This window comes from Apium graveolens, chromosome 11 (assembly GCF_009905375.1).
Source record: "Apium graveolens cultivar Ventura chromosome 11, ASM990537v1, whole genome shotgun sequence".
NCBI lineage: Eukaryota > Viridiplantae > Streptophyta > Magnoliopsida > Apiales > Apiaceae > Apium > Apium graveolens.
This window is the reverse complement of record NC_133657.1, coordinates 15,551,642-15,623,730: the sequence shown is the minus strand read 5'-3', so window position 1 is coordinate 15,623,730 and position 72,089 is coordinate 15,551,642. Positions and strand designations below refer to the sequence as shown.

General features: G+C 32.9%; 2 protein-coding genes across 3 annotated transcripts; one reads left to right on the top strand and one right to left on the bottom strand.

Moving 5' to 3' along the window:
• Window positions 1–41,155: 41,155 nt before the first annotated feature.
• LOC141697396 (homeobox-DDT domain protein RLT2) lies at window positions 41,156–55,629 on the top strand. Of its 2 annotated transcripts, none has more exons than XM_074501757.1 (18): window positions 41,156–42,016; window positions 42,113–42,586; window positions 44,068–44,147; window positions 45,316–45,741; window positions 45,843–45,932; window positions 46,014–46,178; window positions 46,270–46,492; window positions 47,711–47,811; window positions 48,320–48,406; window positions 48,500–48,652; window positions 48,734–48,889; window positions 49,264–49,473; window positions 49,566–50,273; window positions 50,365–50,913; window positions 51,537–52,145; window positions 52,351–52,455; window positions 53,267–53,530; window positions 54,646–55,629. In XM_074501757.1, the coding sequence occupies exons 1-18, from the start codon at window positions 41,908–41,910 to the stop codon at window positions 55,456–55,458; spliced, it is 5,322 nt and encodes a 1,773-aa protein (XP_074357858.1). In that variant the 5' UTR covers window positions 41,156–41,907; the 3' UTR covers window positions 55,459–55,629. The 2 variants fall into 2 exon arrangements, with proteins under 2 accessions (XP_074357858.1, XP_074357857.1); XM_074501756.1 differs by having other exon boundaries at window positions 44,065–44,147.
• Window positions 55,630–55,755: 126 nt separating this feature from the next.
• On the bottom strand, window positions 55,756–56,290 carry LOC141697399 (signaling peptide TAXIMIN 2-like). The gene is made up of 2 exons (XM_074501758.1): window positions 56,109–56,290; window positions 55,756–56,000 (listed from the first exon to the last, which is right to left on the bottom strand). The coding sequence occupies exons 1-2, from the start codon at window positions 56,210–56,212 to the stop codon at window positions 55,877–55,879; spliced, it is 228 nt and encodes a 75-aa protein (XP_074357859.1). The 5' UTR covers window positions 56,213–56,290; the 3' UTR covers window positions 55,756–55,876.
• Window positions 56,291–72,089: the final 15,799 nt, after the last annotated feature.

Below are 72,089 nucleotides of genomic sequence, written 5' to 3'. Positions count from 1 at the left end.
TTAATTATTTTCTTAATTATTTATTATTTATTATTTATTTATTAATTACTTAAAAAGGATTAATTATTTTGATAATTAATCAAATAATTTTCAATAAATCATAATAAATTAATTTTAATTCCAAAAATTACAGAAAAATCATTTTTAATTCTGATTTTTCCCAAATAATTATTTAAAAATATTTTTAGGGTTTAATAATTAATAATAATTATTTATATTAAATAATAAATTGATTTATCTGTGTTTAATTGATATTAGTTGTACCGTTTGTCCGATTCGAGCGAAAAGAAAGCCCTTTGACTCAGATGAATAATTTATTTTCATTTAAAAATAATATTAAATCCTAATTTCATTTAGAAACTAGTTGAATTTTGATATTTAATTAATTATAAGCCTTATCGCGTATAGAGACGAGTCTGATAAATTCCGAAAAATAGGAAACGAGTCAGATAATGATCAGTTAAGCGAATAGCGAGTCGATTTTGATTCTAAAAATTATTTTAAAATTAAAAATGACTATGTGGCTTATGTGCTTTTGTGTATTATGTAGTTAATCGAGTCTTGCTTGTTAATAAATAATATACGAGTCAATAATACGCGTATGGGTAGACAATAAGAGCCACGTGAAGTCGGTTTGAGACGCGATTGAGATACGAGATGACTAAATCAGTATATTTCTTTGATAGAAGCAAAGCCAGCAAGACGGATTGAGCCGGTGATAGATGAAGGTGAAATACTTGAAGTAAATCACGTGAAAGGCAAGTTTTTTCCCTATTCTACTTTCAGAATAATGACGTTTTTTCAGATTCTTATCACACTTGCACTCTTTTGATTCTTATTAATAAACACTAATACATAATTGATATTCTCTTGTTCATATCTCATTTCAATTTTTGATTTCTCCTTTTCCTTTGAATTTCCTATTCATATTCCAATAGTTATACATACACATTGGTATATTCTGATGATTAGAATATATCAAAGCATACCGATTGTTCTGGTTGCTCCTCCATGGATTGGATAGTGATGTTTGAAATTAAGCTTATACTTGATCCTAAGGACCGGGATATAACTGGATCCTTGAGATGGGCCGTAGAGCCTGGGTACCCGACTGGATCTATATAGCGAGATATAGATCTGCACTATATCTTGGTTGATCAGCAGGGTATAGGTGCGAATTTGTGTCCAGTTTAGTTCATTTGTATTCGCCAACAATGGCCTTCATTCTTTTCTCGCAAGGTTATATCTTTGCAGATGTAACCAGATTACCGATTCATTTAAATTATTTTAATATTGTTTATATATATTACGAACTTGTTGAGCAATTCTTGGCTCGCCCTTTTTCTTGTTATTATTTACCTTATTGTTTTCAGTTAAGAATGAAAATAAAACCTATCAGAACTCGAGTAGTAAAGAAGCGAGTCAAGCCACGAGACCCTCTCATACCCAATGTATTGATTCCAATCCAGGAAGAAAACTTTGAGTTGCCTGAACATGTGGAGTGTACATAGTTAGTGTAGAGTGTAGATAGTTAGTGTGTGTGTTTGAATAAAGACGAACTTAGTTTAAAAACTGGTTAGACAATGGTTTGTAATAAAGAGAGTTTGTAAGATTTTGAATTTGGTTTGTAATAAAGTAGTTAGTGGTTCTTGTTTTTATACTTCAACCTAAAAAAATCTTTGTTAATATTAAAGGGGTTTAGATATATTATTATTATTATTATTATACAGGTTGTACATGTTTGGTGATTAGCTAGTAACCTCCAGACTTATACCCCGGGTCTGGAGGGCGTTACATAACTGACCATTAATTGGTAAAATTAACCAATTAACTCACTTACTTGATCAATGGCACCAAATGATGACTAGCTAAATGAAATCAAAGACTAATTATATATAGTCGGATTGGCTGTTACAACCTCTTTCAAGAACCGAGATCACAATTATTTGGAGTATCAATAGGAATATCAATAACACACGGAAGTATACTTTTTATCTTTAAAAGTAGGGTAATTTCCGAAAATTTGGGCAGCATCTCTTTTATATTATTGATTACCAGTCGGACTCAAGAGACACCAACAATCAATCAAACAACCAACAATCAATCCACAAGTGTATCAATCAACTACCACCTTCTAACTCACCATTTCACCATCACATATAATACTAACCAGTAAACCCATATTTTTAGTTCAACTTAAGATTATAGCGAACAATTCTTATTATACCATACCTTTTCTCATATCTTCTGATTATAACAGAATATCACTACTGAGTACAATTACAAATTATTCTAAAATTCTTCTAGTTCATATTTCAATTCAAGCTCTCACATTAACAATTCGTCTATCCTTGATAATATACACTTGTTCTTATTAGTTAACTTGTTCAACTTCTGATAACCCACACATGGTCTCAACCAACACTCTCATAATCTTGTGAAAGAATTCCTTTGGTTATAAAGCATCATTTCTTAAAAATTGTTGCAGTTAAACCACCATACCTTCATCTCCATTTATGCCTTTTCATACTGAACTTCCTTCACGGGTTCGGTTATGAGCATCAAATTTTCCATAACTCATTTACTTAAGTGAGAAAACCCAACCATTTCTTGAAGAACACCCTTGAAGTTTATTCGTAACTAGAATTTATTCAATCTTGAATCTTCATGACAAATATCTCCCACATGATTGAGGTATGATTCATCGTCACAATGTATCAATCGATTATCTGGTTATTATTAAGAATTTCTTCATTTACTTCTACTGTCCAATCAATCATTTGCCTTATCCAATATACGCAGCTTTACTTTCTTATTCCTCTAGTTAATTTACCTCATACGGTTCGCTAACTACTCCAATTCACACCAAAATCTCATACTTGCAACGTATCATGTATACATATTTTCGCCTCTGATTTGATGTCCTCGCAATAATCATGTTATCGACATAATGGATCTTCTCTGCACGTAAATGTCCACCATTTATTGGCTTGTAATTATCCACAATCATCACATAAATCCATCTACTACATGGGTTCATTTCACTTCCTTTTAAAATATTCAAAGAATAGACCTTACACAAGAAGGGAATTTGTGTATATGATTCTGATTGGAAACCTTTTTTTGTAAAGGATAACAGTATAAGGAAACAATCGGAAGGATCCATAAATCAATAAATCATAATTGAAGAAGAAAGAATGAATAATAATTTAGATATGAATGAGACACCATATTTGTACTCAAGATGGCCAGTCTTTCATACTATATGACATACAGCACATGATTAGGTGGCATCTTACCAGACTCTTCGTTATTTTGACAAAGAGTCACACCATAACACTGCTTGTCTCAATCAGAAAATAAGTCTTGAGGGGAAAATGTTTTTTGAAAGGAATACAGAAATTTTCTTATCACCTCATAGAGCTGATCATGTAAGAAATTCATACTTTATTCAAGATTTATAAGAATATATATAGTTTTACAGAAAAGAATGATATCTTTGGTCGCCATCTACATTTCATCTATTTACAGTTTCAATGCTGATTCAATCAATATATTCCTTTTCGAGTAATATATTAACTTTAGAAAGTATTCTGAAATGTCTTCTTAAACCGATCATTAGAATCATAACTTCAAAGGACTTGTATCTTTAGCGTCGCGCTTCCATGTTCAATATTTTTATATTTCGATTCTATTTGCACTCTTACGAGTTTTACAATCATAACTTCAAATTTCGTTTACGCTACTGATCATTCAGCATATCGACTCATTTGCTAATAACATTCTTCCTTTAGAAAAGTCTGGAAATTTTCTCAATCTTTTTTGCTCATACTCGGCTTCTTGTAAATTGATGTATTCTTTGAACTCTAATAGTCTCAGAAATTGGATGAATAGTTTCTCCGTACATTGGTTCTGTCGTTAAACTTATTAAACAATATTTGCACTCTTCTGTTAGGAACAATCCAATCTTCTCTATAATAGCGGGTCAATTTGGCCTTCTAAATGAACCATACTAACTTCTAGAACAAGTATTCTTCTGGATAATCTAAATCCTATAACAAACAAGAAACTCAAGTAGTAGTTTGACAACCAAGTTTTTAAAACTTGTTTTGTTTAAAGGACTTTTAGAAAATTTTTGTTAAGAAAAGTCTTTTTTTTTAAAAAAAAACTGTTTTAATTTTTTTTTAAAATCATACACCTGGTCGTCATTACTATATGAGTTGGTTGTCGTCCTTCTCAACCACTACCAAGTATCAAATTTGGGAAATACTTAGATAAGAGCTCATTCATTTCCATATATCTTCTACCCTTTATTGGGTTCATTTTGCCTTCATTGGTCGACAAAAACTCCAGTTATCATTGCATATTATCTTATTCGTAACTTCACTTTTAGTCTTCCATACTGGTAATACTCCCATCATCATCTCTTACGATTACTAACTATAATAGGTCTATCAAATCTATTTTATAAAAACCAGATCGGCTAATATCACATCACATTACTACTATACATATCATGTTTGGTCATAACATCATCATCTAATTCCAAGAAAACTCTTGATCTCCAATCTTCTCAAACTTCTTTAAAATCCATCAAGCTCACTTTACAAGATAATCATGGGCAGCATACTTACTAGTAGCTCAATATAACTTGGTAGCAACTATTCCCTGGAACACACGAATCCTTTCTCTAGGTTTCTTCTCAGCTTTCTTAATATCTCGTATACTTACCATATGTTGTAGCTCTCGAATCCATCCTCATAGGTGCTATTACTTCATAAGACGGGTTTTAAACTGATGGTATAGAACAAGGTGTAGGGTAGAAAGAAAGATGCACTCACATCTGAATATCAGGTAGAACCAGAATCAGCATGTGGGGGATTCTCGAATAGGTAGTCTCGCATCAGGGGATGGGATAATAGCTTAAAAAAGTGCAATCGTCGCAACAAGGGGTGATATGGCTAACACTTGTGGAAGAGCAGGGCGTGAATCAGATGATGGTCCTCTGACTAAGGCTCTGAATGATCAGATGATCCTGGGATAAAAGAATCTGCCATTGCCGCTATCTAACAATCGTGTCGCTAGATAAGAATCTCGAATCTTATCACGAATCATACTAAAACCTACTATACCATCGCATTCAACCTATCGACATCCTATCTTTCTATTTCTTACCCCTAATCCTAACCCTTCATCCATTCCCGACAATCTAGGCTTGTTTCAGTGACTTATAACCTGTAGCTTTGATACCAAACATGTGACGCCCTCCAAACCCGGGTCAGAAGTTTGGGGTTCACAATACACACACACAATATATAAACCTGTATATAAAATATTATAGGCATTGACCCTTATTTACACAACCACGGATTGCAACAGGTTAAAGTATGAAAACAAGCCACAACCTTAACTTTTATTACATCGTACCAAATCACAACTAGTTCGACTTACAACTGATAATGATATCATTCTTACAATCTTACATAACTCATTTACACTATAAAGCTCCTGCTAACTCGGTCCATCTTATCCTGGAATCATAGCTTGCACACTGGACTGGGAATCCTTGTTACCAACAATTTCCTTTTCAACCGTAATATAACATAAACAGATTTGCAAGAGTGAGCTAACTAGCTCCGCAAGCCATAATAGCAATAACTGAGGTTCAACAATGATCAATTAAAATGATTCAGAAGAATCAAGTATCTGGATAAGCAATGATTAGAATAGGATATTCACTTTTCATTTTAAAACCAAGGTTAGGCTGCTGATCAGTCACACACTAACCCCGAGCAAGGCTCCCAGCTATGCTCTATATACTGGATCCAAGGCACGCATTGGCCTAATATGACTACGAATCTGGTCTAACCACGAATCTGGTCCACATTTATAAAACCATCTAATTCTAAAACAATTTAATATGATAACTATTGCAATTCAATAAAAACAAAATCATGATTAACATTCATAAAGCATTTATCTCAGAGCATAAAACTTTTCACATGTGTCACCAGGGTGTATCAAGGTGTAAATATGAAAAACGGCTTCAAGCCTGATGAAGAATCAAGTATTTAAAGAACAATGGTTCAATGATAGTACTGGGTGTAGATCTTTGATGTGATAGGGTATTCCAGGGTGTATAAGTTTCTGTATGCTCAAGAAATTCTGTTGAAATACTTGGTTTATGGTGTGTATGTATTTGTGGAGTAGTATTATATTTGTATGGTTTAATATCCCGGAAATCAACCGTTGGTGGTTTACAACAAATAAAGCTTACGGCTCAAGTTCAATGATACGATTAGGGTTCAAGGTTGAATAGTTAATATAAAACAAGATTTATTTTGAATACTAGAAACATCTTATGAAAAAGTTCATAAATATTTGCAATATATCTCAAAGAAAGGTTCAAAAGTACTTGCCTTATCACAGATGATTTCCAACTTTACTTGTACTCATCTAACAGTTTTACTTTTCAATCACATTCCTTCTTTTTCTATGTCTTGCTTTCATTCATCAATCACTTGCCTTCTCTTTCTACGCTTCAGTCCTATTTATAGATCACTGGTTCCCTAATCTATGTCTCGCTTACTTTGCTAGGCATCACAAGTATCTTTCAATATTCAATCTCATATTTTATTTAAAAAATGATACTACCAGTTTCGTTGTGAAACACGAGCAATACCGTAAAATTCACATTTACTTCACGCACAACCTGAAAAATAACTTTTTGTATGTCCAACACACCCTTACTATATTTTAACCTAATTTTTCATTTCTACAGGTTAATTTAATTTTTTTTTTAAATTAAATGTTAACTCTAAATATTATTTTTACACATAAATAATTTGTTAAAATTATTTTAGCTAATATTATAATTCTATAATGTGGAAGCTTAAAACTAATTAAAAAAAATTAAATTTATATATTTGTAGAGATTCCCGTGTGCGAAGCACGGGCTATATTCCTAGTATTCATAATTTGTGCTAGGACTGACTTTTATAAATTACTATTTTACCCTTCTCTGAACCTTTTTGTATATTACCCTCTATGTTCTTTTTAGTAATTGTACATCATCTTGGATCATCCATTAACAAACGGGTTACCCAGAATTCATATTTTAGGCAGTTTTTACTCTAAAACACATGGACTATCAACCTAAATCGGTTCGACCCATGTTCTATATATAGGTAACTAATTAATGTGATTGTAGCTATCCATTATAACTTATGTAAACTTCCACGATTTCTATCACTTCAATTTAAATTTCACATACCCAATTTTCCCACGAAGCCGCCACTATATTCAAGCTTTATTCTCCATTGGCATATCATGTTTTTATTTTTGTTCTATCAATTAATTAATTGTAAATCAGTAGAAGTTTATCAGTCTGTTTTCATTAATTTATATACATTTGGTGCGTCTCTGCAACAGTACAAGTTTATCATGCATGTCTCTTCTGCGCTATATCATCTCACCCCATTCAGTATGAATTCTGAAACCAATTTTTTTATTTCAGATTTGTATAAAGTATGACTATATATATATATATGTAATGTTAAATAAACTTTGTGTATATGTGACGTGCGTTGTGCAATTTATGCAAATTAAGTGTTTGATCTAATGCTCAGAAGATGTGTATATAAGGCAAATCAATCGGGTTGGTCACTGTGCTTGGTTTTCTCCTGTTTACACACATGTCACATTTTATTACTTGCACGAATTGCTTATTCTTTAATTTTAGAAATATTTTAGGTTGTTTAAATACCTTTTTAATTATGTTTCTCTACTTTGCATTATTCAGCAAATTTGGTGTCGAAATTATAGACAAATGCAAAAAACTTTTGTAACTGGAAGAAAAAGTAATTAAAAATGGGATAACTTTAAACATCTTGAAGAGGTTAGTGGCTTATCGTAGTTGGTAAAAGCAGCTTGATAGAAAAAAGCAATTAAAAGTATGATATCTCTAGAACTATATTGAAGCAAATATCATAAGAAATTGCTTTAATTTATTTTTTTGGTTTAAAACCATAATATTGAAACATATTCCTTAATGCCGATTGTTCAACCAATAATCAAATGAATTTTACACTATTCTGGATGACTGGGTCACTGGGTAGGAATATTATTCTTCAGGGTATGTACCAGATTGGTGACAATAAGGGTTACTATGGTATGTATGGTATTAATTTAATTATTTTTTCTTGAAACAGTTAAATACAGATGAAGCTCACACCGGAGGGAAGTTTAGTTAAGCTTGGTTGTGAGTGTTTTAGTATTACGATTTTAGTTTTGATCTTCTTGATATAAATAGTTAATTATTTTACTAAATTGTCACTCTATTTTGCACATCTCTGGGAAAGCCTCAAGCTTTTCTACCAGTAGCAAGTGATGCTACTGAGGTTGAAGAATCCAAGAATATAATCAGAAGAAAAAAAGAATGATTTTTTCATTTGAACTGCATTTTATTACATTTAATGATATAAAATATTATGTTGATATGTTGCAGGTACTTAAATGGATTAAAAAGAAGCAGCTGTGGTTCTCTGCATATAGATTATTTTTCATTTGAACAAATTTGGAATAGCTAAATCAAGTTAAAAATTCTTCACATGTCATTTCCTGTTTAATTTTGCAGGTCAAAATTCAAGTTTCACAAAAATAAATGGAGGAGAAGAAAGTTATATGATTAACGTTGTTAGATGGATGTCTCATTAATGGTGATCAGATAATGTATATTTTCTTATTCAAGGTAGTATGTTGCAATACCAAGACTCAATTTCTATATAATAAATTCTATAGTTTTTGATATTTTTGGTGCTCCCAGATTTTTTGAATACAATTTAGCTATGCTGTTAATGATTCTTAACAGTGAACAGGCAGCTGAACTCATGCTGCAAATCCCTGGTTCATAATCGAGGATCGTACTTCTAAAAATCCACGGCAATAGACATGCATTAACAATGATTATACAATGTTAATGTTGATCTGGATGTGCAATTCTCGAGCGAAGGTACATATCTTTGTATGTAGTAGTAATTGTGTAAATTTAATTACCACAAAAGCATGTGGCTTTGTATTGAGGTGATATTAACAATTAGTGTATAAAACTAATTATAATGTTGGTTGAATTTGAAACTTACATTTGTCTTTATATTAATATAATGAATTACAAATAAAGCCATAAATATCACTTATTTGGTGTGTAGATCCATTCTGTATTATCGTACATTTATAGTTCAATTTAAGTCGAGTATATTTGGAGAAAAATATATTTATCGTAGTACGATTCTTCTTGAGAACAGAACTATTTTGAGGTAATGATTTAATATCCTGACCCAATAATTTTGTTAATTATTTAATTAATAGATATATTAGCATGTATTATAGAATAAATTAATTATAGCGGTAAATTTATTTTCTTAATTATGAAAAAAATTGACGAACTTGGTTTAGGCTTTGTTATAAATTATATAGTCAAGATTTCAGTTCCTGAACTTTTCTGTGTTACATTGAAATATATTTATTTGACAAAAAGATTGGTATGTGTACTAAGTCCTGTAAAGTTATGTTATTAGAATGGCTTTGTGCTAATGCATAATCTATGTAGATGTTGAAATTGTTGAATTTGTTAATGTTGGATCATAGTGCTATACAACAACTAGAGAAGCAATTATTAAAGTTTGTGGGGCTCTGCACCTAAATGGCTAGCTGCGTCAAACGGCAGATAAGCCTCCAACTCCGTGTTTAAATTTGACCATCAAAATTTTTCCATGTATATTTATTATGTCTGAAATATGTTTCCATTAATATTGATGTGTTTTTAGTTGCTAGACTGCAAACGTCTTCCTCTTTATCCATTAACTCCTTCATGGTATTATGCTTTAATGCTGACCCGTTAGTTTACCATATGTTGTTCTCTGAAATTTTTTATTGTGCTATTGTAAGAATTTCTTTGTGTTATAGGTTCTAGGTAAAAAAATCACTCAACTGTTTATCTACACCTATAGGTTAGACACTCTGCTGCAAAACTGAATTCTATGATGATTTATTTATTTTATTTATTTTATAAATAATGCCCTTTTTGTTAATGTGATCAATATCTTTCGTCTGAGAAAAGAATCCAAATGCTTCATTATCTTCTGATATAGGTATGCAAATGCAAGAGTACAGTTAATTTTTTTAGCATATTCTCAAGCGGTCGTAGTTATTTTCTCTTTTCTCCATTATCATTTTGTAATTCTAATTTGCCATATTATCATAGGTGTTTCGCACATGTCTGTTTTGTATATTATTGAAACTACTCCAATCGCGCAGTTAGTAAGAAATATTGACTTATCTCAACCGAGTGGAATACGTAGACTTCTCGGTATGTTCAGTTCCGGAAAATAATTTGTTTATATTATTCAGTTTTTCTTCTGCACGTTCTATCACAGAAGTTCCTGACCGTACTGGTGTTCCTACAACACATCTAACACCATCACAACAGAGACTTATTTGTGGATGATCATCCCTATTCCGATTTAATGGAGGATGATGTCAATTGTCAGGATGTCGGGTTAATGGCCAAGCATAAGATTGGTTATGAGAATGATCGTACTGACCCTGGACAGGATCATACCTTGAGGATATGCTATACTATTAGGAAATTTAGATAGATTGAATAGGCTACTTCTTGCTGGTACACATGTATTGCATAGGAGATGCAAATAAATACCCTCCAAGAATTATTTGGTACTTCATGGGAGAAAGAAGAGAAATTAAAGGCATATTTTCACTAAAAAGGAGATACGCACTTGACCTCTTATTTGTTTCTATAGGTAGACCAATTTGGTAAATTTAAGTAATTCTCTATTGTGACTTTTTGTAAATTTTCTTTTTCTTTGTTAAGATGTTTTATAAGATGAGGGAGGAACTTGACTTTTTCAGTATAAAATATGTATGATATATGTAATTTTGTTTTTTTGGGGGTAGGGGGTGGGTTGCAGAGTATTTTGAAACAAAAATGTATTATTTTTACTTAATTTAGGTTGACAAATATTATCTAAGCTTATATTTACTTGATAGTCTTAATTTTGGTTAACCCATAAGTTCACAAGTTCTTACAATAAATACAATGTTATAACTTTTGTTTGCACAGTTGTGCATTTCTGTTTCTCGGATCTGTGTGGACCGACCTAGATTTAGTCAAGGTACCTGACATTTCTTAACTAATACATTATGGTTCCTAACTTTTATAATGGACAACCTTTTCACAAGTGAGTATCCAAGTGAATTGCACGTGTAATTTTTACTTTGAATATACAACTATTTTTATTCAATTATTGCAATTAATTAATGTTGATCATTATAGAATCAGATGTAGGCAGAAATGCAAGTAGTGTCACCTCTGCTGCCCAAAAGAGAAGCTCATCTCCTACGCTACTGCCACCAAGATGTGGAGGAGGGAACTTGGGATTTAGTTGATTTTTCCCTTGATAGCTCAAAGATTATAACTATCTACCCTCATTCCCGATATACAAAAGAAAACTTTTTGGATGCATCATTCAAGATATGTTAAATGGACACTCAAGGGTGACCCCAACAATATTCTCATTTTTTATTTTTTTAGATCGTTGATTTATGTTACTGCGGTTTTTTAAGGCTATAAACACATAAAAATAATTATTACTTGCACTAATTAGCCAAGATTAAAATGTTATATAGGTGACATGGGTCAAGCATGTGGAGGTGGAGGATAAACGGGTGCATCAATTCTTCAATTAGTTTGTAAATTCTGGCTTGGTGTTTGGAGCATAATCCTGGATAGTTTTCTTAAAAGACAATGTAAGAGGCTCTCTAGCCTTATGGCTCGGAATATATCCGATCTTGGAGGTTTGTATTAATAGTTTATTTCTTTGTTCCGTTTTTGGTATTCATAAATTACACGAATATAAATACTCACATGATGACATTTGAGAAAAGCTCTACTTATTGCCATTAAGTTTTGAGCTGAATGTTTTTTTCATTTTTGTGATGAGTTTCTTTCCCTAATATAGTTTTCTTTGATCATAATACTACAATGAAAACAACAGGCCTTGACATCCCAGGGGTTTAATTCTCACTGCAGTATCAGCTACTTGGCAGCATTATTCTCACTACCAATTACCAAGTATTTGATCTCCTAATAGGGATGAACACATCAGAGCTCAAATTCTATAAAATTGCCAATTAATATGAGTGACGTCATATTTCTTCTTGATTGCTAACCACAAAATATTGCACACGCACAAAAAAAATATTCTTACTGTTTCAAATATATTTCAGATGGAAATTCTTTCCAGCGGGTACTACCTGAATGCGGTGGCTCACACTGCAAATGGCTCTGATCCAGGAAATTGAATTTCTCTCCTTTGCACAAATATAAGTGCTAGAATATAGGTTTTATGTTACTTCCCTGAATGAGTAGCTTATCTATATTATTTCAACTGTCAGAAGGCCATGTTTCAGAATACAACTAGAGAAGAGCTGGATTGGCCAAATATAGATGCTTAAGTTGTGAAAACCTTTTTTCCTCTTTAAGTTGGGTTGAAACTATTGTCTAATGTTCTAATGTCTCAGTTGTGTGCTCAGCCTTATCATTAGTAGTATTTCTTGCTTATAAGAAAAATGTCACAACCCTGTTTATCATTAACATTATTTCTTATTTAAAAAAATCATTAACATTATTTCTTACTTAACAAAAAAGGTGTTCGATCACTGGAAGACTTTTTAGATACCTTTTTTGCTTTTTGCTTTCTTTAATTATAACTTGCAAACTGAAAATGAAATAAAAATCAATTAATGAAAATTAATTTTTTATTTACCTATGAATAAATCAATTTCATTTCGTGTTTCTTATTTGTATCGGCAATTGTGTATTTGCTCAAAAAAATATTTTCGCTCAATTATTAAATTTATGTTTCAACTTTTTAAAATTGTAAAAAGATAATTTTAATCTTTAGTAGATGTCGGATCATGTTATTACAAATAAATAACTGGAGAATGAGAGTAATAGTAAGAACTTAAATTGTATAAAAAAAGATCAAAGATAACACAATGATTTTATCAAAAAAGATATTTAACCTACTAATATTTATATGAGGTGTCAATGTAAAATTGTAACATGTTTATATTTTTAATGGTGTAAAAAATATTAACATATTTTTCAAATTAATGTGCATGATCAATTAATATTTGATTGAATTTTAAGATTTAGGGTCTCTTTGAGATTTGTTTAAAAATGTAACTTATCACAGGAAGTTGAAATTTTTTGTAATATGAATATTTATAAGTTATTTAACTATTTGGATAATTTATGTATAATTTATTTATAAATTAATATGTGTTTTGTCAATCATAGCTTATAACTAAAAAATTAAATTTTAATTAAATTTGTTTTTAATACATGATTATAAAATTATAAAAAATAAAATTTAAAAAGAAATATATTAAAATACAAATTATTAAAAGTGAAATACTATATTTTTTGTAATTTTAGGTGAAACTTGAATATTTTGAAATTTGGAAATTAAACAAAAATTTGAAATATGCACACAGGTTGGAGAAATTAAAATACCGGGCTAGAGAAATAATAAACCAATAAGAAATAATAAATCCATCTTTTCCCCCAAATAAGCATTTTTCAATTAGTTACTCGTAAGGGGCTTTCAATCTTTCTGCATATCTTGATGTGACAAATATTAATTATATTTTTTAAATTTTGTTATTACTTAACAATTAAGAAAAAATAAATAACTATGGTAATCGTATTCTTTATACTTATTCTAAATAAAATATATTCTCTCAAAATAATATGCTAAATTTTATTAACAAATATAAAACATCTCCATTTTATTTAAACAACCTCAATTTTTAGCATATACAAACTTAATATTATTTTTTTTAATTATAATACATGTTATTATAAAAATAAATTTATATAAAAATATTATATTAAAAAACGATACTACCAGTTTCGTTGTGAAACACGAGCAATACCGTAAAATTCACATTTACTTCACGCACAACCTGAAAAATAACTTTTTGTATGTCCAACACACCCTTACTATATTTTAACCTAATTTTTCATTTCTACAGGTTAATTTAATTTTTTTTAAAAATTAAATGTTAACTCTAAATATTATTTTTACACATAAATAATTTTTTAAAATTATTTTAGCTAATATTATAATTCTATAATGTGGAAGCTTAAAACTAATTAAAAAAAATAAATTAAATTTATATATTTGTAGAGATTCCCGTGTGCGAAACACGGGCTATATTCCTAGTATTCATAATTTGTGCTAGCACTAACTTTTATGAATTACTCATTTTACCGTTCTATGAACCTTTTTGTATATTACCCTTTATGTTCTTTTTAGTAATTGTACATCATCTTGGATCATCCATTAACAAATGGGTTACCCAGAATTCATATTTTAGGCAGTTTTTACTCTAAAATACATGGACTATCCACCTAAATCGGTTCGACCCATGTTCTATATATAAGTAACTAATTAACGTGATTGTAGCTATCCATTATAACTGATGTAAACTTCCACGATTTCTATCACTTCAATTTGAATTTTACATACCCAATTTTTCCATGAAGCCGCCACTATATTCAAGCTTTATTCTCCATTGGCATATCATGTTTTCATTTTTGTTCTATCAATTAATTAATTGTAAATCAGTAGAAGTTTATCAGTCTGTTTTCATTAATTTATATATATTTGGTGCGTCTCTGCAACAATACAAGTTTATCATGCATGTCTCTTCTGCGCTATATCATCTCACCTTATTCGGTATGAATTCTGAAAACCCATTTTTTTATTTCAGATTTGTATAAAATATGACTATATATATATAATGTTAAATCAACTTTGTGTATATCTGACGTGCATTGTGCAATTTGTGCAAATGAAGTGTTTGATCTAATGCTCAGAAGATGTGTATATAAGGCAAATCAATCGGGTTGGTCACTGTGCTTGGTTTTCTCCTGTTTACGCACATGTCACATTTTATTACTTGTACGAATTGCTTATTCTTTAATTTTAGAAATATTTTAGGTTGTTTAAATACCTTTTTAATTATGTTCCTCTACTTTGCATTATTCAGCAAATTTGGTGTCGAAATTATAGACAAATGCAAAAAACTTTTGTAACTGGAAGAAACAGTAATTAAAAATGGGATAACTTTAAACATCTTAAAGAGGTTAGTGGCTTATCGAAGTTGGTAAAAGCAGCTTGATAGAAAAAAGCAATTAAAAGTATGATATCTCTAGAACTATATTGAGGCACATATCATAAGAAACTGCTTTAATTTATTTATTTTGGCTTAAAACCATAATATTGAAACATATTCCTTAATGTCGATTGTTCAACCAATAATCAAATGAATTTTACACTATTCTGGATGACTGGGTCACTGGGTAGGAATATTATTCTTCAGGGTATGTACCAGATTGGTGACAATAAGGGTTACTATGGTATGTATGGTATTAATTTAATTTTTTTTTCTTGAAACAGTTAAATACAGATGAAGCTCAGACTAGAGGGAAGTTTAGTTAAGCTTGGTTGTGAGTGTTTTAGTATTATGATTTTAGTTTTGATCTTCTTGATATAAATAGTTAATTATTTTACTAAATTGTCACACAATTATGCACATCTCTGGGAAAGCCTCGAGCTTTTGTACCAGTAGCAAGTGATGCTACTGAGGTTGAAGAATCCAAGAATATAATCAGAAGAAAAAAAGAATGATTTTTTCATTTGAACTACATTTTATTACATTTAATGATATAAAATATTATGTTGATATGTTGCAGGTACTTAAATGGATTAAAAAGAAGCAGTTGTGGTTCTCTGCATATAGATTATTTTTCCTTTGAACAAATTTGGAGTAGTTAAATCAAGTTAAAAATTCTTCACATGTCATTTCCTGTTTAATTTTGCAGGTCAAAGTTCAAGTTTCACAAAAATAAATGGAGGAGAAGAAAGTTATATGATTAATGTTGTAAGATGGATGTCTCATTAATGGTGATCAGATAATGTATATTTTCTTATTCAAGGTAGTATGTTGCAATACCAAGACTCAATTTCTATATATTAAATTCTATAGTTTTTGATATTTTTGGTGCTCCCAGATTTTTTGAATACAATTTAGCTATGCTGTTAATGATTCTTAACAGTGAACAGGCAGCTGAACTCATGCTGCAAATCCCTGGTTCATAACCGAGGATCGTGCTTCTAAAAATCCACAGCAATAGACATGCATTAACAATGATTATACAATGTTAATGTTGATCTGGATGTGCAACTCTCGAGCGAAGGTACATATCTTTGTATGTAGTAGTAATTGTGTAAATTTAATTACCACAAAAGCATGTGGCTTTGTATTGAGGTGATATTAGCAATTAGTGTATAAAACTAATTATAATGTTGGTTAAATTTGAAACTTACATTTGTCTTTATATTAATATAATGAATTACAAATAAAGCCATAAATATCACTTATTTGGTGTGTAGATCCATTCTGTATTGTCATACATTTATAGTTCAATTTAAGTCGAGTATATTTGAAGAAAAATATATTTATTGTAGTACGATTCTTCTTGAGAACGGAAATATTTTGAGGTAATGATTTAATATCCTGACTCAATAATTTTGTTAATTATTTAATTAATAGATATATTAGCATGCATTATAGAATAAATCAATTATAGCGGTAATTTTATTTTCTTAATTATGAAAAAAATTTGACTAACTTGGTTTAGGCTTTGTTTTAAATTATATAGTCAAGATTTCAGTTCTTGAACTTTTCTGTGTTACATTGAAATATATTTATTTGACAAAAAGATTGGTATGTGTACTAAGTCCTGTAAAGTTATGTTATTAGAATGGCTTTGTGCTAATACATAATCTATGTAGATGTTGAAATTGTTGAATTTGTTAATGTTGGATCATAGTGCTATACAACAACTAGAGAAGCAATTATTAAAGTTTGTGGGGCTCTGCACCTAGATGGCTAGCTGCGTCAAACTGCAGATAACCCTCCAACTCCGTGTTTAATTTTGACCATCAAAATTTTTCCATGTATATCTATTATGTCTGAAATATGTTTCCATTAATATTGATGTGTTTTTAGTTGCTAGACTGCAAATGTCTTCCTCTTTATCCATTAACTCCTTCATGGTATTATGCTTTAAAGCTGACCCGTTAGTTTACCATATGTTGTTCTCTGAAATTTTTTATTGTGTTATTGTAAGAATTTCTTTGTGTTATAGGTTCTAGGTAAAAAAATCACTCCACTGTTTATCTACACTTATAGCTTAGACACTCTGCTGCAAAACTGAATTCTATGATGATTTATTTGATTTATTTATTTTATAAATAATGCCCTTTTTGTTAATGTGATCAATATCTTTCGTCTGAGAAAAGAATCCAAATGCTTCATTATCTTCTGATATAGGTATGCAAATGCAAGAGTACAGTTAATTTTTTTAGCATATTCTCAAGCGGTCGTAGTTATTTTCTCTTTTCTCCATTATCATTTTGTAATTCTAATTTGCCATACTATCATAGGTGTTTCGCACATGTCTGTTTTGTATATTATTGAAACTAATCCAATCGCGCAGTTAGTAAGAAATATTGACTTATCTCAACCGAGTGCAATACGTAGACTTCTCGGTCTATTCAGTTCCGGAAAATAATTTGTTTATGTTATTCAGTTTTTCTTCTGCACGTTCTATCACAGAAGTTCCTGACCGTACTGGTGTTCCTACAACACATCTAACACCATCACAGCAGAGACTTATTTGTGGATGATCATCCCTATTCCGATTTAATGGAGGATGATGTCAATTGTCAGGATGTCGGGTTGATGGCCAAGCATAAGATTGGTTATGAGAATGATCGTACTGACCCTGGACAGGATCATACCTTGAGGATATGCTATACTATTAGGAAATTTAGATAGATTGAATAGGCTACTTCTTGCTGGTACATATGTATTGCATATGAGATGCAAATAAATACCCTCCAAGAATTATTTGGTACTTCATGGGAGAAAGAAGAGAAATTAAAGGAATATTTTCACTAAAAAGGAGATACGCACTTGACCTCTTATTTGTTTCTATAGGTAGACCAATTTGGTAAATTTAAGTAATTCTCTATTGTGACTTTTTGTAAATTTTCTTTTTCTTTGTTAAGATGTTTTATAAGATGAGGGAGGAACTTGACTTTTTCAGTATAAAATATGTACGATATATGTAATTTTGTTTTTTTGGGGGTGGGGGGTGGGTTGCAGAGTATTTTGAAACAAAAATGTATTATTTTTACTTAATTTAGGTTGACAAATATTATCTAAGCTTATATTTACTTGATAGTCTTAATTTTGGTTAACCCATAAGTTCACAAGTTCTTACAATAAATACAATGTTATAACTTTTGTTTGCACAGTTGTGCATTTCTGTTTCTCGGATCTGTGTGGACCGACCTAGATTTAGTCAAGGTACCTGACATTTCTTAACTAATACATTATGGTTCCTAACTTTTATAATGGACAACCTTTTCACAAGTGAGTATCCAAGTGAATTGCACGTGTAATTTTTACTTTGAATATACAACTATTTTTATTCAATTATTGCAATTAATTAATGTTGATCATTATAGAATCAGATGTAGGCAGAAATGCAAGTAGTGTCACCTCTGCTGCCCAAAAGAGAAGCTCATCTCCTACGCTACTGCCACCAAGATGTGGAGGAGGGAACTTGGGATTTAGTTGATTTTTCCCTTGATAGCTCAAAGATTATAACTATCTACCCTCATTCCCGATATACAAAAGAAAACTTTTTGGATGCATCATTCAAGATATGTCAAATGGACACTCAAGGGTGACCCGAACAATATTCTCATTTTTTATTTTTTTAGATCGTTGATTTATGTTACTGCGGTTTTTTAAGGCTATAAACACATAAAAATAATTATTACTTGCACTAATTAGCCAAGATTAAAATGTTATATAGGTGACATGGGTCAAGCATATGAAGGTGGAGGATAAACGGGTGCATCAATTCTTCAATTAGTTTGTAAATTCTGGCTTGGTGTTTGGAGCATAATCCTGGATTGTTTTCTTAAAAGACAATGTAAGAGGCTCTCTAGCCTTATGGCTCGGAATATATCCGATCTTGGAGGTTTGTATTAATAGTTTGTTTCTTTGTTCCGTTTTTGGTATTCATAAATTACACGAATATAAAAACTCACATGATGACATTTGAGAAAAGCTCTACTTATTGCCATTAAGTTTTGAGCTGAATGTTTTTTTCATTTTTGTGATGAGTTTCTTTCCCTAATATAGTTTTCTTTGATCATAATACTACAATGAAAACAACAGGCCTTGACATCCCAGGGGTTTAATTCTCACTGCAGTATCAACTACTTGGCAGCATTATTCTCACTATCAATTACCAAGTATTTGATCTCCTAATAGGGATGAACACATCAGAGCTCAAATTCTATAAAATTGCCAATTAATATGAGCGACGTCATATTTCTTCTTGATTGCTAACCACAAAATATTGCACACGCACAAAAAAAATATTCTTACTGTTTCAAATATATTTCAGATGGAAATTCTTTCCAGCGGGTACTACCTGAATGCGGTGGCTCACACTGCAAATGGCTCTGATCCAGGAAATTGAATTTCTCTCCTTTGCACAAATATAAGTGCTAGAATATAGGTTTTATGTTACTTCCCTGAATGAGTAGCTTATCTATATTATTTCAACTGTCAGAAGGCCATGTTTCAGAATACAACTAGAGAAGAGCTGGATTGGCCAAATATAGATGCTTAAGTTGTGAAAACCTTTTTTCCTCTTTAAGTTGGGTTGAAACTATTGTCTAATGTTCTAATGTCTCAGTTGTATGCTCAGCCTTATCATTAGTAGTATTTCTTGCTTATAAGAAAAATGTCACAACCCTGTTTATCATTAACATTATTTCTTATTTAAAAAAATCATTAACATTATTTCTTACTTAACAAAAAAGGTGTTCGATCACTGGAAGACTTTTTAGATACCTTTTTTACTTTTTGCTTTCTTTAATTATAACTTGCAAACTGAAAATGAAATAAAAATCAATTAATGAAAATTAATTTTTTATTCACCTATGAATAAATCAATTTTATTTCGTGTTTCTTATTTGTATCGGCAATTGTGTATTTGCTCAAAAAAATATTTTCGCTCAATTATTAAATTTATGTTTCAACTTTTTAAAATTGTAAAAAGATAATTTTAATCTTTAGTAGATGTCGGATCATGTTATTACAAATAAATAACTGGAGAATGAGAGTAATAGTAAGAACTTAAATTGTATAAAAAAAGATCAAAGATAACACAATGATTTTATCAAAAAAGATATTTAACCTACTAATATTTATATGAGGTGTCAATGTAAAATTGTAACATGTTTATATTTTTAATGGTGTAAAAAATATTAACATATTTTTCAAATTAATGTGCATGATCAATTAATATTTGATTGAATTTTAAGATTTAGGGTCTCTTTGAGATTTGTTTAAAAATGTAACTTATCACAGGAAGTTGAAATTTTTTGTAATATGAATATTTATAAGTTATTTAACTATTTGGATAATTTATGTATAATTAATTTATAAATTAATATGTGTTTTGTCAATCATAGCTTATAAGTAAAAAATTAAATTTTAATTAAATTTGTTTTTAATACATGATTATAAAATTATAAAAAATAAAATTTAAAAAGAAATATATTAAAATACAAATTATTAAAAGTGAAATACTATATTTTTTGTAATTTTAGGTGAAACTTGAATATTTTGAAATTTGGAAATTAAACAAAAATTTGAAATATGCACACAGGTTGGAGAAATTAAAATACCGGGCTAGAGAAATAATAAACCAATAAGAAATAATAAATCCAGCTTTTCCCCCAAATAAGCATTTTTCAATTAGTTACTCGTAAGGGGCTTTCAATCTTTCTGCATATCTTGATGTGACAAATATTAATTATATTTTTTAAATTTTTTTATTACTTAACAATTAAGAAAAAATAAATAACTATGGTAATCGTATTCTTTATACTTATTCTAAATAAAATATATTCTCTCAAAATAATATGCTAAATTGTATTAACAAATATAAAACATCTCCATTTTATTTAAACAACCTCAATTTTTAGCATATACAAACTTAATATTATCTTTTTTAATTATAATACATGTTATTATAAAAATAAATTTATATAAAAATATTATATTAAAAAACGATACTACCAGTTTCGTTGTGAAACACGAGCAATACCGTAAAATTCACATTTACTTCACGCACAACCTGAAAAATAACTTTTTGTATGTCCAACACACCCTTACTATATTTTAACCTAATTTTTCATTTCTACAGGTTAATTTAATTTTTTTTAAAAATTAAATGTTAACTCTAAATATTATTTTTACACATAAATAATTTTTTAAAATTATTTTAGCTAATATTATAATTCTATAATGTGGAAGCTTAAAACTAATTAAAAAAATAAATTAAATTTATATATTTGTAGAGATTCCCGTGTGCGAAACACGGGCTATATTCCTAGTATTCATAATTTGTGCTAGCACTAACTTTTATAAATTACTCATTTTACCCTTCTATGAACCTTTTGTATATTACCCTTTATGTTCTTTTTAGTAATTGTACATCATCTTGGATCATCCATTAACAAATGGGTTACCCAGAATTCATATTTTAGGCAGTTTTTACTCTAAAATACATGGACTATCCACCTAAATCGGTTCGACCCATGTTCTATATATAAGTAACTAATTAACGTGATTGTAGCTATCCATTATAACTGATGTAAACTTCCACGATTTCTATCACTTCAATTTGAATTTCACTTACCCAATTTTTCCACGAAGCCGCCACTATATTCAAGCTTTATTCTCCATTGGCATATCATATTTTCATTTTTGTTCTATCAATTAATTAATTGTAAATCAGTAGAAGTTTATCAGTCTGTTTTCATTAATTTATATACATTTGGTGCGTCTCTGCAACAATACAAGTTTATCATGCATGTCTCTTCTGCGCTATATCATCTCACCCCATTCGGTATGAATTCTGAAAACCCATTTTTTTATTTCAGATTTGTATAAAATATGACTATATATATATAATGTTAAATCAACTTTGTGTATATCTGACGTGCATTGTGCAATTTGTGCAAATGAAGTGTTTGATCTAATGCTCAGAAGATGTGTATATAAGGCAAATCAATCGGGTTGGTCACTGTGCTTGGTTTTCTCCTGTTTACGCACATGTCACATTTTATTACTTGTACGAATTGCTTATTCTTTAATTTTAGAAATATTTTAGGTTGTTTAAATACCTTTTTAATTATGTTCCTCTACTTTGCATTATTCAGCAAATTTGGTGTCGAAATTATAGACAAATGCAAAAAACTTTTGTAACTGGAAGAAACAGTAATTAAAAATGGGATAACTTTAAACATCTTAAAGAGGTTAGTGGCTTATCGAAGTTGGTAAAAGCAGCTTGATAGAAAAAAGCAATTAAAAGTATGATATCTCTAGAACTATATTGAGGCACATATCATAAGAAACTGCTTTAATTTATTTATTTTGGTTTAAAACCATAATATTGAAACGTATTCCTTAATGTCGATTGTTCAACCAATAATCAAATGAATTTTACACTATTCTGGATGACTGGGTCACTGGGTAGGAATATTATTCTTCAGGGTATGTACCAGATTGGTGACAATAAGGGTTACTATGGTATGTATGGTATTAATTTAATTTTTTTTTCTTGAAACAGTTAAATACAGATGAAGCTCAGACCAGAGGGAAGTTTAGTTAAGCTTGGTTGTGAGTGTTTTAGTATTACGATTTTAGTTTTGATCTTCTTGATATAAATAGTTAATTATTTTACTAAATTGTCACACAATTATGCACATCTCTGGGAAAGCCTCGAGCTTTTGTACCAGTAGCAAGTTATGCTACTGAGGTTGAAGAATCCAAGAATATAATCAGAAGAAAAAAAGAATGATTTTTTCATTTGAACTGCATTTTATTACATTTAATGATATAAAATATTATGTTGATATGTTGCAGGTACTTAAATGGATTAAAAAGAAGCAGTTGTGGTTCTCTGCATATAGATTATTTTTCCTTTGAACAAATTTGGAATAGTTAAATCAAGTTAAAAATTCTTCACATGTCATTTCCTGTTTAATTTTGCAGGTCAAAGTTCAAGTTTCACAAAAATAAATGGAGGAGAAGAAAGTTATATGATTAATGTTGTAAGATGGATGTCTCATTAATGGTGATCAGATAATGTATATTTTCTTATTCAAGGTAGTATGTTGCAATACCAAGACTCAATTTCAATATATTAAATTCTATAGTTTTTGATATTTTTGGTGCTCCCAGATTTTTTGAATACAATTTAGCTATGCTGTTAATGATTCTTAACAGTGAATAGGCAGCTGAACTCATGCTGCAAATCCCTGGTTCATAACCGAGGATCGTGCTTCTAAAAATCCACAGCAATAGACATGCATTAACAATGATTATACAATGTTAATGTTGATCTGGATGTGCAACTCTCGAGCGAAGGTACATATCTTTGTATGTAGTAGTAATTGTGTAAATTTAATTACCACAAAAGCATGTGGCTTTGTATTGAGGTGATATTAGCAATTAGTGTATAAAACTAATTATAATGTTGGTTAAATTTGAAACTTACATTTGTCTTTATATTAATATAATGAATTACAAATAAAGCCATAAATATCACTTATTTGGTGTGTAGATCCATTCTGTATTGTCATACATTTATAGTTCAATTTAAGTCGAGTATATTTGAAGAAAAATATATTTATTGTAGTACGATTCTTCTTGAGAACGGAAATATTTTGAGGTAATGATTTAATATCCTGACTCAATAATTTTGTTAATTATTTAATTAATAGATATATTAGCATGCATTATAGAATAAATCAATTATAGCGGTAATTTTATTTTCTTAATTATGAAAAAAATTTGACTAACTTGGTTTAGGCTTTGTTATAAATTATATAGTCAAGATTTCAGTTCTTGAACTTTTCTGTGTTACATTGAAATATATTTATTTGACAAAAAGATTGGTATGTGTACTAAGTCTTGTAAAGTTATGTTATTAGAATGGCTTTGTGCTAATACATAATCTATGTAGATGTTGAAATTGTTGAATTTGTTAATGTTGGATCATAGTGCTATACAACAACTAGAGAAGCAATTATTAAAGTTTGTGGGGCTCTGCACCTAGATGGCTAGCTGCGTCAAACTGCAGATATCCCTCCAACTCCGTGTTTAATTTTGACCATCAAAATTTTTCCATGTATATCTATTATGTCTGAAATATGTTTCCATTAATATTGATGTGTTTTTAGTTGCTAGACTGCAAATGTCTTCCTCTTTATCCATTAACTCCTTCATGGTATTATGCTTTAAAGCTGACCCGTTAGTTTACCATATGTTGTTCTCTGAAATTTTTTATTGTGCTATTGTAAGAATTTCTTTGTGTTATAGGTTCTAGGTAAAAAAATCACTCAACTGTTTATCCACACTTATAGGTTAGACACTCTGCTGCAAAACTGAATTCTATGATGATTTATTTGATTTATTTATTTTATAAATAATGCCCTTTTTGTTAATGTGATCAATATCTTTCGTCTGAGAAAAGAATCCAAATGCTTCATTATCTTCTGATATAGGTATGCAAATGCAAGAGTACAGTTAATTTTTTTAGCATATTCTCAAGCAGTCGTAGTTATTTTCTCTTTTCTCCATTATCATTTTGTAATTCTAATTTGCCATACTATCATAGGTGTTTCGCACATGTCTGTTTTGTATATTATTGAAACTAATCCAATCGCGCAGTTAGTAAGAAATATTGACTTATCTCAACCGAGTGCAATACGTAGACTTCTAGGTCTGTTCAGTTCCGGAAAATAATTTGTTTATGTTATTCAGTTTTCCTTCTGCACGTTCTGTCATAGAAATTCCCCACCGTACTGGTGTTCCTACAACACATCTAACACCTGATGGATTTTTAAACGCAGCGGGGCATAGCAAAACACTTTTACACATACAAAATCCAAATAAAAGCATATAAATCGTGAATAAAAATTCGAGGGATCGAATCTAACCTTTTAAAATTAATTCGGAGACAACGATCAGAGATCCTTAGCAGTTGCTCGTCAAGTGTGAAGCACTCCACCGGTATCCACCAAGAAAACGACTTTTAGGAGGAGGAGGAGGTGGAGAGAATTTGGTTTTCTGAAACTTTTGGGTTTCTAGGGTTCAAATAAAATAGGGTCTATAATAGTGTATTTATAGGCAAAATTTTCAGCTGAAATTTTCCCATAAATAATATTATTATTATCCCATTTATTATTCTCATTAATAATTAAAACACCTTTTAATTATTAATCCTTTTTCTAAACACTTTAGAATTAATTCTCTCTCTTGGTTTAATTTCCAAAAATTAAATCCTTAATTAATAATATTAAGAACTTTTCTTAATTAATTTATAATCAATTAAATCTCATTTAATCAATTATTAAATTTGCCAATTAATTATTTATTGCACAAATAAATAATTATTAGCCATTATTAATTAATTCCTCCACCATAAAATCATTCTCTTTTTATGGTGTGACCCTGTAGGTTCAATATTAAGCCGGTAGTAGAAATAAATAATAATAAAACTATTTTATCATTATTTATATAAATTCTCTAATTTATTAAATATGATTAATTAATTAATCACATTTATTCTACATCGTGAGTGATGCTTCTCAACATATCGCGACTATCCGGATAATATGAATTCACTGCTTAGAATACCAAGAACCTGTCAGTGAATAGTTACCGTACAATAAACTCCTTCTACCCTACAATGTCCCGATTAAATACAAGGCATGGATCTCGTGTCAAGCCTATCTAATTCAATCACTTGCTTACCATCTATTATGCGTAGTTCTATGCAAATTAGAAACTCCTTTCTAATTTCATTTACTCTGGCCAGAGATTCCTGAACTAGCATAAGTGGATCAGCCTTGAACATTCGCTTCCTTCACTGGAAGGGGTAGATCCTTTATTGATCATACACTATCTTCGTGTACAAATTCCTATACCCAGAAGAGCCCTAATAATTGTCCCTGGAGACTAAGAACTAAACCAAAGCATAGTTCAGTGTACACAAGATGACTATGATGACCTCAAGTCTAAGGATACTTGTACAACTATCACTAAGCGAACAACTGTTGACACGTGAGTGAACTCCATCAGTTGTTCAGCTGGGCGAGTCATGTTCAGTGAACTTATTCCATAATAAGCACCTACATACTAGCTATAGTGTCACCACACAAATGTCTATGAGAACAGACATCCTTCATAATGAAGCAAACATAGTATGTACCGATCTTTGCGGATTATTAATTACCAGTTAGTAATCCTATGACCAGGAACTATTTAAGTTTAGAGTTATCATCTTTTTAGGTCTCACTATTATGATCTCATCATAATCCATAAAAAGCTTTACTCTAAACTATGGTATATCTTATTTAAACACTTAAATAGATAAAGCCCGTAATAAAAACAAAACAAGTCTTTATTAATATCAATGAAATCAAAACAGATTACATAAAAGTTATTCCTAAATCCTAATACATGATTGGACTTAGGACATATTCCTTTCAATCTCCCACTTGTACTAAAGCCAATCACTCTGGTATCTAATACCCATCTCATCTTTATGACGATCAAAGTGACTTTCAAAAAGTAGCTTTGTGAGTGGGTCTGCTATGTTGTTGTGTGTGTCAACTCTAATTCAATACAATATAAGAAATGTTACCGCGCTTCCACTAACCCTTTTGTAGACGCATGGTTCATCTACGTTTTCGATAAAATCAAACTCTTTGATTATCTCATCAAAACGAATGTTCCATCTTTCGAGAAGCTTGCTTTAAACCACATTAATCGCAAGCAAAATCCGAACTGATTTTAACAGGGCTTCATGTAAAAAGTTTCATCAAAGTCAATCCATTGCCTTTGTTTGAATCCTTTTCCCAAAAGCCTGGCCTTTTAGGTCTCCACCTGGCCATCTGCTATAATCTATCTTTTGTATACCGTATACATAGATTCCATTCTGGATTTCATGGCACTATGCCATTTCTCTGAGTCAACACTACTCATAGCCTCATTATAGGTCACAGGGTCGTCATCATCAAATGATTGACAACTCATTGTCATTCTCAATGACAAGGCCATATTACCTCTCAGGTTGGCGAGACACTCTCCCTGACCTATGAATGGGCTGTTCCACAAAAGGTTGTTCAGTCAGAACAGGTGTTTCCACTTGATCCGTAGTAGTTTGTGCTTCTTGAACTTCATCAAGTTCAATTTTTCTCCCACTATTTCATTCAAGGATAAACTCCTTTTCCAAGAAGGTAGCATGTCTGGAGACAAACACCCGATGATCGGTGCAAAAGTAATACCCTAAAGTCTCTTTAGGATATCCCACAAAACTACATTTTACGGATCGATATTCCAGCTTATCTGGGTCAACTTACTTGACATAAGCTGGACATCCCCAAATCTTAACGTGTTTAAGACTCGGTTTCCTTTCTTTCCATATCTCATACGGAGTTTGAGGAACAGATTTTGGAAAGCACCTTATTCAGTAAATATGCTGAGGTTTCCAATGCATAACCCCATAGGAATACTGGAAGATTTGCATAGCTCATCATGGACCGAACTATGTCTAACAAAGTTTGATTTCTCCTTTCAGATACTAATCTGGAGGAGTCCACTGGGAGACTATACCATTTACTTTGAGATAATCTAGAAACTCTCCGTTCAAGTATTCACCATCTCGATCTAATCGAAGAGTTATAATACTATGTTTGGTTGTTTCTCCACTTCATACTTATATTCTTTGAACTTTTCAAAGGCCTCAGACTTGTGTTTCATCAAACACATATCCGAATCCAGATCTAACATCTATGAAAGTAATGAAGTATGAAAATCCACCCATGGCTTGCGTAGACATTGGTCCACATACATCTGTGTGTACCATTCCTAGCAAATTTGCAGCCCTCTCTCCATGTCCACTAAATGGAGACTGCAGTGCCACTATAAAGTGAGATTTTCATCATCCCTTTTCTTTTATTAGTTTGTTCAATCTGAAGTAAATTATGTCACATATATTCAGACCATTATTTAAAGTACCACGTCCATAAAGAATATTATCTCTAAGAATAGAACATTCATTATTCTCAATAATAAATGAAATCCAGCCAAGTCTAACTTGGGAATAATATTCCTCACAATCGAGGGAACAAAATAACAATTATTTAAAACAATGGTCTTGCCCGTAGGCATATGTAAATGAAATGATTCTACATCTACAGCAGCAACTCTTGCTCCATTTCCCATCAGTAGAATCACCTCCTCTTCCTCAAGAGTCCTAATTCTCCTTGGTCCCTGCAACAAATTGCAGATATGAGAACCACAGGCGGTATCTAATACCCAAGTAGAAATGACATATTCACTTTTATCATGAACATACCTGAATCAGAAGCGGTAGTCTCACTACCCTTCTTCTTCAATTCTGCAAGGTAAACCTTGCAGTTCCTCTTCCAGTGCCCCACCTTGTTACAGTGAAAGCAAACAACTTTACTCTTGGGGTCTTCAGCCTTTGGTGGAACCGGCGTTTTCTCACCTACTTTCTTCTTCTTGGAAGAGTTCCTCTTCCTTTTTCTAGGATTGGAACCTTCACCAATTAGAAGAACAGAACTCTTCTTAGGGGGGGGGAATTCGATTCCGCAGTCTTCAACATGTTGTGGAGTTCAGGCAGGCTGACATCCACCTTATTCATGTGAAAGTTCACAACAAACTGCGAGAACGAACTCGGAAGCGATTGCAAGACCAAGTCTTGGCTCAGCTCCCCATCCATGGAAAAACTAAGTTGTCCAAGAGGTTCAATCAAATTGATCATCTTAAGTACATGGTCATTCACAGATGATCCCTCAGACATCCTACAACCGAACAACTCCTTCGATATCTCATATCGAGCTTTCCTCCCCGCCACATCATACAACTCTTGTAGATGCATTAGGATAGTGTGAGCATCCATATGCTCATGTTGCTTCTGTAGCTCAATGTTCATGGAAGCTAGCATGATGCATTGAGCAACATTTGCATCATCTATCCACTTACGATACACAACGTGTTCATCATTATGTGCATCACTAGCAGGTTCAGTAGGCTTAGGTGAGTCAATCACGTATTCCAGCTTCTCAATCCTGAGAACAATTCTCAAGTTTCGAAGCCAGTCAGCATAGTTAGGACCAGTCAATTTGTGAGCATCCAGTATGCTCCTAAGTGATAGTGCAGAAGACATAACGTACAAAGTAAATCTGTAAATGATAAACACATAACAACACTTAGCAAATATTCGATTTCATTTCAAAACACTATATGAATCGGGTCTTTATTCATAAGTGGCTCCCACTAGTTTTCCTAATTTATTCAACCCCCTACGTGAAAAATTAAGCATTCATAATGCTAGTGGGATTAGGGATCCTACATTCCATTACACGACCCCGGCTGTAGCACGAACCGCCATGTAATGTTCAATAGGCAGACAACTCTTGTCAATTACATCACATGTTATTCCCTAATCAAACTTTAGCCTCTTGAATAATTGAGTCTCGGCTGTAGCACGACAAACTCAATATTCTAAGTCAAGTCTAACCCAACATTCCGTACAGTTGAATCAGTCCCCAAAGGCCCACGGCTGTAGCACGTACCTACCTTTAGATTCTTATTCAATGTACACATCTCTATGTAATAGACAAGTATTTCTTATTTCGAAATCGAAGCCCTCGGCTGTAGCACGAACCGACAATGATTCAAAAATAAGAACTACTTTTCTATCATGTTGGAAGGCTATGACCGACACAAGCCCGTTGTATCATTGGCCAATTACTACTTGATATTATTTAATTTTAGAGGGATTATATTACGTTACAATCATAATCATATTATAAAGAGATTCTTCCTTTTAAATTAAATATTTCAAATCAATAATCAATAATCAGACGATTCCCAGATCGGGTGGAGCATTGTCAAGAGGCGTCACTTAATAACCCTTTCTTACAGATAGAAATCTGTTGTTGATAGAATCATCCTTTCTCTCATATCGAAAATTCATATTCAATTACGTGTTTCACAAACACAAGAATCTCATGATTGTATTCATAATATTGTTATTAAGGTTATGAAACAATTTCACTATACTAGGTTGTCTAACAAACGCCTTATGTTCATTTAAGTTCACCTAAATCTATCATCGCATGATAAACTAAGCATATATCACATATATCAACATGAATAAACATCAAGGTAGGCATGTTACATCATCTAGCACATTAGTCTAAGCATTATACATCTCTATGTATCACATTAAGCATTTAAAAGCAACTAAAACAGTCAAAAAACAGCTTTAAAACACTTCATGGAAATATAAACAGTTCAAAACTTTTATATAAACTAAAATTGATCACTCCATTAGATCCGTCTCGAAAAAACGAATCCAACGGTATATTGCACGCCCAAAACGGAGTTACGAAACTCCCAGAAAATCAATTTTAAAATCAACAGAGGGCTGTAACGCATTCCGGTGATGCGTTACACCCCTTTTAAGCCATTAAAGGGTGTAACGCATTCCGTGAATGCGCCACAGGTGTGTAACGCATTCCCGGAATGCGTTACACCCCTATATATATATTTTTTTATTCAGCAGCCGCCATTCTTCTCGATTAACGTGCGTGACATCTCCTGACAGCCGCCTGACATGTCTGTATTGTTTGTTTTCTCCGTGCACCAGCAGTCAGATAATATAAACACAGCAGATGTATATAAACATATATATATACTATATATACATATATTTACTTATTTAATTACGAATTTAATTGTAAGAACTTCAAAAATTCATAATAAAAAATCTATACATCCTAAAATTATGAAAAAAATATCCAGACGATCTACAACACTTGTAGAACCCAGATAAACATTCAAAATTATTATGAGAAACGATTTCTCATCAGACAAAATTAATCCATGATATAACTTGTAAAAATCATAATTAATTCATACAAGCACATAAAATTCTGAAATTTTTACCACATATCTATATGCATACAACCTATGATCTGATACCATTGATGGATTTTTAAACGCAGCGGGGCATGGCAAAACACTTTTACACATACAAAATCCAAATAAAAGCATATAAATCGTGAATAAAAATTCGAGGGATCGAATCTAACCTTTTAAAATTAATTCGGAGACAACGATCAGAGATCCTTAGCAGTTGCTCGTCAAGTGTGAAGCACTCCACCGGTATCCACCAAGAAAACGACTTTTAGGAGGAGGAGGAGGTGGAGAGAATTTGGTTTTCTGAAACTTTTGGGTTTCTAGGGTTCGAATAAAATAGGGTCTATAATAGTGTATTTATAGGCAAAATTTTCAGCTGAAATTTTCCCATAAATAATATTATTATTATCCCATTTATTATTCTCATTAATAATTAAAACACCTTTTAATTATTAATCCTTTTTTCTAAACACTTTAGAATTAATTCTCTCTCTTGGTTTAATTTCCAAAAATTAAATCCTTAATAAATAATATTAAGAACTTTTCTTAATTAATTTATAATCAATTAAATCTCATTTAATCAATTATTAAATTTGCCAATTAATTATTTATTTCACAAATAAATAATTATTAGCCATTATTAATTAATTCCTCCACCATAAAATCATTCTCTTTTTATGGTGTGACCCTGTAGGTTCAATATTAAGCCGGTAGTAGAAATAAATAATAATAAAACTATTTTATCATTATTTATATAAATTCTCTAATTTATTAAATATGATTAATTAATTAATCACATTTATTCTACATCGTGAGTGATGCTTCTCAACATATCGCGACTATCCGGATAATATGAATTCACTGCTTAGAATACCAAGAACCTGTCAGTGAATAGTTACCGTACAATAAACTCCTTCTACCCTACAATGTCCCGATTAAATACAAGGCATGGATCTCGTGTCAAGCCTATCTAATTCAATCACTTGCTTACCATCTATTATGCGTAGTTCTATGCAAATTAGAAACTCCTCTCTAATTTCATTACTCTGGCCAGAGATTCCTGAACTAGCATAAGTGGATCAGCCTTGAACATTCGCTTCCTTCACTGGAAGGGGTAGATCCTTTATTGATCATACACTATCTTCGTGTACAAATTCCTATACCCAGAAGAGACCTAATAATTGTCCCTGGAGACTAAGAACTAAACCAAAGCATAGTTCAGTGTACACAAGATGACTATGATGACCTCAAGTCTAAGGATACTTGTACAACTATCACTAAGCGAACAACTGCTGACACGTGAGTGAACTCCATCAGTTGTTCAGCTGGGCGAGTCATGTTCAGTGAACTTATTCCATAATAAGCACCTTCATACTAGCTATAGTGTCACCACACAAATGTCTATGAGAACAGACATCCTTCATAATGAAGCAAGCATAGTATGTACCGATCTTTGCGGATTATTAATTACCAGTTAGTAATCCTATGACCAGGAACTATTTAAGTTTAGAGTTATCATCTTTTTAGGTCTCACTATTATGATCTCATCATAATTCATAAAAAGCTTTACTCTAAACTATGGTATATCTTATTTAAGCACTTAAATAGATAAAGCCCGTAATAAAAACAAAACAAGTCTTTATTAATATCAATGAAATCAAAACATATTACATAAAAGTTATTCCTAAATCCTAATACATGATTGGACTTAGGACATATTCCTTTCAACACCATCACAGCAGAGACTTATTTGTGGATGATCATCCCTATTCCGATTTAATGGAGGATGATGTCAATTGTTAGGATGTCGGGTTGATGGCCAAGCATAAGATTGGTTATGAGAATGATCGTACTGACTCTGGACAGGAACATACCTTGAGGATATGATATACTATTAGGAAATTTAGATAGATTGAATAGGCTACTTCTTGCTGGTACACCTGCATTGCAGAGGAGATGCAAATAAATACCCTCCAAGAATTATTTGGTACTTCATGGGAGAAAGAAGAGAAATTAAAGGCATATTTTCACTAAAAAGGAGATACGCACTTGACCTCTTATTTGTTTATGTAGGTAGAACAATTTGGTAAATTTAAGTAATTCTCTATTGTGACTTTCTGTAAATTTGCTTTTTCTTTGTTAAGATGTTTTATAAGATGAGGGAGGAACATGACTTTTTCAGTGTAAATTATGTATGATATATATAATTTGTGTTTTTTTTTGGGGGGGGGGGGTGGGTTGCAGAGTATTTTGAAATAAAAATGTATTATTTTTTCTTAATTTAGGTTGACAAATATTATCTAAGCTTATATTTACTTGATAGTCTTAATTTTGGTTAACCCATAAGTTCACAAGTTCTTACAATAAATACAATGTTATAACTTTTGTTTGCACAGTTGTGCATTTCTGTTTCTCGAATCTGTGTGGACCGACCTAGATTTAGTCAAGGTACCTGACATTTCTTAACTAATACATTATGGTTCCTAACTTTTATAATGGACAACCTTTTCATAAGTGAGTATCCAAGTGAATTGCACGTGTAATTTTTACTTTGAATATACAACTATTTTTATTCAATTATTGCAATTAATTAATGTTGATCATTATAGAATCAGATGTAGGCAGAAATGCAAGTAGTGTCACCTCTGCTGCCCAAAAGAGAAGCTCATCTCCTACGCTACTACTACCAAGATGTGGAGGAGGGAACTTGGGTTTTAGTTGATTTTTCCCTTGATAGCTCAAAGATTATAACTATCTACCCTCATTCCCGATATACAAGAGAAAACTTTCTGGATGCATCATTCAAGATATGTCAAATGGACACTCAAGGGTGACCCCAACAATATTCTCATTCTTTATTTCTTTAGATCGTTGATTTATGTTACTGCGGTTTTTTAAGGCTATAAACACATACAAATAATTATTACTTGCACTAATTAGCCTAGATTAAAATGTTATATAGGTGACATGGGTCAAGCATGTGAAGGTGGAGGATAAACGGGTGCATCAATTCTTCAATTAGTTTGTAAATTCTGGCTTGGTGTTTGGAGCATAATCCTGGATAGTTTTCTTAAAAGACAATGTAAGAGGCTCGCTAGCCTTATGGCTCAGAATATATCTGATCTTGGAGGTTTGTATTAATAGTTTGTTTCTTTGTTCCTTTTTTTGGTATTCATAAATTACACGAATATAAATACTCACATGGTGACATTTGAGACAAGCTCTACTTATTGCCATTAAGTTTTGAGCTGAATGTTTTCTCCATTTTTGTGATGAGTTTCTTTCCCTAATATAGTTTTCTTTGATCATAATACTACAATGAAAACAATTGGTCTGGACATCCCAGGGGTTTAATTCTCACTGCAGTATCAACTACTTGGCAGCCATATTCTCACTACCAATTTCCAAGTATTTGATTTCCTAATAGGGATGAACACATCAGAGCTCAAATTCTATAAATTTGCCAATTAATATGAGTGACGTCATATTTCTTCTTGATTGCTAACCACAAAATATTGCACACGCACAAAAAAAATATTCTTATTGTTTCAAATATATTTCAGATGGAAGTTCTTTCCGGCGGGTACTACCTGAATGCGGTGGCTCACACTGCAAATGGCTCTGATCCAGGAAATTGAATTTCTCTTCTTTGCACAAATATAAGTGCTAGAATATAGGTTTTATGTTACTTCCCTGAATGAGTAGCTTATCTATATTATTTCAACTGTCAGAAGGCCATGTTTCATAATACAATTGGAGAAGAGCTGGATTGGCCAAATATAGATGCTTAAGTTGTGAAAACCTTTTTTCCTCTTTAAGTTGGGTTGAAACTATTGTCTAATGTTCTAATGTCCCAGTTGTGTGCTCAGCCTTATCATTAGTAGTATTTCTTGCTTATAAGAAAAAGGTCACAACCCTGTTTATCATTAACATCATTTCTTATTTAAAAAAATTATTAACATTATTTCTTACTTAACAAAAAAGGTGTGCGATCACTGGAAAGAATTTTTACATACCCTTTTTTGCTTTTTTTAATTATAACTTGCAAACTGAAAATGAAATAAAAATCAATTAATGAAAATTGATTTTTTATTCACCTATGAATAAATCAATTTCATTTCGTGTTTCTTATTTGTATCGGCAATTGTGTATTTGCTCAAAAAAAAATTTCGCTCAATTATTAAATTTATGTTTCAACTTTTTAAAATTGTAAGAAGATAATTTTAATCTTTAGTCGATGTCGGATCATGTTATTACAAATAAATAACTGGAGAATGAGTGTAATAGTAAGAACTTAAATTCTATAAAAAAAAATCAAAGATAACACAATGATTTTAGCAAAAAAGGTATTTAACCTACTAATATTTATATGTGGTGTCAATGTAAAATTGTAACATGTTTATATTTTTTATGGTGTAAAAAATATTAACATATTTTTCAAATTAATGTGCATGATCAATTAATATTTGATTGAATTTTAAGATTTAGGGTCTCTCTGAGATTTGTTTGAAAATGTACAGGAAGTTGAAATTTTTTGTAATATGAATATTTATAAGTTATTTAACTATTTGGATAGTTTATGTATAATTTATTTATAAATTAATATGTGTTTTGTCAATCATAACTTATAAGTAAAAAATTAAATTTGTTTTTAATACATGATTATAAAATTTTAAAAAAAATAAAATTTTAAAAAAAATATATTAAAATACAAATTATTAAAAGTAAAATACTAGATTTTTTTTAATTTTAGGTGAAACTTGAATATTTAGAAATTTGGAAATTAAACAAAAAATTGAAATATGGACTCTGGTTGGAGAAATTAAAATACCGGGCTAGAGAAATAATAAACCAATAAGAAATAATAAAACCATCTTTTCCCCAAGTATTTTTCAATTAGTTACCCGTAAGGGGCTTTCAATCTCTCTGCATATCTTGATGTGACAAATATTAATTATATTTTCTAAATTTTGTTATTACTTAACAATCAAGAAAAAATAAATAACTATGGTAATCGTATTCTTGATACTTATTCTAAATAAAATATATTCTCTCAAAATAATATGCTAAATTTTATTAACAAATATAAAACATCTCCATTTTATTTAAACAACCTCAATTTTAGCCTATACAAACTTAAAATTATCTTTTTTAATTATAATACATGTTATTATAAAAATAAATTTATATAAAAATATTATATTAAAAACGATACTACCAGTTTCGTTGTAAAACACGAGCAATACCGTAAAATTCACATTTACTTCACGCACAACCTGAAAAATAACTTTTTGTATGTCCAACACACCCTTACTATATTTTAACCTAATTTTTTATTTCTACAGGTTAATTTAATTTTTTTTAAAAAAATAAATGTTAACTCTAAATATTATTTCTACACATAAATAATTTGTTAAAATTATTTTAGCTAATATTATAATTCTATAATGTGGAAGCTTAATACTAATTAAAAAAAATAAATTAAATTTATATATTTATAGAGATTCCTGTATGCGAAATACGGGCTATATTCCTAGTATTTATAAAATTTAAAAAACAGGGACTGAAATGCAAATCTGACAAAACTACGGGGACATTTAAGTAATTAACCACCCTCATCGCCGCTTACCAGCTGGACGGCATTAACGGCTGTCCAAGCTTTTCCAGCGACGTTCAAACTTGCCCAGAACATCACTAAAAGGTGCAGATTTACAGAGTATCTTGCCAGGAATCGACCTGCAGAACCAAAATGACTGAGCAATCACTTACTTGATCGAAAAATTGACGGGAAAATTCGCCCCCGACTGGGTTCAAATTTTCCGACGACCTCGATTAGAGTAGTCCAGGAATCGTCTGCTAATTTCAAATATACCAATCGATTTGTTTTTCCACGATCTGCATAACCATGTAATCAATTTCATCTAATAACCCCTAAGAAAGAAACGCCTAATTTTCAATTAAGAACATTCAAACACCTAAACCCTAATTTTTCAATTCCAGAATCAAACAACAATTTGAACATGTTATTGAATTTCAAATTAGTCATATAATATACCAAAATGACCAGGAAGAAAAGATCTACATGATTCTAGCATCAAATCACACAAAGAACATAAAGAACAAAAAATCATATTTTAATTATTAAATAATTCAAATTAAAATAATTAAATAAGAAAATCACCTTGATTTCTGCACAAAAATGGTCGATTGATTCAGAAAGAACTTTTCGAGATCTTCGATTTGATATATGGCAGGATCGAATCGGAGTTCGATAACGCCTTCGTTTGTGCGTTTGATTATGAAAAACGCGACGTTTAATTAGGGTTTTCTTTGTATTTTATCGGATTTTATTGACTGATTATGATTATATGAATAAAATGAAATAAGAAAAGGGCTATTTATATTTATGGAATTTTAGTACGTGTTGGATCGTATTGAATCGATAAATAAGTTACCTAGCCGCTAAGTAACTGCAAAAACGATCCGATCAAATAACATTTTGGATAAACTTCATCTTGATTTGGATAAGCATCAAAAGTTTTGAATAATTATCACAACCGGGCTTTTTATAAAATACTTTATACGAAGATAATGTTATCGAAATGATTATCGTATCGAAAATTTTACGCGGCCCGTCAAATCGTAATCCGAATCGAAAAAGTCAAAATACGGAAAATGTCTGTAATTATCATATTAGGTTAGGAAGGAGCTTTCAGAAGAGTTTCGGGTTGTAAAAACGTAAAAACGGTTAAGGTTGGACGATTTCCGGCTTAAAAAAATAGTTTTGTAATTATTTCAGAAAATAATTAATAAATTCATAAATCAATATAAAATCATATAACACTCTAAAAATTACCAGAAAAATACCTTAATTATCTATATTTTATTCTGGACATAAAAAAATTAACATACTTATACTTTACCACATATAAATATCCACATATCAATACCAATCATCATATAATTCACCAAAATCACATAATAATCATTTATCAAAAAAAATAATTACGCGCTACATCCCGGATATTACATTTATTATGGCATAGGTTCTTACCTTACACTCCAACTCTATATTTTTATATCAGGAGGATGTTTTTTGTCTGGTAATTTCTAATATTATAGAGAACTCATCTTTTTCTAATTTCTGATCTTTTTATTAATTATTTCTTTAGCATATCTTAAATAAATCTCTAATTACTTTTGTATTATAATCTAATTACTAGAATGACACTGTTTTTCATGCCCCGTCAGTCCGTCACCATCAATATATATACTAAAATCATCCTCTCTTTTTAGAGACTGCTGGTGAAATTCGTCCACTGAATTTTGAGATACAAAGAATATCATATATTCTTATATGAATGTACTTATTTTGGTACGAAATTTATTTAGTTTAACATAAATATGCTTGGCTATATAGATCATTTTTATTCACTTTTATTGCAGGGGGACAGATGCAATGAGATCCATCTTTGGAAGATATCAATTTTGATATTTGTAGCATAGTTGTTAGATGAGTGTCAATAACCGTTGAGATTTGTAGATTTGTAACATGTAGCATAGTTGTTAGATGAGTGTCAATAACCGTTGAGATTTGTAGATTTGTAACATTTTACGGAATATCACAATTTTAACACAAAAAATGGACGTAATATCTTCATTAAGAATTTTACAAATATAATGTTTTAATATAATTAGGCCGAACTAAGCCTATTCAATTTCACTGCTCAACTTCTAATCTCTACCGACAGAAACCGTAAGGACTAATTATATTGACAAAGAAAGAACGAAATTAAACGCTTCTCCGGCTTTCTTTTTGAACATCATTTGTGCAATGACATCTATAACTCTTATCTATTTACACATTCTCTGTAACTCCTCAACTATTTCCAAAAAACATATGGCATTAGCTTATTCATATAAGCTCGTAAGTATTTATTTACGAATGTTTGTCGATTTAATTTATAAATTGAATTTATAACTTATAAATTTATAAGTTGAATATTAGTGACGACATATCTTTTCTTCACTTATTTTGATTTTTCGTTTTTTTTTTTAATTTAGGTTTGAAATATATGTTTGTAAATGTTATTTAAATTTAAAATTCACGAATTAAGATAGTTGTATTTTAAAATTATTTATTTTAGTTCAATTAAGTAAAAAAAGTCTGACATATAAGTAAATTATTTAAACACTTATATAACTTATAAATTTTCATCTATTTATAATCATTTATAAATCACTTATGTATTTTAAATTTTAAATTACTTATTTTAAAATTTCTCAAACGTCCACTGTCCACTTAACCACGTTTATGTAATCACTTGATTGTTTTGTCAATGTATTAAAAAACTAACGCCCAATGTATTAAAAAACTAACGCCCAACAAAGCAGACATCCATCATATTTAGATATTGAAGTCAACTTCCTCTAATGATTCACCAATTTAAATTCTATTTTTTTATCGAATTTTATATCATTGTAATTGATATTGAAGTCAATTTTTTCTACCAATTTAAATTTTAATTCATATTGAGTTCTGTATTATTCTAATTATTATTTCGGGCTAAAATAAATTTAAGCAAATTAAATATATTTAGTTGGATTTGGTTACTGTTGAGTGTCTCAGTTTAAAATATATATAATAAATACTACTTATCAACAAAAAAATTATAATATATAACTAGGATAAATAAAATAATATATACTTTCAAGGATAAGAAATTATTATACAATTGATCCAAACTAACACAAAACTAAAATTAAAATATAATTAAAATAATTAAAATAAAATCATATATACTAATTACTCGGGTTAAAACAAAAGTATCTTATTGGTCCGGTCTTAAAAAAATAAAATTAAACTAAAATAATTAGTTTGATTTGGTTGGTGTATTTGACATTAGGCTAAAATAAAATAATATAAATAACTAATTCAGGATAAATCAAATTAATATCAGATTAAATTTGAACTAAAAATTATTTTTTAATGAAAACATAATAATAAAACTACATCGTTCAATCAGTAATATATTATTTTAAAACAACTCTTATAATTAATCGATTAAATAATAAACATACTAAAATAATTTAGTTTAAGGTCCCAATATAATGAAAACATTATATTTTTACTCTTAATAAAATAATAAGCTCGTTATATTAATATTTTTTTCGACATCGAGGCTGTTACTTTAAATAAGTTTAAGTGTTATAAAAAAATTATAAATATATACATGTATTAATATAATTATCATTAAATCATATTATTTAAAATTTTAAATGAACAAAATTAAGAGTATCATTCAAAATACTTGTTTTTTAATATATATATAATTTTAAAAAATATCCTTGCAATAAGTGCATCACACTGATTTTAGGTTTGTTTATATTATAATCAAAATATTGAAAATTTTATTTTGCGGTCACCACACATGTTATTTCTTTGCTTATAAGCAATACAATAATTTTATTTTCAAAAATTTTCTTAAACAATAACATGAATTTTTAATGATTTATTTATGTGAATATAGAATAAATTTGCTATTATTATTAGTGAAGATGATGCCTAGAAAATTGGCCAGAAAATTTTGGAATTATTTTAAACGTACTTCACGTTTTATTCTCGTACTATTTTTTTTTTAAAATAACCTTTTTCACAAAGAGAAAAACAACGGGCCGGGCCCAAGACTTGCTGGTCAGCTGGTGTCAGAGAAACAGACAAGCAGTGTAAAACACACGCCGCTGGTGCGCGTGTACCACATCTGCCCAACCTCGTCCAACATAAACTAAGTAATTAAGACATGGGTGGCGTTTGTTTAGACAAGTAAAAGAAAAAGGGGTGCAATTATGGTCAAAACCCACAAACTAATCCTAAATTAAAACACCAGATTGAGACATCATATAACCCTTGTATCTATAGTATCTATCTAGCAATTCTTATTGGGAAAACAAAAAGCAGTGTGTGCAATATAGAATTATATATACATCCACAAATAGAGAGAGAGTAGAGAGAGAGGGAGAGAAATGAGAGCAAAGATGATTAGTGGAAAGCGAAAAACTGTTGGTTCGAGTGTTCTTGATTTATGTTTTATTCAACTACACTCCAATTTTTTCTTCATTCTTGTTATTAATTATACACACAACTACATTATTAATACATGTACACAACATACATCTATTACTACTCCTTGTACTTGTACTCCAACTCAGATTAAATTTATTTTATTACATGCTATTTCTTCTATCATCATCAACATTTTCTTTGTTATTCTTTCTTGTTCAAATCTCACCGCTCATCTCTATCTCCCCACTTTTTTCATATTTGTTGATGCTACTAGTAATCTTTTTTTTTTTTATTCAAGATCATTTTATTCCGAGTTGTGTGAGTGAGAGAGAGATAGATAGAGAGAGATCTTTATAAAAGTCTTGTTTTTAGAGAGAGACAGGTGCACTTAAAAATACCCAATTCTTACTTTTTGCAAGAATGCCCTAAATTCTATATCTTTCAGCTAACCCTAGAATTTTGGCCTATGTGGGCTGCTGTTTTCTCAACTTTGATCTGCTGTTGTGTGTGTGTATATGTTATAGACATACTAAAGATTGGGGTTTAGAGGGAGAGGAGATTGATCTTGAGCTATGGAGGAAGGTAAAGAAGATGTGGACAAGGGAGTTGAAGGTGAAGGGAAGGTGAAAAGAAAGATGAAGACTGCTTCTCAGTTGGAGCTGCTTGAGAATACTTATGCTAGTAAGTTTCTATACTTGCTTGTATGTATGTAAACATTTCTGTTGATTTTTTAGTTGAGTTGATTAATTGAGTTGATTAATGTTCAATGTATGTTAGTGGAAACATATCCATCAGAGGCATTGAGAGCAGAGTTGTCTGTGAAATTGGGGCTTTCGGATCGACAGTTGCAGATGTGGTTCTGCCATAGGAGGTTAAAAGATAGGAAGCCAACGCCTCCAAAGAGGCCGCGGAAAGATTCTTCGCCTGTTGCTGGTTTGGGTTCGTCTGTTGGTGTTGGTTTTGGGGATGAGATTAGAGGATTTAGTCAGGTTGGAAATGATTTTCCATCTGGTTCGGTTTCTGGGTCAAGTTCATTTAGTCACATTGACTTGCAGAAGAGAATGAATGTACCGAAAATTGGAGCTGATATGCTAGAAATGAAGAGGTATTATGAGCCACCCCAAGCACTATCTGAGCTTCGTGCTATTGGTTTTGTAGAGGCGCAGTTAGGGGAGCCATTGAGAGAAGATGGGCCTATACTTGGATTGGAGTTTGATCCCCTGCCACCCGGAGCATTTGGAACCCCTATTGGTATATCCGATTATCCTTCATGCATTATTTTTTAATAAATTTAGTGCTATTTAAGTTGGCACTTCTTTCACTTAACGTACCAAGATATTGTTGTAAATGTAGTAGATATACCCTTCCTAGACCTTTATGAACTCAGCAATTTGGAAACAAACGCATCAGTGGTGATATTAAAAACTTATGCATAAATTTTTAGTTTGCGAATCTTTTAACTGTTAGTAATAAACTAAACCCAGTAGTTTTGGAAAGTATTAAGCCCTGTATACTAGGATTTGATAAATGACTTTATTGCTTAGACTTTGGGTTTTTAAGGGAAGAAAATGTCATGTCTGAATTAAATATCAGAAGAATATTATATTTAGATTGCTCCATTCTTCTGAGATATTCATGTGGCATTCAGAGCAATATGATCAAATTCTATTGCCAGCTTTTATGCTGATTCTCAACATGTAATATTATTAATGACCCTTGGCCCGGTTACGGGGATGTTTTATGGGACACAAACATTTAATTAGTTCCTCCCTATCCACAAAATATGGCCGATCTCAATTTTTAAATCAATGTGATATGAATTTGTTTTTTTTTTTTTTTTAATTTGGATAGTTAATAATAGTAATAGGATATTCCAGTGATGTTTGAGATCAGCCAACTTTGTGGGATTGTGAAAAGAATATAGGATGTTTTATTCATTTGGCTTGTGAAGTCGTGAGATTTTACTCTGTCTCTTTTGTTAGATAATCGCAAGTATGTTGATTTGTTTTCAGCCGTGCTAAGTTGTACTAATCTTTTTAAAGATGTAGAGTTTCAACCTCTGACTGCACTCTGGTGCTGTATAAGTTATTTGTTTAGTTTTGTTAGTTGTCTTAGGCATTGGGTTTAGTATTTTTCCGGATAATGGTGATACTAATCTATTGTGCATTTCAGGATAACGGTGATACAAGGCTATTATTTTCAGTTGGTTTTATGTTATTTGTTTAGTGTGTTTTCTCTTGGTCTAGCATTGAATGCCATGCCTGATCCGGGGGTCACGTGAATCCTTTCCTATAAAATTCATTCAAGTGAAGTGTTTTTTATTTTGGACTTGCGTTGTATGCCATTACTGATTTTCTGGTCAGGCAAATCCTTTCTCAAAAAGCTGGCTTCAAAGACAAGAAGCAAATGGAATTTTAACTTGTCTACATTAGTTAGATAATCCTTTTCTTTGCAAAAGCATCAAAATTTAATTTCTTGAAATTGGACCAAGTGTTTATGAAGTTTTTCTTTATATCTTTTTGATTTGCTTCACATTTCTGACAAAGAAACATGGATGAGAAAGTTACAAATAGATGTACTTGGTACTCATGAAGTGATTGATTTAAGACTTAGAACATGCTTTGGTAGTAGCTCTAGGTTGATAAAGGCTTCTCAACTCTCATTCTTATCAACATGAGTATGAATATTTGGTTATATGTACTAGTGATGCCTAATAGTGTCACATGCAGCAGTGACATCTGGGAAGCAGAAATCAGCTGGACGGCATTTTGAGGTCAAGCTATATGAACGCCTGAATGCCAAGCCAATTAAGGTTTGAAGATTTCTTCTTCTTGTTAGTTGTAAATAATACCTACAGTTGCTCAACTGGAATGCATACTTGTGTATGACATTTCACTGTAGATTCCCGCATAAGACTTCAAATATGACTTGTTAGCTGGAGCTTCATGGGGCGTAGTTTCTGTTTATTTGTGGTACCTATATATTTAAGCAAAATATAGCTAAAGTATTATAGTATTCAGATTGTAGCTGAGTGTCTGTATGTGTTTCATACTTTATTTATATAGACATTTCATTGGTAGGCTGGATAGGTTATGATCTTAGATATCACACACTCATGCAATTTAGTTTTAGTTTTCTGCAAGGCTTGTAAAGTTTTAGGTTATATTGATATGGTAAGAATGTGCTATATACAGTTAATAAACTGAATAGGTCCACTGATGAGAAAAGTAAGAGGTGTTTCAGAGATGATCTTATATATTTACCTTGATAGAAAATCTGCTGTTGTGTGGAATCTATTTATATATATATGCATGTGTATTTTTTTTTACTTTCTTAAATTGTGAAGCAAGGAAAAAGTGCATTGTAACGTAATTAATACTCTCACTTAAATCTTGGATCTATTATCCTCTCGTTCTTTTGCGTACTGGTTTCTCTTACCTTTTATCTATCATCTTAACTATTCTCTCACCTTATCTATATTTATCTATTTTGATTTGTTCTCCAATTTTTACTTTTTAATAATTCTCTTATGCTTTCTCTATCTAGGAAAGCCTTGCGTATTTACTAAATATGTAAGCGTTTTCTCTCCTGAAAACTTCAATAAAAATATTTCCATCCTATCAAGTTTTAAAAGAGAACTGTTCACAATTTTACTACCACGTCTTGTATGTTTTTTTTCAAACCTATAAGGACTTGCATTTGAAATTGGACACAGGAAAACATAAAAAGAATATCAAAATTAGTGCTAAATTTGCTTATTTCCCTGTTTGACCAAATTTTTTTAGTCTCAGTGTCTCATTTGGTAAGTAAGAGTATGGCATGTTAGAGTCATGATTCATGTGTTGCTCTATAATGTCCAACAATGCAGTCTGTTGGTTTGGAACAGATAGTCAATGGTGTCTTTTTCTCTGGTAGTAAAGATTGGTATTTACTTAGCATCCAAAAATCTGTACAATGACTGGACAATGGTCTGTGTACAGGCTTCTGCGAGGGCTTTTCATGAATACCAGTTTCTTCCTGAGAAGCCATGTGTTAGAAGTGATACACATGAAAGACCTGTGTCGTCAAATTATCACAACTCACCAGCTCATCTTCCTAGTACCCATATTTTATCAGCAAATTTAAGGTTAGTCGGACATGGTAATGAGCAGTCACCATCTGCATATGGTTTCCAAGTTCCATTGCCAAACTTAAGTCTATTGCCACAGCAAGGAAGGCAAGGACACCTCTTGGCATCGACCTCGACAGATCATGATACTAGTCCAATAAAACACTCATTTCCTGTCATCGGTGGAGATGCTCATCCTGTTTCTCACCCAATTTCTGGATTTGAAAGTTCATTTGTACCATCTGAAAGGTGTGTCAGCCTAGATGATGACATATTGCGGATTGAAAAGAAGCGCAAGGTTCGCTAATTCACTCGTCATGTATCTATAAATAAACATACATAATCCCTGTAAAATATTACAAAAGTCATGATTTTTAGGTGTAAAATATTTTTTTGCAGTTTGATGAGGCTAGGATAGCAAGGGAAGTGGAAGCCCATGAGAAAAGGATCCGAAAAGAGCTTGAGAAGCAAGATATACTGATGCGGAAGGTCTTGATTTTATAAATCTCTCTTTATTATTTTGTTGATGGTAAGTGCTGTATATATTGATATTCTAAAGATTGTTTTAAGAGAGAAGAACAAATGAGGAAAGAAATGGAGAGGCAGGATCGTGAAAAGCGTAAAGAAGAGGAAAGGCTATTGCGTGAGAAGCAACGCGAGGAGGAGAGGTTTCAGAGGGAACAAAGGCGTGAATTGGAAAGACGGGAGAAATTTTTACAGAAAGAATCTATTAGAGTAAGTTCTGCATGTACTTCTGTAATATATTTTCATTTCATCACTGCTGATTTATATGCATGTAACCAACGTTTGTTTTGTTTTCTAACAGGCTGAAAAATTGAGAATAAAAGAAGAAATGCGCAGAGAGAAGGAAGCTGCAAGACTTAAACTAGCTAACGAAAGGGCTACTGCTCGAAAAATTGCTAAAGAGTCGATGGAACTGATTGATGATGAACGTGTAGAACTTATGGATATTGCTGCCTCTAGAAAAGGGTTGCCCTCAATATTGTCTCTTGATAGTGACACTTTGCAAAATCTCGAGTTATTCAGAGGTAGTTCCTTTGATAAATGTAGAGATACTATCTCAAATGTTATGTGCTTACTGCTTGCTCTAGTTACAATATTTTAGTAAATGGTATGCTCTTCTTAAAAATAAAGAAGAATTCAGCTGTGTTGTTTCACTAGATTCATATTCCTGCACTTTCTTACTTACAAGCAAATACAAAAGGAATCTGGTACTTGTTAAGGATGTCTCTGCATATTAAATATTCTATGAGATGAGATTGTTTTTACAATAGCCTTCAGAAAAAGTATACATGGACTAGCCTAAGAGTTTCATGTTTTTCTTATGTTTCCTCTGCTCCTGTCCAAATCTAATTGCTCTTACTTTATGTGGTTTTGGTTATGGATGCAAAAAAGTGAGTTCAGTTGTTCCTTAGTTGTGTTTCTTTCATTGGGTCATGTACCATAATTTTAACTCATAAAGCTAGGACCGAGGAGGTAGTGTAAAATTTGTATTTGCACTTTATTTTTCTGTGTGGATGTTTAGACTCCATTATTTATGACAGCTTTTTGTTACTTACATTTTGATTGACAAGTTATATCTTTATTAATAGAGAAACAAAATGTTTTTTTTTGCTAAATATAGAGAAACATAATGTTGACTCTAAGACATTGATGTTCTAAAGTGTAACTGATAAATACCCGAAAACCCCTAAGCCTGCTACTGCACCCGAGCTAGAGCCACTCATTTGATGTAGAAATTGAAAAGGATGTAGGAGAAGCTATACACACACACACACATAGCTCTATAAGTTAGACACCTTATCGGTCTTCTGTTGAAAGAGTCAAAAGGATTGTGAAGCTAGACTGAATGGAAAGTACCCTTCGCCAAAATTATTCAGATACTGGTGTTTTGAGAAACTATGTTGGTGCAATATTAACATAAAGAGCCACTTTTATCATACATTTTTCTGCAAATTGCACCTTGAATTAAGTACTTAATTGCTGGCCGTCTGTAGATCTGGTATGTTGAAAAGAATAAACAGAGGAATACAGGAGAAAAAATCTTTTTTGTTGCATAGGAGTCTTTTCTCAACAGAGTAGGTCTAGGGAGTACGCTAATCAAGATTTGGTTATTGCTTTACACCGAGGATTCTTGGTTTGATTATTAACAAGTATTTCTGTCTGATTTTAATGTACTCTGCTTCCTCTTTATATTTGTCTGATATTACATTCGTTTTTGTTATCCTAATAAATGCTATACTCAGATTTGCTCATTGAATTCCCCCCAAAGTCCGTTTGCTTAAAGAGACCATTTGCAGTTCAACCCTGGACTCATTCCGACAAGAACGTTGGCAGCCTTTTCATGGTGAGCATTATTTTACACCCCCCCCCCCGTCTCTCTCTCACTCACACAAGGTAGGTACACATGTGCCACTTTGTGCTATCTCAAGCATTAACGCTTGTATGGTTTCTTTGCTAATCAATATTAAAGCATTGTCTGTGTTTTACACACACATACAAGATACGTACATGTGCCTTCTTTCGTTTGTTTTCTTAAAAATTCTCTTCTATTTTGTAGGAACTTTGTGATTGATCTCATTATCTTTAAAAATTACGTGTTCTATTATAAAAATGATATTTGTACATGTTACTTATAATACAGAAACCGAATTCTCTCTCTGAACTTAATTTTCTCTAATGCTCTTCTTCGCACATATTTTAGGCTTATGTTTTCTGTTTTTTAAGGCCGTATCTTATAATTGATCAATAAAGCTAATAGTCTTTCCAACTATGTGATACACCTAATCTTTCAACCTTCGCTACAGGTCTTTATATAAAATGTTCTATGCAGTTAACTTGTCTACATTGTACAGGTCTGGAGATTTTTGGTTACTTTTGCAGATGTTCTTGGAATTTGGCCATTTACCATTGATGAGTTTGTCCAGGCTTTTCATGATTATGTAAGCTCTCTCAGTGCTCAGGAATAGATTAAACTAAAAATTGTATCTTGTTCTTGGAATTTATCTTGCAATATCTTCTTTTATGTTACTCAGGATTCAAGGTTGTTGGGTGAGATACATGTAGCTCTCCTTAAATGTATCATTAAAGATATTGAAGATGTTGCAAGAACACCCTCCATCGGATTGGGAACAAATCAAAATAGTGCTGCTAATCCTGGAGGGGGACATCCTCAAATTGTTGAAGGGGTTAGTTCTGCTCTGTACTCGCTCTATTTCTGACTTTCTTATATCCAGTATTTGTTGAAGTATTAATGTATTTTGCATCAGGCATATGCCTGGGGTTTTGATATCCGCAGCTGGCAGCGACATTTAAATCCGATAACTTGGCCAGAAATATTGCGTCAATTTGCTCTTGCTGCAGGCTTTGGGCCAAAATTGAAGAAAAGGAGTGCTGAACAAGCATATCTTCGTGACGAAATTGAGGTGTGATGTCTATTATATATTGTTGTGTATTTACGTCTACCCATGATAGAAGATGGGTAATCTCTCTTTCTTGTTATCATTAAATTAGTTTGTCTTTGTTGTATGTGATATACTAGAGGTTCATAAAGGCACACATGCAAATCATTTTAGACACTGTTTCAAGTAATTAATTTTTTTCCTTGGTTGGATTTATTTAGCTGGATCATGCTGATTGAAATATCATTAATTTATCACTTTCTTATTTAAACATATGATTTGGTTATATATAATAGAATAATTTCTTGGTGATGCAAACTATCAGGAAGCCTTGTTCATATCTGTAGCTTCACAAAGCTTTTATAAGAGGCAGTAAATTTTCCCAATTTTAAGTGCAGGGTAATGATGGTGAGGATGTCATTCTGAAATTACGCAATGGATCTGCTGCTAAAAAAGCTCTTGCCATTATGCATGAACGGGGATTTTCTAATCCACGGAGATCTAGGCATCGGTTGACGCCCGGTACAGTAAAGTATGCTGCATTTCATGTTCTTTCGCTAGAGGGTGGCCGAGGTCTTACTATATTAGAAGTTGCAGACAAGATTCAAGTAAGTTGACACGATTTACATAGGTGATCATGACGAAGTGTTTAACTTTATAGTGCATGTTTTTAAATATATAAGTGTAATTCCTATGATAGACTTCTGGTCTCCGAGATCTCACAACAAGCAAGACACCGGAAGCATCAATTGCTGCTGCCCTGTCAAGGGATTCAAAGCTTTTTGAGAGAGTAGCTCCATCAACGTATTGTGTACGTGCCCCTTACAGAAAGGACCCTGCTGACGGCGAGGCATTACTTACTGCAGCCAGGGAAAAAATTCAGGTATATAAGAACGGAATTTTAGAAGGAGAAGAAGTTGAGGATGTTGATAAAGATGAAGCAGACAGAGATGATGATTCTGAAAGCGATATTGCCGAAGAGCTGGAAGTTGAGGATGTAGGTATTAAATTAAAGCCAAACAAAGATATTTCTACTTGCAATCCGACCGATTTACAGTTGGAAATTAAATCTGCGAACGAAGAAGAGATATTTCAGGAGGCTTCAGAACCTTCACACCATCATGTTGAAAATGTTGGGATGACATCATTGCAATCTAATGACTTGAATGATGCAAAATGTATTGGCAGTTCTCTTGACAGATCTGTTGATACTGCTGTGATTCACAGTGCAGAAATAGGTCCTTATCAGGAAGACACTGTGATTGATGAGAGTCAGTCTGGTGAACCATGGGTTCAAGGGCTTGTGGAAGGAGAGTACTCTGATTTGAGTGTTGAGGAGCGTCTTAATGCCCTTGTTGCCTTGATAGGTGTGGCAAATGAAGGAAATTCAATTCGCATCGTCCTAGAGGTACTGCTGTATCTGTTGTTGCAATGGGTTTATAAACTGAATTTATTTATTTATTTATTTATTTGAGGTCTGAGAACTGAGAGCTTTACAGGATCGCATGGAAGCAGCAAATACACTGAAGAAACAAACGTGGGCTGATTCTCAAATTGATAAGCGTCGCATGAAGGAGGACTATGTCATGAAGATTCCATATTCATCTATTATTTGTAGCAAGGGTGAACAAACCATCTCCAGTTCGGTTGGAGTTGGAAGGCAAAGTTCATCTGTTATTGATGGTAACAGTGATTTCTCATCCTTACATTCCGAGGTCAAGCATGAACACTTGGGTGATCTTTACATCAATTCAACTAGTCTGCCTGCTGAAAGATGTTTGTCAGTGCAAGAGTTGCCAGCTGGCACCGACAATTATCCACTTCAGCAAGCTGTGTATGCTGCAGAAAAGTCAAGGTCGCGTTTAAAGGCTATGATCCTACATAAGGCAGAGGAGATGTATGTATACAGGTCTTTGCCTCTTGGGCAAGACCGCAGACGTAACCGTTACTGGCAGTTTATCACGTCTGCTTCTCCAAATGATCCTGGGACAGGTAGGATCTTTGTACAGTTGTGCGATGACTGTTGGAGGATTATCGATTCCGAAAAGGTAACAAGAACTTATGGGTTTTTAGATAGATATAGAATAACCATTTTCTAGTTAAGTACATATAGCACCTTTTAATATGAGTTCCTGTAGCCAGTAAGAGAGTAAATTTGTGCCTAACTTTATTTTTCCTTGCACGCTCTGTAAATACTTGTGTCATCTAACTTTTAAGTCAGTCGAGTGAGCATAAGACCCAGCCTCAAACCCAAATGGAAAGAGTTCCATACATTCTTGGAGTTGTAATTGGAGTACCTCCTCTAGACCTTTGGCTTTCCGTGGGCAGTAGGGTTTGATAACATCTAAGCTCATTAACAAGCATGTTCATTAACCGAAATAACTCGTTTAGGCTGAAATATTGAGTTTTCTTTTGAACTTGTTTTGTTCTTTTTAGTCAGGTAGGGACAATATATGTTTCATTCGGTTGCAATCATTGTTTCTTACTGTCTCGTGTGCTGATGCACGAGTATTTCTTTACTTCAGTCATTTCCCCTGAAAGATTGCACTTTTTTGATATATGTTCTTGTTACTTGTAAAATATCACAATATCTTGAAATAATGAATGTTGTTTTTTTCTCATACTAGGTTAATCATCATGGACTCACCTTTGTATTTCTTAATGCATACAGGATTTTGATGCACTGTTGGCTTCTTTGGATGTTCGTGGTCTAAGAGAGTCTCACCTGTTCTCGATGTTGCAAATGATTGAAATGTCTTTCAAGAAAACTGTCAGGAAGAACTTATGCTGTGTTTCCTGGCAAAAAATTGAAGAATCTGTTGAAACAAAGGTTACAGAAGTGAATTCTGATTACAAGTCATGTACTGTCGACAGTCCTAACAGCGGTATCTGTGTATCGAACCCGGACATGCCCGAATTATCATCATCTTTTAAGATTGAAGTGGGGAGTAATGAAAAAGAGAGAAAGGATGCCCTGAAGCGATACCAAGAATTTGAGAAGTGGATGTGGAAAGAATGTTATAATCCATCAATATTGCGTGCCATCAAACACGGGAAAGCAAGAGGCAAACCAGTGTTTAGTGTTTGTGACTTGTGTCGATCTTTATTTACATTTGAAGAGTGCTGCCCTTGTCAATATACCTCTAAAATTAATGCTGGAGATTCAAATATTTCTGAAAACGTTGATTGCAAAGAGAAAGTGAGCGGAGAAGCTCAAATAACAAATTCATCCCTTGAAGTGAGATTAAGATTACTTCTTGCGCAGTTATCATCAATTGAGGTATAAATGCTGATTTCATGTTAGAATTCAAATTGGGATCCAGATTTCTAATTAACTACTTAAATAAACATATATTGTGTAATATACAGTTTAAGCTATATGAAGTCTTAAAAAAAGCAGAATAAACTTTTAAAAGGGTGGCACAGCATTAAGATCTTATTATCCACTATAATAACTTTATTGTCGAAATCTGTTGGCTTAATAGGTTTCAATTCCAAATGAAGCTCTTCAGTCTGTTTGGTCAGATGACTCAAGAAAATCATGGGGTATGAAGCTGCAAACTGCAACATCAGCTGAAGAACTTCTCCAGGCCAGTTCTCTATAACTATTCCGAAAACATAATGCGTGGTTGTTATCACTTCTACCCTCACAACAAATGACGGGTCTTGAGTTTTCTTGTCAAATTGATCATCTTTTAACTGCAAATCAAAAGTTATACTTTTATATATTTCCATTTAAAAAATCAATCTTACGATTGTATCAGTTGTAGTTTCTTATGATATGCAAAAAAAGAAAATTGTAGTTTCTTATATACAATATTATTGTTTTTGTTAGATTTTTCTTAGTTGTTTATTTTCTTATCCCTTACTGTACTTCATATCAATGCTTCACGTAGGCAAATTAAAAGACGGGTGCATGTGATCCATTCTTCGAACCAAAAATGGGCCCTTGAGTGTGGTCTTAATATATAATATAAGATCCAGTTGGGGTTTTCGAATGCACTGGGTATGACCCTCAAAAATTTCTTCAGTTAAGATTATTATTGTTTTCCATTTAGAACGGAAAAAGAGTAGGATTTTGAGGTGTAGATTGGGTCAAGGTCCCAGGGGTCCATATATTAGTATCAAAGTGAATGTTTGAGCAGCGACCGCTCACTCTTTCATTCTCTTGTTGCCTAATGCGAGTTCTTTAAAGTTTGAAGAAAACACTGTGCCTGTAGATATTCTTAGTTCCTAGTAGAATGGTTAAAAATGAATATTTTTAGGCGATTATATTAAATCATTTATACTCTCCTAGTCATTTGCCTTCATTGTAACTGAGGGTTTATTCCATTTTAAATATCCGATTTCTGATTTCTAATTTCTGATTTCTAATTTCTGATACCAAACTTTCTTTTTCAGATTCTGACTTGGTTAGAGGGTGGCATAAAGAGAGACTTTCTGTTATCAGATTATGAAACTACTAGTGAATTGTTAGTTTCTATTGACTCAACTGGGTCCAAAACTCATGGTACCCTTACTTCTGAAGTGGTTCCTGTGCTCCCATGGTTACCTCGAACAACATCTTCAATAGCACTAAGGCTCATGGAACTTGATTCCTCTATTTGTTATCTATTGAGCCAGAAAGAGGATTCCGAGAAGGAGAAAGGGTACTCAGAGTTAATGGTATGTATTCCGTTTTGCAAATTTTCTTAGTGGTGGGCAAATGTAACTATTCTGTGTCCATATTTTGACGTCTCAACAGAAATAAGGAATACATACATTGACGTCCATCTTTTGACTTTTAAATAATTTATACAGTTGCATATTATATTTTTATGCATCGTTGACTTATCTTAGATGGATGGAATTCTTGATAAGTGTTATGTTATGTTAAATTGGGCATGGGTGGGTAGCACATGGAGGTTTCCTGATGGTGAATTTTGTTGTACTAGTATTCCTCTTGTATCAGACTTTAATGTTTGGTATTATGTTGTTAAAAGAGATAGAAGATCCAATTAGTGGCGCAGGTATACTGATTGGTCATGTGTTTGAGTCCTGATACCCTTGTTTTCTCTAATACTTTCCCCCATATTCTCATATACTTTGTTAAATCGCAGAAAAAACCATAATTTAGACACCAAGGTAATGTTCATGAACTCATAGGGTTCTACTCTCTAATTTCAAAATGAGTTTTTAAGCTGGGTGAGTGTTAAAAAAATATAAGATCTTAATAGTGGCTTTCCGAGACCCCAAGAAGGCCTTAAAACTTGAGAGAGCGGTACTAACATACTACCTCCATCCCAAAAAGGTTTGCCCTTTGACTTTTTCACGCATTTTAATGGCTTTGGAAAAGGTACGTTTGAATTTGTATAAAAATATAAAGTTGATACTTTTATGCAAAACATTTTTTTTTAAAAAAAATAGTACTTATAAGTACCTTTTCCATGCTCTTAAAATGCATGCAAAAAGAAGCGGGTTAAACAAAAGGGGACGGAGGGAACATATGTAGTCTTTCAGTCTTTAACAATATGAAGATTTTGAAAAATCACAATTTCTACATGAAACTTATATAATAATCAGAGTGGTTGGATTATGATAGTTCTTTTAAATGCAAGTAATAGTTGCAAGTCTTGTGTATGTATGCTTTCTCAGAAGTTTAGATGTTTCTAGAACGAGAGAACAATCAATTGGCATATTGGCAGTTTTTCTTGTCCTTCTTCATTTCTTGTTCTTTTTCATAACATTTTTTTCCTACTCAAATATATGATTGAGAGCCGCTAATTTTTCAATATGTACAGACTGTTCCATCAAGCTTTGCTGTTGTAGAAAAATATATTTCTGAGGAAATAGTGGCAGAAGCTTCACATGATGCTGGTTCTCTGCAGCAAGAAGCATGTTTTAAAACAAGCGGGTTCAGAAGCTCAGGACAAGGACGCGGGCGGGCAGGAGGTCTCGGGCACAGTTATGGTAGCAGATATCAGAAAAAGGCAAGCCTAGAAGCTGGACCAAAAAATACAACTAATGCAGATGGATTCAAGCAGTTAAAAGGATGGAAGAGTGGAAAAACCCGTGGCCGAGGAGGGCGTAAAAGGGGTCAATGGTCTGTTGGTAGTCGCTCTGCTAAAAATAAGAACAAGGCTATAAACAAATCAACAGGGGTTTCTGGTAATAGAGATAAAACTAAAGATATTAGTTTAGATAGAACTCCAGCGAGTTCTATTCTGAAGTGGAATTCAGAACCAACGTTGGCAGCTTCCAGTCCTGATAAATCTAGCAATTCAGATTTTCGACTTGAGGATAACGATGAGAATGGACTCATGCTCACCTCAGGGGAGTATGATAATATAATGGTGGACAACTATCCTAGCATGTATAATAGCAGGGAATTAGAGTATGAGGTTCATGGTGATGAAGATTATGATGATCGTGCTGAAGAGGAAGAGGCCGACAACGATGATGATATGGATGATCTTGTGGAAGATGAACAGGAAGATGTTCAGAGATATTTTAACGTTTACTCTGACGAAGATGAAAACATGGAGGATATAAACAGAAAACAAACAGGAAACACTGATGACATTACTGAATCGGCCTCAGAATACAGTGAATAAGAAACACCGACAACTATAGTAGGTAGGGGTAGCCATGTACAACCGATGCAGTTTTTTGCTTAAAATGTGTAATCTATGATGGTCGGATGAACTTTCTGCATATTGCATAGTTACTGCAAGAAAAAATTAATTGTAAAACATGTTAGATAAAGTGTCCAAGTTTTAACAGGAGCATCGTTTGTTAAACTTGGAACATTGATACTACAAGGACCTCTAATTCTATTAACTTGGACAAGTGGGTGATTTATGTCAAGTTAGTGGGACAGGATGACCTTGGGGCAAATATAGAAGCTTATCATTGTATATAATTATCTATATTTACTGTTGTAAAAACATATAACTACAAATTATCGCCAATTGCTAAAGTATAATGCATGAGGAACATACATGTAACGTAATCATTCAATGTGAAACAACATTAACAAGGAATCAAGTCGATGAACCATTTGATTATATTGATGGGAAGCTTAATAAGATCCACAGCCGTATCTAGAAGCCATGCACAGCAGAAACAGCAGGGGCACAGACAACTCAGAACAGATCTGCATGCCAATGCCCCCGTTTAACAGTTAGATACAAAAACACTACTATAATTCGAATCAAGTGCCATCCTAATTTTTTATAATTAATAATAATTATGTGTTGCTTACCCTATGATCCAGACAATAACACCGATTAGAGATAGGATCAGGGACAAGAATGCAAAAGGTAATCCCAGTAAAAAGGCCAGGGGTCTGCAATGACAATCTCCCATTATCAGACAAGATCTGAGTTGAGTGTAATAATTATACGGGGTATGAGATTTCAGTTTTTGCTGTGATCACGGTGAGGGACTTATCCGTTCTCCACTCAAGAATGTAACTGAATGAAATATTTGATATTATGAGAACTTTTGGTATTCGAAATTGGGTATCCAAACTTATTTCTAAAAATGTATCAATTTGGAGACAAAATGCCTTAATAAATATAGGGTTGGGCATTCGGGTCGGTTAACCGAACCAAAATTATATTATGAACCGGACCGAACCGAACTGGTTTTGTACCGAACGGACCAATTTTTTTTTAAAAAGTAAAGTTGTATTAAAATTTTAAATAAAAAATTATAAAACTTAAAATACAATTAAAGTAAGGTGATATGTACATTTTTAAGAGTGTATAAATACAATTACAAATTTAAAATTATGATTATAATTTTTAAAATATATGTAAAATATATAATACAATTACAAATTAAAAATTATGATTATAATTTTTAAAATATATGTAAAATATATATAAAATAAAATTATGGTATTTATGATTTGGTCTATTATGTCCAAACAGAAATATTTTTTTACAAGAACCGGACCGAACCGAATTTTATTTCGGTCTATTCGGTCTGAACCGAATAGTCCGAATTTTTGAAAAATCAAGACCGAACCAAACCAAATTAGCATGGTTCGGTTCGGTTTTTCAGTTTCGGTTCGGTTTTACTTAACCCTACCTAAATATCATAACCTAAATCAATGGATCAAAATAACAATCTTACACATACACAATATAGCGTTTTGATAAGATGCCGGAAACACCTATTAATTTACGTTTTTGACATTCCTTTTTCTTTATTTAATGTTTTTAGATTTGAAGAGTATATTGTAATTTAACAAATTTTAATTTTTAAGGATTTAATTTGCCCCTTTAGGATTTTAAAAATATTAAAATTTGAATGAAAGGTTCATGATTTAGGATTTAGGCTTTAGGATTTAGGACTTTAAGCCTTAAAAGCTAGAGACTAAAACCCTAAATCACAGGAGCAAAAAATTTAAACTCTAAATTAAACAATTTTAAAATTTAAGGGTGTAATCTAATTAAATAATTTTAAAATTTAAGGGTGTTGTAACGCCCTCCAGACCCGGGGTATAAGTCTGGGGGTTACTAGCTAATCACCTAATAAAGAAATGTATCTAAACCCCTTTTTAACACTAACCAGGATTTTTTTAGGTTGAAGTATGAAAACAAGAACCACTAACTACTTTATTACAAACCAAATTCAAAATCTTACGAACTCTCTTTATTACAAATCATTGTCTAACCAGTTTTAAACTAACTTCATCTTTTATTCAAACACACACTAACTATCTACACTCCACCTGTTCGGGCAACTCAAAGTTTTCTTCCTGGATTATGATCAATATCTTGGATATGAGAGGATCCCGAGACTTGACCCGCTTCTTTACCACTCGAGTCCTGATGGGTTTCATATTCCTTCTTAACTGAAAACAATAAGGTGAATAACAACAAAAACAAGGGTGAGCCAAAAATTGCTCAACAAGTCCACAAAATATAAACAGTGTTAAAGTAGTATAAATGAATCGGTAATCTGGGTATATCTACAAAGATATAACCCCGCGAGAATAGAAACAATGTCACTATTGGCGAATACAAACGAACTAAACTGGATACAAGTTCGCATCTATACCCTGCTGATCATCCAGGATACAATGCAGATCTATATAGATCTAGTCGGGCACCCAAACACTACGACCAATCTCAAGGATCCGGTTATGTTCCGATCCTTAGGATTAAGTAAACTTAATCCCCAAAAATATTACTATCCAGTCCTTGGAGTAGCAACCAGAACAATTGGTATGCTTCGATATATTCTAATCACCTGAATATATCAATATATGTGAGTAACAATTGGAATATGAATAAGGAATTCAAAGAAAAAGAGAAATCAAGAATCGAAATGAAATATGAACAAGAGAATAACAAGTGTGTATCAGTGTTTATGAACAAGAATCAAAAGTGTGCAAGCGTGATAAGAATCTGAAAAAATATCACTATTCTGAAATTAGAATAGGGGAAAAACTTGTCTTCTGCGCGACTCACTTCAATTATATCACCTTCGTCTATCACCGGCTCAACCTGCCTTGCTAGCTTAGCTTCTTCGATTTGGGTACTTGAATCACTTGGTTTGATGCAGTAATCAGTTTGAAATTGTCGACTGAATCCTTGACCCGACCCTGTTCTTCCCGACCCGATTTGTAGAGAATTTGTGTATTTTCTAAATTTTAATTACTTTATTAATAATAATTAAATAAAAATTAGGATATTGATAGTAGTAAAATTAATAATTTTAGTTAAAATTAAGGCCCTAATTCTACATCTTTTAAAATTAATAAGCCCCTAATTTTTTTATTTTTGAGTATTGAAATTTAATTTATAAATATTTTATATATACAATATATATGTCAAGATTTCCCAAAAATTGTGAATAATGCAAAAATACAAAGAAATGGTATAAATGAAAGTCCTATAATTTTATAAAAATAAAAAATATGATTTTTGTGGGGTTTTTAACACCCAATGGGGCCCGAAAAAGTCTTTTTTCGCGAAATAAGAAAATTTGTAAAATACCTAGATGTTCAGAATAATGCGATGGTAAAAGCCGTTTGATGAAAAATAAGGCCCATTATTTTATTTGAAATATCTGCTTTAAAATTATGATTCGGGTCGTATAACTTTTGAAATGAAAGCTATAAATGCAAAAATAAAGTATCTGAAAAATACCTTAAAAATACTTGGACGACATAGAATACACGTAACACATAGCAATTAGGGTTTGACAGTTAATTACACATAAATGACACATTAACACACATAATTTATTATAAATATAATATAATATAGACGTAAATTTCTCAGACGTTACATTCTTCCCCCCTTAATAGGATTCTGTCCTCAGAATCTCACTACGAAAATGAATGAGGATATTTCTCTAACATTTCACTCTCAAGTTCCCAGGTTGATTTTTCAACCATAGGGTTTCTCCATAAAACTCGCACTAATGACACAGACTTATTTCTCAACACTTTCTCTCGCCGATCTAAAATTCTTATCAGCTGTTCTACAAAAGACAAATCAGGTTAGATATCTACCGGTTCATACTCTATCACATGCCTAGAATCAGGATTATATCGCTTAAGTATCGACACGTGAAACACATTGTAAATATGTTGCATATGAGGCAGTAAAGCTAATTTGTACGCAACTTTTCCCACTTTCTTCAAAATTTCAAATAGTCTGACGTATCGTGGCTTCAATTTACCCTTGTTGCCAAATCTGGTTAATCCTTTCCATGGCGATATTTTGAGTAACACAATCTCCTTCCCAGTAGTCTATATCCTTCCTAGCTTGATCTGCATATTTGCATTGTCTATCTTGTGTTGCATCTAGTCGCTTTCGAATAAGTTCTATCTTTTCTTTAGTCTGTTGGATTAGTTCTAGACCCAAAACCTTGCGTTCTCCAACTTCATCCCAATATACCGGTGATCTGCATTTTCTTCCATATAACGCTTCATACGGTGGCATTCCAATGCTTGCATGATAACTGTTGTTGTAAGAAAATTCAACCAAAGGTAAATGCTCATCCCAACTGCCTTCGAAGTCAATCGCACAAACTCGTAGCATGTCCTCGATTGTTTGGATAGTTCTTTCACTCTGCCCATCGGTTTGCGGATGATACGCGGTACTCATGTTTAATTTAGTTCCAAGACATTCTTGAAATTGTCTCCAAAATCTTGAATTGAAACGGGGATCTCGATCAGACACGATAGATATTGGAATTCCATGTCGCATCACAATTTCCTTGAGATACAAGTGCACTAGCTTGTCGAGCGAAAATATTTCATTAATCGGTAGAAAATGTGCCGACTTTGTTAGTCTGTCAATAATTACCCATATCGCATCATGATTTGCTTTAGTTCTCGGAAGTCCTACCACAAAATCCATCGCTAGATGTTCCCATTTCCATTCCGGAATATCTAATGGTTGCAGTAATCCACTTGGACGTTGATGTTCTGCTTTAACTCGCTGACATGTGTAGCATTTACTTACCCATTCGGCTATGTCCTTCTTCATATTTGGCCACCAAAAATTTTCCTTCAGATCGCGGTACATTTATGTACTTCCTGGATGAATGGAATACTTCGAACTGTGCGCATCTCGCAAGATTTCTTCTTTTAGCTCGGCCACATTAGGGATCCAGATTCTTGATGCGAAGCGTAAAATTCCTTCGTTATCTTTATGGGTTGTGATTTCTTCTCCCGTTAAGTCGTCATCTTGACTCATCACTTCTTCTTGACAGCGTCGAATCTTTCCTAATAATTCTGGTTGAAAAGTCATAGCGTAGATAGCTTCAGTAGATTCATTGGGAACACGAACTTCGATTTCCATCCTGTCAAATTCCTTGGCTAATTCTTCACATGAAGTTAACAGATTCAATCTTTCTTTTTGGCTCAGTGCATCTGCCACAACATTCGCTTTCCCCGGATGATAACTGATCGTAATATCGTAATCTTTAATCAATTCTAGCCATCGGCGTTGTCTCATGTTCAGTTCCTTCTGCGTAAAGATGTTCTTCAGACTCTTATGATCCATGTAGATTTCTCATTTCTCACCGTAGAGATAGTGACTCCAAAGTTTCAATACAAATACGATCGCTGCTAATTCCAGATCATGCGTAGGATATTTTTGTTCATGAGGTTTTAGCTATCTCGAAGCATATGCAATGACGTTACCGTGTTGCATCAGTACACATCCTAATCCACGGTATAAAGCATTACTGTAAATGACAAAATTTCCATGCTCGTCTGGCAATACGAATACCAGTGCAGTTACTAATCGATTCTTCAGCTCTTGGAAACTTTCTTCACATTTGTCATCCCATACGAACTTTTCACTTTTTCGAGTTAACTTGGTTAGTGGCGTTGCTATTTTCGTAAAATCTTTGACAAATCTTCTATAGTATCCTGCCAATCCCAAGAAACTCCGAACGTCTGTTGTTGTCTTCGGCCTTTCCCAACTCAACACAGCTTCAATCTTTGCTGGATCGACTTGAATGCCTTCTCTAATGATGCTGTGCCCTAGAAATTGTACTTCCTTCAACCAGAATTAACATTTCGAGAATTTCGCGTACAGTTGTTCCTTCCTTAGAATTTCCAAAGCAATCCTTAAGTGCTCAGCATGCTCTTCTTCCGTCTTTTAATAAATCAAGATGTCATCGATAAATACAATCACGAATTTATCCAAGTACCTCTTGAATACCCTGTTCATCAGATCCATGAATGATGCTGGCGCGTTGGTCAACCCGAATGCCATTACCAAAAATTCATAATGTCCATATCTAGTACGAAATGCAGTCTTGAGAATATCTTCAGCTTTAATCTTTAATTAATGATAGCCCGATCGCAAATCTATCTTCGAAAACCATGCAGTTCCTTTTAGCCGATCGAACAAATCATCGATTCTCGGTAAAAGATATTTATTCTTGATAGTGAGCTTATTAAATTCTCGATAGTCAATGCATAATCGCATGCTTGCATCTTTCTTCTTCACGATTAATATCGGTGCACCCCACGGGGATACACTGGGTCTTATGATGCCTCGGTCTAGAAGATCTTGTAATTGCGTTGATAATTTTTTCATCTCGACTGGTGTCATTCGATACGGAGCTTTCGAACTGATCTGTACCTGGCGCTAAGTCAATCGTAAATTCGATTTCTCGATCTGGCGGTAACCCTGGAAGCTCGTCTGGAAAGACGTCAGGAAATTCACATACAACTAGAATGTCTTCTATTTTGGGACTTCCCTTCTCTATATCTAACACGTAGGCTATATACACCTCCCATCCCCGTCGAATCAATCAGTTGGTCGGCATTACTGTCAGAAATTTCTTCCGCTATTTTTCGCCTTTGAACATTACCGTTGCATTTTCCGCAGTTCACAATTTGACTTTCTTATTCGTGCATTTAATTTGAGCATTATGACAAAGTAACCAATCCATTCCCAAAATGACGTCAAACTCTCCTAGCTTAAAAGAAATCAAGTTTACGGAGAAATAATGTCCGGCTATTTCTATATCGCACGCTGGACATACTCGATCTACTGGGACTTGGTCGTCATTCGCTAATTTTATAATTAACGTCTCGCCCAACCATTCAATTTCGCAATATAACTTATCAAAGAATTCTTCGGAAATAAATAAACGAGTAGCTCCAGAATCAATTAATACTTTTGAATTTACGGAATTCACCAAAAGCGTACTTGCAATTACACTAGGACTCTGCACTGCTTTTTTCATTGTCATGTTGAAGGTCCTTGCTCTGGGTTGATTAAGAGGCGGTAGCGGAATACTAGCTGCCATTGCTGGTCCTTTGCAATTTCTAGCGATATGTCCTGTCTTTCCACACTGAAAGAAAATAACTTCTGTTGTTTTTCCTGTTGGACATTCGTTAGAATAGTGTCCTTTCTGCTTACATTTGAAATATGTCACATTCGCTTTGATACAGACGCCAGTATGTTTCCATCCACAAGTTTTACAGTACGTCACTGGGACTCTGAAAATTCCCTGCTGGCTGGGAGCTTGGAAACGATTACCTGTTTTCTGGATACCTTGTCCTATCCTTTTAAAATCCCAATTTGTCCGGGCTTGAAATCCCGGCTTCCTGCTGGAGTGGCTTTGGAAACTTCCCTGTCCTTTTTTCTTTTGAGATCTTTCGCTCTCCCCTTCAATAATCAAGGCTTTCTAGACTACGGCGGTCTACATCGTTAATTCAAAAACTGCAACTTGTCCACGGATCCATGGTCGTAATCCTTCTTAAAACCTTTGGACTCATTTTTCTTCAGTATCAACTTGTTCTGGGACAAACCTAGCCAATTCAGTAAATCTGGCTTCATACTCCGTCACGGACATACTTCCCTGCTTCAATTCCAAAAACTTAATCTGCATTTGATTCTTCACATAGCGAGGAAAATGTTTCTCTAAGAACAGCTCTTTAAACCTATCCCATGCAATAACATCTTCACCTTCTAAAGCCTTCTTAGATTGCCACCAATAATTTGCTTCTCCTTTCAACAAGTAGCTAGCAAAGTCAGTCTTCTGGTCTTCACCTACCCTCACTAGCGCAAATGGTTTCTCTATTTCTTTCAACCAAGTGGTAGCCTTAATAGGGTCAGCAGATCCCTCAAATTATGGAGGTTTAACCGACTGAAACTGCTTGAAAGTAACAATAGGTATGGCTGGTGGCATCTGGGGCTCAGGACGAGGTGGCTGTTGTAACATTTGCTGTTGAATCTGCTGCTACTGTTGCTGCATTTGTTGTTGCATCATTGCCATCTGTTGTTGCATCAGATGGAACATTTGGTTCATGGCATTATTGGTCTGTTCTTCGGAGTTGTTGTTAGAAGTCTCAGTCCTAGTCTTTCTCTTGGGTGCCATTTGCTGATAATAAAACAAGTGATGTCTTTTTAACAGTTTATTAAACAATTGACAGTAAGTAAGAAAACAATTTATCCTGTATTAACAAAATTTAGATAATGGTTCGAAGAAAGAAAACAGTTTGCTTAATATAAAAACAGGAAGTGTAAACAGAACAGTTTACGTTAATATAAAGACAGGAAATGTAAACAGTTAAATGAAATATTTATTCTTCTCTTTCTTTTTTCTTTTTTTTTTCAGAATTTAAAGTACGAAAAGCTGTAAAACAATAAAGTAAAGGTAAATATTGTAAAATTGTAAAGAATGAAATTTAAATAAAAATAAAAGAAAATTTGAAAAGTTCATTTTATATATCTAACACCAGCTCAAGGTGTGAATGCTTGGTACAAAAAGTCTCGCTCTGCTGGTCATGGCTACTGCTACTAGTCAGACTACTACTACAAGTCAAGCTGCTACTACAAACATACACACTATATTAGCTGCATCTATGTACATCTGTCATCTCCACTACGTCAGTCCTCTATAGTCAAAATCTCAGAACCCCGGCGGAATACGCCTGTTAGGTCCCAATGTGTTTGTAGAAGGGGGGTTGAATACAAACAGCACCGAATAATCGAATTAAATGCGGAATAAAAAATATGAAACAAAATTCAAGTTAAATAAAAATATTATTAAACTTGAAAGGTGTTACAACAACTGTATCGATTACAAGGTATTAATCTCAAATCAATTATCACAAATCTAGAATAAATTCGACATGAACTTTTTCTATTTTTGCAATAATTAGAATCAAATGCTAAACGCGATTTGAGATTAAGTTCTAGGGATTTTGATCCGCTAGATTGTTAAACAAGAACAAGAGAATGATTTCTAGTTGATTGGATTTAACTTTACAAGCTAGAAATTTGATCTTTGAATTAGCAGATAAGATGAAATATTTGGCTGCTTTTTCTCTCTGTATGTTCTTGACTTCTTTTCTCTGGATGGATAATTGAACTGCTGCTTGTCTGCTTCTTTTTAATCAACAGAATAGAATTGAACTGGCAAGACAATCCTAAGCTCAGCAAGACAATCGGTAGGACAATGGATTGAACTAGCAAGACAATCTGAATGAACTAGCATGACAATCAGAATGAACTAGCAAGACAATCCTCCTCCTAGTGTAACTTTCGGTGAGATAATTGAAAATGGCCTAGCATGACAATCGGTATGACAATCCTGATTGTCATGCTAGTTCATTTTCAATTGTCTTGTTGATTTAATGCAGATTTTAATCCAATTTAAATTCTGAAAATTCCTAAAATTAATTCAGAATTAATTAATCAATTAATTCAATTAATAAATAAATTATTCTTCGCAGATATAATTTATTTTCTTAATTAAATTAGATGACTTAATTAATTAATAGAGAATTAATTCTAGTCTTCAACAACACCCATCCTTCTGCAGATCTTCTGAAAATCACTGAAAATTATGAATCAATTCCACCACTTCAATGTTGACACTCGATGTACTGTCTGGTTCATGAGTGACTAACTTCCGTGACGTTTCTTCATGTCTTGACTTTGACACTTTGATTTTCTTCAGATTAAATCCTTGTAATTAATGATACTCTAACGAGATCTCTGTCACTTGATTAAATCCACGATCTTGATTTATATCACTGAGGCATGATCAACTTCTTGAACTTCTTCCAGTGAATTAACTCCTCAAGTCTGTAGATGAACCTTGTTTCTGAATCCTTTGACAGATATTACTTTACGAGATCTCTCTGACGGTCGATCCACTATTTACTTATTACATTCTTATTTGAGTTGAGTTGAATCCTCGAATATACAAATAGGTCTATGACATATGACTTACAATCTCCCCCTATTTGTTTGTTAGACAATAACACACAAATACCTAGAGGATAACTCAACTAACAAATAAGAAAAAGATATAAATATAAATGCAAAGTAAATAGTAGAAAAGTTCTGGACTAGATTTAACATTTTCCAGATTCCAAGTAGATGTTCCTCTAGACTGAACATATCTTCAAGTAGTTCCATCTTCTTTTGTACAACCACATTTCCTGTTGAGAAGCCCATATCTCTTGCTTCTCCCCCTATGAGAATCAACTGATTAAAGAAGATCACCTTCATTTTACCACCTCTCCCGTACAATAGGATCCGCAGATAAAAACCAATGGTACTCCCCTAACAGCTTCTTCCCTTACTAGGAAATCACCTTGTGTTTACCACCTCTCCCGTACAATAGGATCCGTAGTTACAAACAACAATGGTGTGGTGTAGTGTACATTTTTAGGATCTTTTTCTTACTCCCTGCTATTTCTCCCCCTTAGTTGAGGAATCCTCCAAACTATTACTTAAGCTTTTATCTCCCCCTTAAAGAAGGAATGTATGCCGTCGTCTGAAGGAGTTCTCATATTTCACTTGGTTCGAAAAGAAATAACAAGAAGTTTCTCTTTCTTCCTCACTGTGAGTGTGTGATTGTGTTTTTGTGTACCTCACATGTGTTTCACTCTTCTCTCCACTCGTGTTTACACTCATTCTCACAAGTGTATCACTCTTATCTCATAGCTCCATAATCCAGCTGTACCTGCAAGGAAAATCACCTTAGCCATCCTTAAGGAGGTCATAGGTGGTGCAATGGGAGTTCACAAATCCCCATCCTTGTTAAACTCGTCAGATGAATCTGAGTCATAATTTACAAGTTGCTAGTTTCCCTTTTAGGGTTCCAGATTTGAATTCTGGGAAGGTAAACAATGATCCAAAGAATTTAGCATAAAGATCACAGTTCCCTTCTAATGCCTGTGAAGACATTTCCTTGTGACTCATCAGGTAATATCTGAATCATTGTCAACAAGTTGCCGATCTGCACCTATGTCAGATCCACTATCCGCAGATGCATCCAGGGGATTTAAGCCTGGGGAGGTAGACACTGACCACTGACATATGGCTTTTGGATCAGTATCCTCTCCTAACACCTGTAAAGGCAATTGGTCCATTAACGAACCTTGAACAATCGAATCTGACCTTAAAATGGTCGAAACTCTTGTTTCCGTCAACTCATCCTTTGTGTGTGTAACCTCTCCTTGTGCATCAAGAATTATTTATGTTTGAAGTGGTGACACTACATCGGATACCTTGGCCGACAGGCAAAATTCAATAGACTCACCCTGTTGAGAGAATGAATGTAGTAACTGTTTTTTTTTGTGCCTTTTTAGCCATTACATCTTTTTGAGAAGATGTATGGGGGCTAGCAGTTGTCTCGGTTTAAATACTACTCATCTATGTAGGAGACAGAGCTACTGGGTTGACTACAGAACCTTCCTTATGTGGTGCACTAGGCACTATCTCCCTCACGCTCATTCATACTATATTTAGTGATAAGAGAGTGTTGGTTGGTTCTGTTTTTGTGTTTGTCTTTACAGTCTGGGATAGATGTTGTGGGTTTTCAACCTCATGACTGTCAATGAAAGAAAGTCATTGGAGACTGAACCTGTATCATAGAACATATGGTAATAGAGAGAAAATGATTTACAATAGTGATTTCAAAAGATTTTACATGAAATAAGAAATCACTAATGTAGAAAGAAGTTTGATTTTGTTTTTCAATATGAATGAGTTTTTGATAAAACATTGATCACTTAGGGTAAAGTCTAAGTAATTCTCATTCATGTCAAAAGCTTACAAATATCTGCAACATAATGTTAACAACATATCATTGACCGATACTTGTTAAGTACTTTAGATACTAATTGTTATGTTGCATTAACAGTATACCACTGCACATATAAAACAATATGATTGTGCCTAGTGATAAGAGAGTTATAAATATGACGACTCTACTTATTCATATAAAATTATAACTGCAGTTAGAGTGCCATACCATGTCCTTGACAATTGATTGAGCAGTATACTAGTTCATACCAACCTGAAGTGAGATTGTGAAGAAGAGATTGTATAGTCCAATAGATCTGCAGCTGCAAAGTTCATGAACTGTGATGCATTGACTTCCTCTTTTTGACTCACCAACCAGGAGTACACTTGTACACATCTTACTAGAGTACAATTCCAAGTGTAATGTGCAGCAGGTGCTTGATATGTCATAATATTCTCAAGTCTCGTCACTGGTGCTATATGTTAGATACTGCTTCCTGATAATAACCTAGCACAATATACAAAATTTCACTGATAACATATCCAGCTTGCAAACAGCCATATCCCTCAGATAAACCTTTGCTGTTATCTCCAAAGGTAACCATGGGGCCAGCTTTCTCAATCCACATTTGATAGCAGGGCTCTATCTCCGGTCATATGTCTTGATGATCCACTGTCAAGAATCCACACTACCGGTTACACCTGTTTAATGCCCTGCACTACAAATGGATTAGACCTTCTTCGGAACCCAAACTTGGTTGGGCCCGGCATACTTGTAGAACTGTCCTTTGTCAGGCAAAACAACATTTTTAATTTTAATTGCCTCAACTTTCTCAATGACTGAACATTTGACCTTGTAAACAGCGTTAACAAATTTCTGTTTAAGCTTAGGCACAAATGTCTCCTTTCTAGCCTTAGAAGGACTAGCAGTCTTAGACCTATCATGCTTCTTGTTATTCACATGCTGACGAGGAGTAGTCTTATCATTAGACACATGCTTACCATTAAAATAAGCATACATCATATTAAAAGCACAAGACATACAATTAGCAACACCACATGCTTTATGAGAGTGATTAACAGCAGGCAATTTATGCATGGTAGACATGGCATTATTGTTATCCAACTCATGTGTGTCTGAGTTAGTCTCAGTTGCTTTCACAACTTTGACTGGAACTTTCGACTCACTTGACTTGGAAACAATCTTCTCATTAGCATGATCCTCAGCACGTATTTCTTCTTGAATAACAGAAGAGGTCGCATCAAATGGTTCAGCAATTGATGCTTTATAGAGGGGTTCATCAACACCCTTAAGCACATGTGGTACTTCCCTCCCTTTAGCACATACATGAGGAGGGGAGTTTATGCCTAATTCTCCAATAGCAGCATTGTAATCATATCCTATTCCAGATGTTTGATTAACAGCTTGCTTACTGTAGAACTCTTTAGCCTTCGAACAAGAATTGAAGTAGGCTCTAACCTTAGTCTCAAGACCGGTGATCTTGTCTTTGAGAATAGTTTCGAGTTTTCTATAACAGTCAACTCTATTCTCTAGAAAAGATACATGTTCTTTTAATTTGTCTTGATTAATATGCACAAGTCTTAATTCATTGACCTCTTTCTCAAGGTCTGTGATCTTTAAACTTAACAGTTCATTATCACGACGTGCACAATCTAAGTTACCTCTTAGATGATAAACCATTTCAGCATCAGAAAGTTTTACCTCTATTCTTGACGATGAAGCTTTTCCATCAATAGCCATAAGAGCAAGATTTCCTTCATCTTCATCTTCACTGTCAGTATCATCCCAGCTTCTTCCCTTTGCCAGATAAGCCCTTTCAGAGTTCTTTCTTACTTGCTTTGGCTTCCTACATTCTGTGGCAAAGTGTCCCAACTCATTGCAGTTATAGCATCTAATGGTGCTTCGATCAACCATCCCTGTTTTGTACCCACCACTGCTGGTGTTAGAGGATGAAGATCCACCATTCTGGAATTTGTTGTAGTTGGACTTGTACTTAAGCTTGGGATTCCTCCTGAATCTGACATGGGAGAATCTCTTGACAATTTGGGCCATTGATTCATCTTCCAATTGCTCCAGCTCTTCCAAGGAATAAAAATCATCACTTGATTGATTTGTAGTAGGAGGATCATATTCTGCTACTAACTCATTTTCCTCACCCTTGGAAAACTGTACCATTCTTTCTAACTGTTGAGATTGTTGTTGTTGTTGACCTTCAGCTACAAGTGCAGTAGATGTGCTGACCATTCTATCCTTTCCGTAGACTTCCTTCTGTTGAATCTGCTCCAACTCATAGGTTTTTAACACTCCATAGAGCCTGTCCAAAGAAATCTCACTCAGATCTCTAGCTTCTCTAATGGCAGTGATTCTATGTTCAAGATGAGCTGGCAGTGTTAAAAGGAACTTTTTGTTGACCTCCCTGATTGAATAATACTTTCCATTGATGTTCAGGTTGTTGATCAACGCATTGTACCTCTCAAACACTTCAGTAATTCCTTCTCCTGGATTTGATTTGAAATGTTCATATTCAGAGGTTAGGATTTCCAACTTGTTCACCCTAACTTCCTCTGTGCCTTCATTAATCACCTCAATAGTTTCCCACATGTGTTTGGAATTTTTACAGTTCATCACATGTCTGTTCATCAAGGGATCAAGGGAATCAATTAATATTAATTGAAGGCTGGCATCCAAGGAGGCTTCTTCCTTCTCAGCAGGAGTAAAATCTTCAGGCTCTTTTGAATAGGTTCTAGCTTCAGTAGTCACCACACCATCTATTATTACCTCAGGTTCAATAATCATCGGAGTTTTTATACCCTTCTTTAACAAGTTTGAATATTTGGGATTTGCAACTTGTAAAAATAATAGCATCTTCTTCTTCCACATGATATAATTCTCTTTATCAAATTGTGGAATTTTAACGGTTCCAACTTTATGTGAAGTCATTATGAATTTTTGAATAAATAAAAATTCAAGGAGTTGAAAAATCACAAAAGTCTAGGATCTTGATTTGTTCGTTAATCAGAAGGCTCTGATACCAATTGTTAGGTCCCAATGTGTTTGTAGAAGGGGGGGTTGAATACAAACAGCACCGAATAATCGAATTAAATGCGGAATAAAAAATATGAAACAAAATTCAAGTTAAATAAAAATATTATTAAACTTGAAAGGTGTTACAACAACTGTATCGATTACAAGGTATTAATCTCAAATCAATTATCACAAATCTAGAATAAATTCGACATGAACTTTTTCTATTTTTGCAATAATTAGAATCAAATGCTAAACGCGATTTGAGATTAAGTTCTAGGGATTTTGATCCGCTAGATTGTTAAACAAGAACAAGAGAATGATTTCTAGTTGATTGGATTTAACTTTACAAGCTAGAAATTTGATCTTTGAATTAGCAGATAAGATGAAATATTTGGCTGCTTTTTCTCTCTGTATGTTCTTGACTTCTTTTCTCTGGATGGATAATTGAACTGCTGCTTGTCTGCTTCTTTTTAATCAACAGAATAGAATTGAACTGGCAAGACAATCCTAAGCTCATCAAGACAATCGGTAGGACAATGGATTGAACTAGCAAGACAATCTGAATGAACTAGCATGACAATCAGAATGAACTAGCAAGACAATCCTCCTCCTAGTGTAACTTTCGGTGAGACAATTGAAAATGGCCTAGCATGACAATCGGTATGACAATCCTGATTGTCATGCTAGTTCATTTTCAATTGTCTTGTTGATTTAATGCAGATTTTAATCCAATTTAAATTCTGAAAATTCCTAAAATTAATTCAGAATTAATTAATCAATTAATTCAATTAATAAATAAATTATTCTTCGCAGATATAATTTATTTTCTTAATTAAATTAGATGACTTAATTAATTAATAGAGAATTAATTCTAGTCTTCAACAGCACCCATCCTTCTGCAGATCTTTTGAAAATCACTGAAAATAATGAATCAATTCCACCACTTCAATGTTGACACTCGATGTACTGTCTGGTTCATGAGTGACTAACTTCCGTGACGTTTCTTCATGTCTTGACTTTGACACTTTGATTTTCTTCAGATTAAATCCTTGTAATTAATGATACTCTGACGAGATCTCTGTCACTTGATTAAATCCACGATCTTGATTTATATCACTGAGGCATGATCAACTTCTTGAACTTCTTCCAGTGAATTAACTCCTCAAGTCTGTAGATGAACCTTGTTTCTGAATCCTTTGACAAATATTACTTTGCGAGATCTCTCTGACGGTCGATCCACTATTTACTTATTACATTCTTATTTGAGTTGAGTTGAATCCTCGAATATACAAATAGGTCTATGACATATGACTTACAACGCCTCAGCTCGTCTCGAAGTATCTGAACCAACGTCTGTGCTAAACGAAAAATCTGATAAAACTCCGTAAAAAAGGCGGCCCATCATGTGTCAAAGCATCTAACTCTCATGTAGCACTCATCAAAGCAGACTGTAACCTCTGTCTCATCATATAATCTGGCTGTAATGCGGCTAGTGGTCCTCGGTCTCTCTGATCAAACAAGTGCATAATCTCTCTACATTGGGCTCTCCAGTACTCAGCGTCCTCTCTCATAACACTGTACTCATGATACAGTACCATGTGTGGCTGTGCAACATGTGACTGAACCCTCTGCATCCCTGCACCCTGCTGTGGAGCTC

Bases quoted from the DNA above. Each gene is read 5' to 3' on its own strand.
- LOC141697396 (XM_074501756.1), top strand. From the start codon at position 41,908: ATGGAGGAAGGTAAAGAAGATGTGGACAAGGGAGTTGAAGGTGAAGGG. The intron at 46,179-46,269 runs GTAAGTTCTGCA...GTTTTCTAACAG, and splicing joins TACAGAAAGAATCTATTAGA to GCTGAAAAATTGAGAATAAA. The intron at 50,274-50,364 runs GTACTGCTGTAT...AGAGCTTTACAG, and splicing joins CAATTCGCATCGTCCTAGAG to GATCGCATGGAAGCAGCAAA.
- LOC141697399 (XM_074501758.1), bottom strand. From the start codon at position 56,212: ATGGGAGATTGTCATTGCAGACCCCTGGCCTTTTTACTGGGATTACCT. The intron at 56,001-56,108 runs GTAAGCAACACA...ATTGGCATGCAG, and splicing joins GTTATTGTCTGGATCATAGG to ATCTGTTCTGAGTTGTCTGT.